Genomic DNA, 71,455 nt, shown 5'->3' on the forward strand with positions numbered 1-71,455 from the left:
ACACTGTGCTTCAGTTCCTGGTGTTCATTTAATACATAGCATTAATCTCTAATTGGCTCCCACTCTCCTTAAACATACCTAAACTAATGTTTAGAAATACGCGGTGCTGATGCTCCAGATACATGGTGGTTGATTAGTCATTGGTAACAAATTATATTAGCAAGTCATAACTCTTTCATCCAGTTTTTTTCCCCTGTTAGTTTGTTTTATCTCATTACCATTCCATATATGCATCCCCTTGTTTCTCTTTTCTATCTAATTTGTCATTTCATATTCATTTCTTAGTGTGTGTAATTAGTGGCTGTAGTTGTAATACAGTGCGTTTTACTGACATCAGTTGTTCGAGTATATTATGAGTGGAAATATCGATCTTTAATTATGAAATATCTGCCTTTCATCTTATTACATTGTAAACTTGTGTGCTTAGGTTGTTGTAAGTCATATCTCAAGTCTAAACTACTCTCATGTCTGACCACCAAAACATATAGTTGCTTGGCTATTACACCTATTTTTAGGTAAAATTACTTTGGTGTATTAATAGTCATTCTTATGATGTTAATAATGTTGTTAATAATCTACAACAATTTAACCTATTATTCATAAAAACCAAACTAAGTGACTATTCGACACTACATTGACTGCGTTATCAGTTGCTACAAGAGTTATTTTTTATTGTAGTGTGACTCCATAGCAGCTTGTTAACCTTTTGACAGAAGGGTTTCGGTCAATTTGTGTCCTCTTCCGTTTAACCCTCTGATGCATGAATTATGAAAGCCTGAGTCAAATTTCTTTTCTTATGTGTTTTTACTCTTCTTAGGGCATGAACACTTTTGTGAGTCTCCATACTTCTTTCAGGATGCAGGACTGGTATTACCATGTCATTATACTAGTATTAATATGTTTTCAGCAACAAGAACTGACAGTCTCTGCATAAACCTCAATGGGGGGGAGCACCAGAGCGCACTCTAACAGCTGATATGCAATTCCACCATAGAAACCATTGCATTTTGGAGAAAATAAGTGTTAAACAGCTGTCCACTGTAGTGACCGCTATGCACCAGAGGGCTAATTCAAAGCATTTTCACCTCCAGCATGTTGTGAGCAGTTTACCTAAACTCTGCAGTGTCTCCTCCTTTTTTTCAGTTTCTGTGTCCAGGTGAGAACAATGTAACTTGAACTCTCCTGCTACCAAAGAAGGGCATGGAAATGCCTGACATGTGACCATATAGTAATCCAGCCAACTGTAGAAAACAAATTCAAAGGGATTGTAGGAAGAAGGAGAAATGTTGACATCTAAGCAAGCGCTCACATAGGCAGAAAATGGTAGTAGTTATTAACACAAGTTCAGTCAGGGAGACTACCTGCACCAGGGGGTCACTCTTTACCTTTCCTCCTTAGACACAAGCCCATCAGAGGCTTAGGTTCATTCTTATCTTTCTTAGTCCCAATGCGCGCCTCTCTAGGTCACCCTCTAAGGCCACACATGGTATCAGCTCACCTGCGTGTCACTGTTCATCATGTAGAGAATCATGTGTACATACACCTCATACATGTTTTTGTTTGTGTTGTCATTTCAGCTCCAATTCAGGTGGGCTCTTTAACCCCACCACCAGTGTGAAGGTTCCAGAGGGTCACATGGGGTGGAAATCCTAAGTGCCATCCTCATCTTCACCCTCGCCCCCTGTTCGAATGGTATCACCATCTGCAGAGGCCTTCACCCCACAATCTCTTGATGTCAATAAATGTTTTATTTCATTCTGCAAACTCACATTTCCTGCATTCATATTAGTCTCTTCTGTTTGGAATCAGATTGTATGTTAGGATTCATCTGGCAGGGAGAATAATTTGCTCCTACCTCCCATAAATATTAATAACAAGGCAGCTCATATGAGCTGTACAACACAACAGCAATTCCTTTTTACCAATTTAGCAGTTAATCGAACAGCCCGGTACAAAGTGCACTGCCAAACAGCTTGAAATCAGAAAACTAGCTTTTTTTCCCCTATAAACTCTTACTTTTGATTTTTGCATTTTCCTTAAAGATTAGGCTAACTGACCCTGAAGTGTTTGAAGAGTTACAATATAGTTAATGTTTCCATACATACTCTGTAGACATTCATGGCTTTATGGGAGTAAACAATTTTAGTTTCCTGTTTTGATCATGTGCTGCACCAGGAAAAGGAAAGAAGATGATGTTTAGTGTAATTCATTACCTACCTTCAACTTGTGCTTCAGGTTCTCTAATAAAATATACTCATCCATCTTTCAGAGTATGATTATTTATTTTTACACAATGAGAATGTGTCCAACAAGTGTTATTCTACACTATTATCAAAATGTACCAAGCCTTTAATTATAGGTATTAAAATGATTATAATAACTTCTACTTTTTTTCCCACGTGCCCAATACTATTTAATGGCCACATATTATGAAAAATGGTAAAAATTGTAAGATTGAAGACAATACTACAGAATGCAAACATAAATTGGTGGAGTGCATGATTTAATGTTCTAATGGGTGTAACATCAAAAAATGCGGTTTGAATGGGTTTCAATGGTACAAAAAAATGTTGTAAGGTAAAACAAAGTAAGAAAATGAGCTACACAGCACACTGTAGACATTAAATGAGGTAGGACTCCAGTCTTCCCTGGGCCTCTCTCAGGTCAGACCATGTAGACAGGACTGTACTTGTGCTTCCTCTCAGTTACAACGTGCACTTGCTCATCCCACTAAGACCTGAGCCTCCCAGGTCCACCTCTGTCCCTGAGCTTCTGCACCAAAACTCTCCACCCCGGCTGTAGTTGTGCTCCATACGTCTTGTGGTCAAACTGCTCCTTTGCTCTGTTTTGCTCCCTCTGAAGTGTCTGTGATGCCTGTAGGCCTCCTGCAGCCGCCCTCTCCACCTCCTGGCATATTCACTGTGAGAAGTACTCTGGTCACATGGTGTCAGACCAAACATAATGTCCACAGGTAGCCGGGGATTTGGGCCATAGAGACAACAAAAATAAATGAAATTAAATAAATAAAATGAAAATTTTTTCAGTAACAGTGTGTTTAATTTTGACGTTATTTCTATTTAGTCAGATAGTTTTCTTAAGCCTTAAAAATAATTTATAAGCACTGTGTCATCACTGTGAGATTTTATTTTACTTCATTTTATCTCTCCATGGTTATTTTATTTTATTTTACCTCTCATTGGTGACTGTTTTCCCACTACAAACACACACACATACACACACGCACGCACGCACGCACACACACACACACACACGTGTGCGCACACACACACACACACACACACACACACATGCGCGCGCACACACACACACACACACAGTCATGTTTCCATCACTTCAGAGGACATTACATTGACTTCCATTCATTTCCTGGAGACTGATCCTAACCTTAACCCTCAGCACTGCCTGAGCCTAACCCTCACCTTAACCTCCTTCCTATTCATCCCCTCACTGTTTCCTAAATTAATAACTACTAAATGTCACCAACTGTTGTGATAGGATTGGGGAAATGGGAAGAGGCCACGGGGTTGATGGGATCTACAAAAAACAAACAAAACAAAACAAAACAAAACACCCAGGGCCCTATCTCCCTAACAACCCCATAGTAACCACCGACACCACCTGTAGATGATGTGACAGGACTGAGGGCCCTGATTTGGTGCAACATGTAAAGACTCAGGGGACGAGGTGATTCCATGAGGCTGGACCAGGTCTGACAGCTCCTCACAGCTCCATCTGATGGAGGCAAACCTTACAAACCTTGTGTGATGCTGCTTCTGTTGGGCTTTGATTTGCTGGGCTGTGATGTCATGATGTCTTGCTGCTGTCCAGCTGAAGCTTCTGTCAGCTCTGTGATGTCACGGCAGAACACACACTGCCACAGAGTTCAGCTCACACACACCAACCCGTCCACACGGAGACACGCTGACACTCATCTAGCAGCTGTTTGATTTCCATTGGATTTGATCACAAACTCTTTTCTGACACATCCACCTCATCATGGCCTGCAGGTCTCTGCAGGCCTTTCACTCTCCACCTTCTCCTGCCTCCAGGAGACTTCTGGGTGAGTATGAAATCCTGTGGAAAACCTCCAGCCCTTACATGTTAATCCAGGAGATTCCCTTTAGTCCAGCTTTTTACTTCAAATGATGGATCTGATTCCCGTTGCTGAGCTGTTTTCTCCAATCATGATCAAGTTTGTCCTCTGGCTTGATGTCCCAACCCGACAAGCAACCTGAGTTTTTTTTTTTTTTTTTTGTATTTATTTATTTTTTTTACCACTTGTAGGCAGGAAGACACAGACCTGCCCAGCCAGGATCCAGAGGCATCATGAAGTGGGCAACATCCTCCCAGTGGAGGACGGCCCAGCTGACAGGAGGTCAGCCAAGACAAAGAGGAAGGCCACCTCTGACAAAAGCCTGCAGGAAGAAGCAAAGAGGATGAAGGGAAAGAGCCCAGAGCCTCACGCTCAGTTAGCAGAGGAAGTTCAGGCAGGAGCAGCTTCACCCAACAGCAACACTGCCCCCTTCTGCTCTGAGCTCCCCAACAGGACTCTCAGCAGAGGTCAGACCACCGAGAGGAAAGACTCAAGATTAGGATTTTTGTTGTTGTTGTTGTTGTTGTTGTTGTTGTTTTTCAAGTACAATAACAGAAATGTGTGTGTGTGCAGCTGAATTTCAGGCCAGATACTTGCAGACACAGCCTCTTGGCTTTGGATCAGTGTTTGCTGGCTTCCGCATCGCAGACTATTTGCCTGTAAGGTTCACACCCCTAAACACACACACATACAATTTACCATTCCCCATATAATATAATGTTGCAGTGCTGAGTGTGTGTGTACCTGTCTTCAGGGGTGGACACAGGGGATGTGGGGGACATGTCCCCTGTGTCCCCTGCACTTTAGTCCACCTACAAACTGTTAGAGTCCAGTCACTAAATAGTTGATCCACTGTCCCGCCTCTTCCCCACTGCAAATGTTTTTCTTCTCTTTTGGTGTTAAATGCTTGTGAAAGACATCCAAATGTTCCCAAAAACATCTTTCACAAACATTCAACCCTTTGAAACCTGAAGAAATCCACACCATGTCTTTTAAAAACATGTGAGAAAAGGCCATGAGCAAATGAGCAAGAAATGACCTGAAAATGAGCAAGAAATGACTTCAAGAGTTACAAGAAAATGAACAGAAAATGACCAGAAATGTGCCCCAAACAACAAACTGACTCAATAAATAAAACAAACCAAATAATCCTGCATGGAAAACTTAAAACAAACGAACAAACAAGAAAATTGTTTCGACTTATTATGAATCAACATTTCAAATTCAGTTACTAGAAAAATACCAAAAAATAACCAAAGGAAGACATTTACCCCAAATCCCCCCAAAACCAAAACAGGCCTGCATGTTTAGAAATCAAGTGAAATGACCAATTCTGGGGTCAATTAATGATAATGTCATTTTAAATATGGAATTATTATAATTTTAAATATAGTTATCGGGTCGTTTTTCTTTGCTACTGTTATGGTCATTTGTTTGCTCAGTTCCTGCTCTTTGTGTTTTCATTGGTAGTTTTCTTGCGTTTTATTTTCAATTTTCTGGATAGTTTTGTGGTAATCTTATGCTGATTTCAAATACTTTAATTTGAAATACATCACATTTTTCAAAGAAATCATGTTGGGTTTATACATACACACAATAGAAGTGACACAAAGGTGTTGATTTATTTTTATGTTAAAAAAGACAGAAAGTCCTTGAGAAATGTTTCCTCTGTGTGTCTTGCAGGTTGCTCTTAAACACATCAGCAGAGAAAAGGTGATCTGCACACCAAAGGTGAGTCACTGATTCTTTGTGCTGAAAGCATCAATAATGTCGGACATGTTTGACATGTCCTTGACATTGCTGGCTGACTTCTTTTCCCACTGGGCGGTAACAGAAGCATCTTAGACAGTGTCAGGAAATAGTGCATGTGTATTTGTGTGTGTGTGTGTGTGTGTGTGTGTGTCTGTGTGTGTGTGTGTGTGTGTAAAGGTTGGTTATTCCTCTTCTCAGTCTGTTGCTTTTTTCTTGCACCTCGACCCACATGGTATCTTTGCTTTAGCTGCTCAATGGGAAGCTGTATCAGTTCCCCCTGGAGGTGGAGCTGCTGTTACAAGTGGGAGCAGGAGCGGGGCCGTCGGGCAGCAGCGCAGCAGTGACGCTGCTCGACTGGTTTTACATGGAGCAGCAACTCATCCTGGTCATGGTCATGGTATTTATCAAAAATTAAGCCTACAGTGCATCAAAATGTTTGACTGTAAACGGTACTGTAAATATACACTTGCAAATTCTTGGTAAATAAATGGACACAATTTTGGAGTCATGGTAGATGATGTGTTTTCAGAATTGTATCTCAAAAAGTGAATTTTTGACAGCATTTTGGATTTTGCTCTCATGTGAACAATTGGAATAAATGCAAGAATGGCATTTTTAAACATCAGTTTTTCACTTATGGAGCAAATCAATCATTGTTAAAAACAAATTACCAACATCTCCATGCTGTCTAGATGCAATATGTGTATTTTCAGATTTTTGTCTTAATAACTAAATTTTTGACAGCTGTTTAAAATCTGCCTTTCCATGCATGGCTGGCTGCTGTCCTGTATGTCAGTGATTGGCTCAGTCAGTTTGTGAAGCTACATGTGAAGTTCAGCTCAGTGAGATAGAGGTCAGGCCTCGGTGTCGAAGATTGTGAGTTCAAGCCTCAGCTTGTGCAACATTCCCACGTGTGAAAACTCATCACACTTTGCACAAAGGTCCAGTCCCATGCCGACCCTGACCATTGCTGCACAGCAGCTATAATGTTTATTATATTTTAGTCTGCTGTGTTCATTTTGTCCCTATTGTTCCTCCATAGTCTTGTCAGCTTGTTTGTCCTCACACCTGCCCTGCATTGTCTCATTAGCCCCGCCCCTGTGCTGCATGTCTTTGTTGTGTTTTGACCAATCATCTGTCCCCTCCAGGCCTGTGTCCTGCCCCTTTTCTTACCAGGTGTGTCAATCAGTTCATTTTGTATTTAAGTTATATTCTTCTACTTGTTGCGTAGAATTGCCTAAAAATGCCCGGACCCGACCCATCGCTGCGCAGCAGCTATAATGTTATCCTCTTTGAATCATGCGTGCTTTCTTTTTAAACTTGCTTATTCCAAAAATAAATGGAAGCAAAATCAGTCCCTGACAGAAACTCAGAAACTGTAATGTCCTCTGTCCTTGTGTATTTTCATGATCAGATGTGCACTGTATCAGTCCAGGGTGAGAATACAGTGCAGGGAACCCCTGTCAAACTCAGCTAACCTTTTAGGGTAACATATTTTAAATGACTAAAATACCACTGATAATTTCAATTTATAACTAATTGGCAAACATCTAAATGTGTTATGGAAAATTAACGGTATCAAAATGAGTAGTGGGATTATCGCGTCCTCTGATTTAGTAAGACATGCTGTAATGTGTTCACAACTCAAACATGAAGTTAATTTTGATGAAAAAATAACAGTGTAAGGGCTCAGAGCTAAGGACATATGATGTATCCAGTGATAATTTGTTACTTAAAGCAGTATTTAATGCTTTTATTTTACTGAATCTCACTGATGTGCAGTGTTGACAGGTGTTAAACATGTTAAAGTGTGTCAGTGTGTAAAGCAGGGTGAGGTAAAGAGAAAAACCACAGGAACGTTTTATTATGAGGAGGACAATGAAAGCAAAAGTAAGCGGCCTGGTGGCGTGGCTCTGGATTTCTCTTTCCTTACTTCGCATCAGCCACTGAGTCATTCCTGTTGGATGAAGCTGCTCGTCTTGTTGCATTTCCTCACACAGCCAGCACACAGTGCATCGACCTCCCCTGCCTTCCAGTGAGTACTGCGTATTAGTATATTAATGTTGTTGTTGTGATCAGCCTATTATTACTGTTAATGAATGGGGTTTGATAATGCCTTTAAAGTGGAACCCCCAGTGTGTTTCATATTGGCAGTGGTGTCTGTTCTGTTTAGCAGACTATTCATCCGTGTTAGTTTTCTGAGAAAACAAAACTGAAAGTGAAATGTGTTGTCTGAGTGTGCGCGACATGCGTCTGCCCTGGAAAAAAAATATGGCAATGTCTTAACGCGAATTAAACGTGAATATTAACACGTATAAGTTTTAAGTCAAAAGATAGAGCCTCCCGTAAGGTTTAGCGGCTGATGTTGGCGTCCAGCTCTGACCCCCTCCCCCTTCCCTCCACCGGCCTGGAGATGTCGGAAGTCCGCCAGCCTCCGCCTGCCTGCCTGTCTGCGTGCGTGCGTGCATGCGTGTGTGTTGGTGATGATGTGCTAAAGTGTTCGCTACAGCCTGCACGTGGCCTCTCAAAAGAGACTTAGTCATATTTACGACACAAATCGATCTATAATACCTTGTCAAAACGTAGGCGAAGGACAAGACCACGTCAGAAGCATAAACATGACCACGGTGGAGACTGGCATGACCCAGGGGCTTTCAAAGAGACCCTCAGTTTGGATTTCATGAAAGCCACGGACCCTCATCTGAAGTGGTTTTGTCCTAGAAACCAGGATATGAAACATTTATTAAGCTCTTTGATAATATGGGTAATGTTGGGGAAAAAGAAGGTTAGTGGCTTTATCTCTTGACAACACATTGAAAACAGCTGACACAGCCTGTTAGAGCTGTTTCAACTGCACTCTGCTGGAGGACAGCTCATTCAGCTTAGCATGACAGTCTCAAGTCTCATTCAACAACATGTGTCTGCTCTCCTGCCTGGGCCTGACAAGCCATCTCAGGTCACATGCTGTGGTATTCACATGAAAATGTGACCACAGGGTAGAGAGAAACCACCTCGGCCGGTCACCAGTGGCATTGCTCCCTCTGTGATGATGTGTTATCGCCAGAACTGGACTCAGATTTCCACCTATTCACAGTTAGAGGCAGTGGTCAGTACTGAGTGAACCATTTCCATACACTCCATGCAGCTGGTGCAAGATGCGGACCAAACTGTGGCACAAAATGCTTTTAGTGCGCAGTTTTCAAACTCAGGAATTCTCAGTCAACAGAGCAAGCAACACTGAAACATGTCCACAGCACATGTTGTGCACTCTTTTTGAATCTGCTCAGATTTCCATGCATCTGTCAGTGGCAAGTGATAAAACATCACTCTATTCATTTGAATGTAATTGTGTTTTGGATTCACAGATCTCAGTGAGTGAACTTCAGAGGCTTCACACAGTCAGGATTCTTGCAAACTTTCATAGACCAGCATTCACTATGAATCCCAGGCTAACCATTCGTCAGCAGAGGGCGCTCTGCTCCCAGCTGGGACACGTCAAGCTGAAGCTGCTGTACAAGGCCAGCATCCATGGTTTCACTGGTGCAGCTTTCCACCAGCAATGTGACTTTCAGGGTCCCACAGTGTCAGTGGGCTATAATGCCACAGGCCACATCTTTGGAGGATACACCAGTAAACCTTTTAATCAGTCTGGGCAGTATGTACCAGATGACAGGGCATTTCTCTTCACCTTCAAAGGAGAAGCTCTTCTTAAGTATCAGGTCATCAATTCAAACCAGGCAGTGAAAATGATAGCTAACTCTGGTCCTTATTTTGGAGAATCACTGGTTCTTGTTAATGGAAGCCAAGCAGTCGTCTATAGCAATCCAGGAAACCATTACAACTTCCCTCCTGCAGAGATGCATGGCAACAATCTTCAGCTAACTGACTGTGAAGTCTATCAAGTCGAGGGTGAGTTCAGTGTAAAAGACTGAATTGTGATGCTTAGTCATTCCTTACCAAATCTCAATGCAAATACGAATGGTGCTATTTTATAAAAACATTGTCATTTATCACCTTCAGTTGTGACTAAACATCAAACACAAACCTGAGACTTGCATTGTCCCTTTAAATAATGTCTGACTTTATCACAGTATTTACTTTATATTTTATCATAAAAATGACCATCAGACTCCATTAGCTCACAGAACGCCTGACTTCAGAAATGTATAAGTCATCTTTGATGTTGACTTGCATTCCATGTAATTATCATGTGAATGTGAAGATCTGTTTTGTTCACCTATGAAGAAACTCTAAGACTGAGAGTTTATCACAACAAACAAACATGAATATGACAAGTAGACCTAGACTGTCTCACAGATTGTAAATTTACTTGTGATTTGATGGTTTTGGGTGTCTTATTACTTCTCTCAGTTACAGGATTGGGTTTTATTTGTCAGTCTAATTTTATATGTAATCCTGGAAATGTTTCTGTCAACTGTCAAATATCACTTTGACTTTGAAGACTGCTGATTCATGAGTACCAGCAAATTGGGTAAAATCTATATGTATAAAAGTTGTTTTTTCCCCTATCCACAGAAAGCAAGGAGCTAGAGAAGCCCTGGAGGAGCATAGTCTGGGAATCTGAGTAAGATGCATATATGCACTGTTCTTTGCCATGTTACGTCATGCTTTAATATGTTGCAATATACTGTACCTCACCATGTCATGTATTTCACAAAAATATGATGTAGTGCACCATGACATTTCATGCTGCCATACCTTGCTATGCATACTGTGTAAGGTAACATTTTATTATAATCCTTACCAGGCATTAGTTAATATTCAAAAGATTACCATTCCCTCACTGATAAATGCATGTAAACTAGGTTTTACAGACTTTGAATATGGCTGCCACATGGTGCATTACATCACCTGGAATAAAAGCCTGTCCTAGCTTGGATTACAATGAAATTAATGTGTCTTATTGTCTGTAATAGCCCACTTAGTTGTATGTAGCCTATTTAACATTTGTGCATTTAATTTTGAAATTAAATTAAGTGATACTTGTGCCTAACCTATGTATTATGTGGTATGCACAATATTAGGAGTTTTTCATCCTGGTCCTGGAGGCCCAGAGTTCTGCTTGTTTTCTATTGTACCAATGTGTTCATTGCATTTACTTGGTGTTGAAGGTATAAATCAGTCCTGATTACAGACTGACTGAAAATCAGCATGGCTTTCGGTCCTGAGGAGCAAACTCAAACCACCATATGACTTAAGTCTACTTTTGTTGAAGTTAAAAAACTTCTCTTGCTCTTGTTGCAACAGAAAGAGGAATGAGTTGATGAACAGTATCAAGACGTACAAACCCATCAACAGTTCAGTGCCCCAGGCTCGGATCCTGCTCGTCGGACCGGTGGGAGCTGGGAAGTCCAGCTTCTTCAACTCCATCAACTCAGTGTTCAGAGGTCACGTGACCAGCCAGGCCATCGCCGGCTGCGCTGGCACCAGCCTCACCACCCAGGTCAGTTCTTCTTACTGACTTGCATTTGAGGAGTTTCATTTCAAAATGTGGTATGATCAGTGTCACTTCAGTGTGACCTGATCAGTTAAAATGTGTCAGAATTTTATGAGGCAGAGCTTTTAACATATCAACACGTGTAGAGAGATCCTCTAACCCCTGGTGAGCTGGAGCTCAGCCTGAGCTCCTCTGGCAGAGGTCTTCTAAACAGCACTATGATGCTGATGAACATCACCATTTTGCACCCATCCAGTTTCGCACCTACACCGTAAAAGCTGGACGGGAAGGGAAACCTCTGCCAATCATCTTGTGTGATACCATGGGACTGGAGGAGAGCACAGGGGCAGGGCTTGATGTGGATGACATCGGCAACATCCTGAAAGGTCACATTCCAGACTGTTATCAGGTACAGCTGTCTCTCACATTCCTCTATAAAATGTTTTCTTGGCTTTCAACAAAATATTAACATGTGGCAACATATGGCAGGAGAAGCAAAAAACTGATTTCATGATTGGTAATTGCTATGCTCACTGCTTTGTCTCATTTTTTGTCATTCCCCTGTATGGCTCAGTTCAACCCCTCTGCTGCTCTGCATCCAGAGGCCCACGGCTATCGCAGCTCTCCAGGACTTAAGGACCGGATCCACTGTGTGGTCTTCATCATCGACGCCTGCAAGGTCTCCATCATGCCCACTAAGCTGGAGGAGAAGCTGGCTGCTGTCCACAGAAGGGCCAACTTTATAGGTTAGTCAGTCATAACATAACACAAAAGTCTTAGCGAAGTCAGCAAGCCAGGGCCAGGGAAGAGTTTGGCTCTGAAATGAGATATCCAACATTTGCAACATGTCTCACATTTTAGAAACAACACACACTTAAAATACCAGAGTGTGGTGGTATGTTGCCAGAATCTAAGGAGCATCACCTGCGTTTTGGTTTTTCCTCTCCATTTGGAAACAGGGAGGGTGCCATGGCCATATGTTGTCCTTATCACCTCTACCTGTTGTGCTTTTGTTTTACAGGGGTTCCCCAGCTGGTCCTGCTGACTAAAGTGGATGAAGCCTGTCCTGTTGTGGCAGAGGACCTGACAAATGTTTACAAGAGCCGCTACATTAGGGAAATGGTGAGTTCTAGTACCCATTGTTTTCATGTAAATTACAATTAGTTGTAGCTAGCGAGGTTACTATGCTGCAGACCCTACCAGCTCTCAACTTCAAAAAGGAAAATAACAATGATAACTTTTTGTTGTTTAGTTTGGCTCACTGCACTTTGTGTATGTGCTGTGGAAGTGGGAGATAGGAATGCAGTTTTGTGGATTAGCAGCCCAGGGGAGCACAGAGCAACTGATCAGCTTCTGTCCCACCTCTTTGCCCTGCAACATGTAGTTGGTTCACATCACAAGTGCTCCCATAACCCTTTGAATGGTGCAAAACAGTGGCATCATATATCAGGTGTGATAGTGCCCAGCCATAACAAGCTTGAACACGTGAAGTCCAGACATATCCATCATGCTTTCTGTCAAGTGGGACCAGGATTGTTTTAAGGTAAAGCCTCTACTAAATCTGTTGGTTTTGTGTTCCAGGCCCAGGAGGCCAGCACCCGGCTCGGTGTGCCGCTGTCCTGCGTGGTTCCAGTGAAGAACTATTGTGAAGAGCTGGAGCTGGACCAGAAATGTGACATCCTGCTGTTCAGTGCCGTCATCCAGATGCTTCGCTTTGCTGACAACTACTTTGATGACATCAATGACCGATCAAGCTCAAAAAAAGATATTGATGTTGTGTAATAACTTGTTAAAATGTAGTGAAATGTTGTAGTAAATGAGTCAAAAATGTAATGTTCGTAATACATTTAACACTGGCTGGCAATTATTGCAATATATAAGAGTGTAATGTTTTATTTAAAAGATTAATTATCAGGCAGTTTATTTACTTAATTGGATTTTGGGATTGGATAAGGTATGTGCAATATAAATGTTGGTCTCCAGTCAGTAGTTTGGGGCTATTAAATAACAGAGAATTTGGATTCCATGTCTGTTTGTTGTTACTGTCTGATTGTTCTGTTGTTCCAGGAAATATAACTTTCTCAAATGTCTGTGATGACTTGATATAAATGATGATGTTTATTTTCATTTCAATACCTACCTTCAACTTGTGCTTTGGGTTCTGTTCATAGCAGTGAAATCTCTCACTGTTCTGCTTGGGAGTCACTATGCAGACCGGTGAATTTGCAGTAGGTCATAGAGTATCAACATTAAAACACACTCATCCATCCATCCTCGTTGGCATGATTGGTTCTTTTAACATGGTAAGAATCAGAGCAATAAATGTTTTTCCACACTAGACCAACTTATAGCAAGTAAATATGATTAAGTGACTTAAACAGGACACAACAGCTGTAGGACTCAAACCTGTGACCTTCCAGTCTTAGGCTTTTCTCCAAACCAGGGAAAGATCTTATCCCCGGGCTTTCTGCTGAGTATGTAACCCGTAATTGGATAATGCTTATAAAATAAAAACCTCACAGCTGGGTATCATAACTAGTTGTTTTTCAGTTGTGTTTTGTCTGTTTAACCTTTCAACAGATGTGTAATGTGCAGCCTGTATTAACCACAGTATCTGTTTCCTGTGTGTTTTGGCACGAAAGCCAAAGTTATGTTCTTTTGTCCTGAGTCAGTGTCGAGGCAAAATCAAAAGCGGTGTGGCAGAAGACGCATGTGGAGCTCGAGGCACAGTAAGTCCACAATCAATTGATGTCAGGGGAAAATTAGTGTAAAATAAAAAATATTAACTAACTGAAATCATTCAGGAGGTTGGAGTGGGTTGAGCGATGGGGGTTATAAGTCTCTTTGGTCTAATGTAACAATATTTGCCCAGCTGCATTCTGTAATCATGTTGTGCTTTCTATATCAGATCCTAAATGATTTTTTTTTCTTCAGTGAACTGATATTGATCCAGGTAATACAAGATCAAGACAAAAAAAGTATTTAAGCATGATAGTAATAAATAAATTAATAGTAATTAAATATAAGTCTTTCTGTCAATTTGTTGGACAGATAATGTTTCAACATGTAAGGCCAAAAGGTATGAGTGAACTGTATGTAAAAAGTGTCAAAGACAGTTTGTATGTCACTTGATTAACTCTTCCAGAGCAGCCTCCAGAGTTAGTGAGCTGAGTTGTAGGAATCTAACCTGTGATCTTCCAGTCACAGGTCAGTCTCTTTTAGTCACCAAGTTACCCTGCTGCTAGTTAAACCATCTTTACAACTGACAGCAATCAAACCAAAATCAAGACAATACATTTAATTGAATTTAGGAGTGAAAATTTGAGTTCATTGTGGATTCCTCTGCCTTCATAAAGGCTTGATAATGAATAAAAGCCATAATACAACATTATACAACATAAACTCTTTTGGTGACTCCATCTTATGTATAAATGAGCCTTCCTTTTTACCACTGGACACATGAAAAGCTGCATCACATTAAGTTTGGAGTGCAATTAATGTTGTCTGACACTCTTGATTAAAATACTTCTGTTGTCCTGCATTTATCCACACTCGGCGATCAGAAACCTATTTGACGTTCACTGCCTCAAACTGAGTATTGATGCTGCTGTCACACGTAATTCAAGTTATGACTGTTGCTAATTAAGTAGCCTGCAATAAATCTGATAATGCTTTTAAACCAAAAACCTCAGGATGCTGCTTAAGTTGGTTTCACAGTTGTTTTTCAGTATTTATATCTATTTCGTGTGCAGATTGGCACACAATGTCAGAATCAGTCAGTTACTTTGATTTGGACCAAAGACAAGGTAGAATCAAATAGAATCAAAGGGTGTGTTGCAGAAAAGGAGCTACTCAAGCTGGCTGGTATGGACAAAAAAGGAAATGGTAAAACAAAAGGGATTATGATGTTTAATGGCAAATGGAAATGACAATACAAAGCAAAAAATACTTTTGCTATCCATGCCTCACAAACAATAATGTTCTCCAACAATTTGAAACCAGCTTGTACTGGTGTTGGTGATACTGGACAGATTCATGTCCACAGCGTGGCAGTTTCATGATTTCTAGTGAGAGTGTGTTGGGCTGTGAAAAGAAGCCGGCTAAGTCAGAGTGGACTCCTTCTGTCTGGGTCCACCCACACACCCAACTTTACATATAAGCAGCAGGTGGTTATTGAGTGCGTGATTACTGAGAAGAAAAAAGGGGAAACGAAAATGGGTAAAAGATTATAAAATACTGGGGGAATTTTGTGTGACTGTTTATACAGTGAGTACAGTATTACTAATGGGGGAAAACGCTGGAAGATAAAATGTAAGAGTAATGACTGTGGTGGGATTAATTGATAAACATTATTTGCTGCTTATATTTGTTTTACTATTATTTCCATTTGCCATACAACGGGGGATACATGGAGGAACTCCGGGGGGTACGTGAGATTTAAAAATATATATATTTTAAAAAATAGCATCCATCCAAGGTTCCTTAAAAATCATTATTTAGGCCAATAAATATTCATTAAAATATAAATTGAAGTTCATAAACAGAATTTTATATTCAGAATTCAATTTCATCATCCTGAAAAACGCCGAGACCCCCACCAGGACGGTTTGACCTAACCTGGCACAACCTGTCAATCAATGTCAAAACTCAAACAATGGAGTTGTGGCTGAAGCATAGCAGCAATGCTGCTGAAAACAAGGAGAGACAAGTGCCAAAGAAGGTGAAACCAGAGCCGGCAAGAGTCCGTCAGTATGTTGAAGAATATGTTTTAATGGGATTTATGTTAACAAGTTGCAATTCAGCTCAGGCATTGTGTTTTTTTCTGTGGGGAGAAATTAGACAACAGTAGCATGAAGCCAGTACATCTCCAGTGGCATTTTAACACAAAACATGGATGTCATGTTGATAAGCCACCTGAGTTTTTTAAGAGGAAACTCTGAATTCAGGTCATCAGAAGACACGATGCGAAAAGCCTCCACGGCGTCAGCCAAAGCCCTCCAGGCCTCTTATGCGGTGTCTTTGCTCGTAGCTAAAGCCAAAAAGCCATCCACTATTGCTGAAGACCTGCTCCCTCCAGCCACTGTTGTACTGGCTGAGACTGTACTTGCCAAAAACGCAGTGGAGAAATTAAAAAATAAGTTGTTTTGTTTTGTTTTGTTTTGTTTTTTTCAAACGTTTGAAATTTGAAAGTGTTTTTCAGTTTCAAAGTTTAATAAATCAGACACTGATGGCACAGTGCTGTGTTTTACCACTTTTTTTTTTTTTTTTTTTTGGCTGAAAAAAATATTTCATAGGGGGTACATCTCTGAAAAAAGTTTGAGAACCACTGGTTTAGATCATAACCATATGAAAAGCTACAGTGCACGGTTCACGGTAATGGTTGCTGCTGTTTGTTGAGCTCCAGTGTTGTACCATATGACTTTTGTTTGACTGGACAGCTAACTTACGGTCAGCAGGGGGCTGATTCAATCACCTATTAATTTTGTAAAGACCCGTTGCTTCAACCCCTTTTCCAAATGGTTTGAATCTAATGGTGCCAAAATTGTGTTTTGTTTTGTGAATAACTGTAACAAAATCACTGTATGGCTGTGCCAGGCAAGAACCGAGCAGGCCTGGCAGAAAAATAATGAAGTAAAAAATATTGTTCTTGCAAAAATGGGAAAGAAATAACAGAAATCAAGACCTGTGAAAACAAGCTCTGCACTTGGCAATGCCTCTTTAACTTTGGGTCCTATGAAGTTTTAACACTAGCCTGTCTCTGCTGCATGGTCTGGTTGCATCTGATCTCCTTGGAACTCCAGCCTTCTCCCTCAGCTCCCAAACATTGGCTGATGAAATATTTGATTAGAATATGGAAAGCTAAAATATGTTGCTGTGCTGTAGCACTGCTAAGTGTGCGCTGAATTTAGTCTTGTTAAACCAAGAGTAGTTTCCCCTGGGCAATTAATGAAGTTCAAATATCCTACTAGAAAAAATCTGAACTCTATTTCTCTTTAATGGTTCTGATTCAGAGGCAACAGTGAGCAACCTTCAGAGGCTTCACACATTTGGGATCATCACCAGACCAGTGACCACCATGACCTCCAGGCTAACCAAGAGTCAGCAGAGGGCGCTCTGCTCCCAGCTGGGAAACGTCAAGCTGAAGCTGCTGTACAAAGCCAGCATCCATGGTTTCACTGGTGCAGCTTTCCACCAGCGATGTGACTCCCAGGGTCCCACAGTGTCAGTGGGCTATAATGCCACAGGCCACATCTTTGGAGGATACACCAGTAAACCTTTTAATCAGTCTGGGCAGTTTGTGCAAGATGACAGGGCATTTCTCTTTGCCTTCAAAGGAGAAGATCTACTCAAGTATCCAGTCACTGAGCCAGATTATGCAGTGAGAATGATAGCTAACTCTGGTCCTCATTTTGGAGAAGATTTTGTTCTTGTTAATAGAAGCCAAGCAGTCGTCTATAGCAATCCAGAAAACCAATACGACTTCCCTCCTGCAGAGATGCATGGCAACAACCTTCAGCTAACTGACTGTGAAGTCTATCATGTGGAGGGTGAGTTCAGTGTAATCAATGGAACTGATGATGACTTATTTGAGCAAACAAAAAATGTGACGCTGACACTGTTTCCTCTGGCAGATCGGTGGCCTTATTACACACTTTGGCATGATATTGAGTTGGTCTGTGTGTGCGTGTTTGTGTGTGTGTGTGTGTGTGTCTGTCTGTCTGTCTGTCTGTCTGTCTGTCTGCATTTTTAAATCTACAGCAGGTGTATCCGCCTTGAGTTTCTAAAGCATACTGCTGAGTTGTGGTCAGCACATAAGGTAGCCCAGAACTGGGTACTATAGTCTGGAAAAGTGGAGATACACCTGAGGGAGATCTGCGCTCTACTGAGTACACTCCTCTTATGTTTTATTTGTTCATCAGTTCCTTCCATACGCTGTTGTCAACAAATGATTGAATCTGTGCTGTTTTATGACACAATGTTACATTAATAGTTCAGTAGTTCATTATTACTGAAGAACTATAATGTGATAGCATCCTTACAAAAATAGTATGCACGCGTCCCTTAATGGTTTTTGTTTCCTAATCTAAATAACATTTATTACAAACAATGTGATCAGAGCACACATAGAGCAAAAGCAACAACTAATAATAGAAAAATTTTGCACCATTTTTTAAAGGTTTATAATCCATTGTTTTAAGTATAAAAGTTTTTTTTCCTCTTTAACAGAAAACACAGACCTAGAGAAGCCTTGGAGGGACATTGTCTGGAAATCTGAGTAAGCTGGATAGATGCATCATTCTCTGCCATATTGTGCCATGCTTCATTGTGTTATACCACTTCACTACACTGTTCAATAGTATACAATACAGTGATACGAAATCATAGTGCAGTGCACAGTACTACAATATATGAGGATATAATGAATGTCTTCCAAAGATATCCCATACTGCTCACAGTGCTATGTTATGCAGTAGTGTACAATTTATCCCAGAAAAGCCAAAAGAAAAGCTTGTTGCATTGTGGCTATAACGTTAGTAAAAGTGACACAGTAGACTGCCATAGTCCTAGTCTGTGTTCCAACACAATCTCAGCCCTAGTTTGACAAGAGTCAGCTCAGTTAACATGGACAAAACAGCTTAACTGAGCAAAGCAACTGATGTTAATGTGAACACCTTCACCACTATAAATGGCAGCCTCCACTAGTTAGCTGATGTGATTTTTTAAGCAATTATTATTATTGTTGTTGTTGTTGTTGTTGTTGTTGTTGTTATGTATTTTAACCTTAATTTGGTAACAGTGGATATAAACAAAAAGGTTTGGAGAGAGTGAGATTAAATGTAGCAAAGATCCCAGGTCTTGATCCCAGGTCTTGATCCCAAGACATTGCAATTCGACTTCTTGTCTATTCCCCATCAGACTAGATGATTAAAGGAATACTTTGCCCATAATCCATAATAATTGTATCAAGCACTCACTGTTCTGCCTTCACTCTCTAAAAAACGTGTAAATCAAGTCTTACTCTCAAGCCTTGATGGTAAACTTGTATTTCATAAACGCTTGCCAAGTCTGTTCCAATGGAAAACATTAGGGGCCCTATCTTGCGCCAGACTCCCGAAACCCGTTATTTGCGGATTTAGGGTTGCTCAAGAGGCGTTCCCCCGTAAAAGTTGCTATCTTGTGCACCTCCCGCTATCCGCAAAACACCTGCGCTACCCGCTATATTATGCATAGGCGTGTTTTGGGCGTTACGCCAGTTAAACCAATCAGTGTGCCAGGTGCCATTGCCTTTAAGGGCAGGCTGCGCTATCCTAAATCCTAAATCCTAAATCCTAAACCCGCGATGGAGAGAGGGAGGTAGATTTTCTCAGGGGTTCTACTGAGGCTAAAGCAAGTTGGCTTTATATATATACATATTATATATTATATTATATTATATTATATTATATTATATTATATTATATTATAGGCGAGTTAATTCGGGAAGTGGAGCCACATGTGTCCAAGTGGACGTGTCACAAGGTTGTACTGATTGAGTAAAATCCCCGGGTCACACCACACACACACAAGAGGCAGAGGTGGAACTAAGTGTAAACTAATTTACTGACAAGGTAGATTGGGCAAATAAAATATTAAAAATAATTAAAGCTGCAAGCAGCGTTGGACGGGCCCTCGCCCCCCCGTGCACGTCGGGGACGGCGTGCGTGTCGAAGTGTAGACAATTCGTCCGTTTGTGCCAGTTTTAAGGGTATTTTTCGGTGCCTTTATTTTGAAAGAGTTTTGGGCTTTTATTTTGAAAGGCCGCGGAAGTCCTAGTGTGTGACCGACAGGACTACTGGCAGCTGCTGCATGATCACACCAAAATGCAGGCACACACTCACTCACTCACTCACTCACTCACACAAACACACACACACACACACACACACACATACGCACGTGCACACACACACACGTGCACACACACACACACACACACACACACACACACACACACACGACGCCAACAAATACCCACTGGTAGTACATTCGCTGCTGGTGCCCCTCTGGCCACTAGCAGCGCCCCTCCAGCAGATGGCGCCCTTAGCATGTCGTAGTGTGTGACTGACTTGAGTACTGGCAGCTGTGGCATGATCACACCAAAATGCAGGCAGACAGAGAAATCCTCATTCAATCCAGTGGAGAAATCCATAAAACCCACCCCTGTTTGAGGCGTTACAGCTCGATCACCGTTTGAGTTACAGACTTGATTCAAAGCTTAAACGAGTCACGAGACTCGGATCTATAAATCTCCCATTTACATGATTTTGCTATCTTTTACCGTTTTTGAGTTATGGCAGTTTTAGTTTGAGAGTGTTTTCTGCTCCCTCTGAGCTCTTACAATGGGTGTGTATTGCGCATTCCTGAGGCAGCTAGAGTGAGTCACATGTCCAGGCCGAGTGCAGAGCAGAGCACACCAGAGTCAAAAACGTTTGAAAACTCTTCACAGCTCCCACAAACTTGGTCCAATCCACATCAAAACTACATATTTTTCCATCTGCATAGTTTTCAAAGCTGTCAGACTTTTACTTTAGACTCCAGGGGCTTAATTAGTGCCAAGTGTCAGCCTCTTCACACCAAACTCCATGGGAAAAAATGAGGTTTTGGCTCTGGCCACTCCGACTTTGAGGGCTTATAAAATCCAAACGAATTGAGTAATGACGGAGTCTTTAGCAACTTTTGTTCAGCACTGTGGCCTCTGTCATCTGTTAAATTTTCAAGCCGCTGCCATTTACGCCCTGGGAGGAGATAGATTTTGTTCAAAGCGGAATTTTTGGCGAGAACGTGAACATTCCAACGCAAATTGCGGACTTGGTTTTAGAGGGGGGTGTCAGTGCGTGATTTGTAGGGCTTGATGAGACCTACATTTCGGCATTGGTTTGGTCTTTCTAGCACATTCCTGTGGGCCGCAGCGGCTGCCTTTGTATGCCTAGGTGGCGCTACCGAGCCCATTTTTGCACTTAGGGGGTCCGTTTGTCCATTTTATCAAATTTTTCGCCAGACCTGGCCTGCGTGCCGAATTTGGTGAGTTTTGGAGCATGTTTAGGGGGTCAAATTAAGGGTTATTTAGACGTAATAATAATAAGAAAGGAGAAGAAAAAGAAAAAGAAAAAAAAAAAAAACACTACAATAACAATAGGGCTTCGCACTGTTCCAGTGCTCGGGCCCTAAAAACGGTACAGATACAATAGGGCTTCGCGCTGTTTCAGCGCTCGGGCCCTAAAAATAGAGCACAGCTGCTGGCTTATGATAAAACAATAAAACGTGCTGGCGTAAGTGTCCAATTAAAACAGTCTTTCCTCTAAACAGTCTATATGAGTAATATACTCAGTCCACTCCGGCGGTGTCCCGGTATCAGTCCAACCATGTGCGTGGCGAGGCTCTGTCGGGGTGTGCATTGAAGCCGCCTGGGCGCGCTCTCCTAACAGCCCACACTTTAGGGATAGCGGATAGCGGGTGGTCCGCTATCCGCTAAAGTGTGTGCACAAGATAGCAATTTTAGGGATAGCGCATGAAACACGCCCACGGACACACCTCCAGGCACAAATGACGGAGTCGGCATAACGGATAGCAGGTAGCGTGGGCGCAACATACGGAAGTTCCTAAATCCGCAATTCGCGGATAGTGGGTAGTGGCAGCGGGTAGCGGGTGGCACAAGATAGGGCCCTAGGTGCTTAAAGTCATCCTCCATTCAATGTCTGACTTTGAGTGCACTGATTTGTATCTGCACCAAGTTTGTCACTAGAGGGGTGTTTGCACAATCTTCTATTGAAGGGACAAGTGACTGTGCATTTTCCTAAAATCTGATTCAGATTCAGACGTACACTGCACCATCTGGATTTGATACAACACATATCATTAGCACCAGCCCTGCTCACCAGTTGTTGTCAGTGTATTCAGAGCATCCCACACCAATATTTTATTTTACAAAAAACAAGACCAACTTGAACAAGACCAGCTTGAAATGATTGCTTCACATGAACAATATCAGTGTGACTAAGAGAAAAAAAAATTCATGGTTAGATTATCAAATAATGGCACAATTTTTGAAACTGTCACAAATAATACTTCCACTTTCTTCTTCTTTGAACAGAGCACTGATTTGCAATGAAAGTTTGTAATATAGAATTATATTTAAGCAGTTTTAAGGTAGTAAGAGATGTTTTTTTATGGAAGAAAACATAAATATCTAATGTAGATGATGAAAGATTAATATGGGGGAGGCTGTGTTCTTCAGATGATAAAAAGCATTCTTGGTTATGTTTCTAATGTGGAGTTCAAAACTAGGATCTGAATCAGAGATAACGCAGAGGTTTTTCCCTCGTTGACAGAAGTTTACCGCCACTGCTTGCAGTTTCACATTGAGATTTTCTCTCTGAGCTTCATTACCAATAACCAAGACTTCAGTTTTGTCCTGATTGAACTGTAGAAAATTATCTGTCATCTGTAACACAGTTAAAAGGGGCATCTCTAGGCCTCATGTTTCGAGGAGACACAGTAATGCAAAGCTTTGTATCATCAGCATAGCAATGAAAATTTATGCTGTGCCTCATGATGACATCTCCATGTAGCAGCATTTAAAGGTTAAAAAAAAATGTAGTACCTAAAATAAAACCTTGAGGAACACCACAATTCATTTTATAGCTTTTAGATGAACATTCATCCATGCTTGAAAAAAATTCTCTATTGGTGAGATAAGATTTGAACCAATTGAGTACAGTGCCTGAGAGGCCAATCAGACCTTCACAACCTCAGGTCCAATATATCTATATTGGATCTGAGGTTGTGAAGAAAATATTTGACTAGAATATGGTGCAATTTTTCAAAAAACTATTGTGGTCTTAAAAGCAGTTGGGAAAACACCCATCTGAAGAGACTAATGTTAAGTAAATATTAAGCTAAAATGCTTGTGTAAGAAACAGAGTTGGGAATGGGATAAATGCAGGTTGCTGGTTTTAATTGGAAAACATTTCTGCCAGTAATCTCAGCATCCTTCTCCAATGTTTCCTCACATAAAAAAGGTTCTGGGGTATCAGCTTGAATGGGCATGATGCCATTGCAACTAGCCATAAAAAAACTTAAGGGAATTTTTACAACCAACACATGATTCCTGCTCCTGCCCACTCTTGAGTGCCTGAGGTTTCTTTACAATTATGTATTTTTGTCTTTCTGATTGAAATAACTCTTAATTACATTAGACAATCCACTCGTTAACATTATTATGTCATAATTAGTCTTCAAACCTTGTAGCAAATTGCAATTCAGACCAACCAAAAATGTTTTCTGAATCTCAAGCAGATGGTTGCACATTGCTTTAAAACCTTAGACTCTGTTGATTTATAAAGGGGGTATTGTATGCCAGTGTATATATGCACTTGATTACTTTAATGAATGGTTTTGAAGTTGAAACCTTTATGTGTGAAATTTAATCTATGCCAAGTTAAAACATGAGGCTATTGGACTGAGAATCACTGCTAAATATGACACAAGTCTACATTTGCTCTTTTTCCAACAGGAAGAGGGTGGAGCTAATGGACAGTATCAAGAAGTACAAGCCCATCAACAGTTCTGTGCCCCAGGCTCGGATCCTGCTCGTCGGACCGGTGGGAGCTGGGAAGTCCAGCTTCTTCAACTCCATCAACTCAGTGTTCAGAGGTCATGTGACCAGCCAGGCCATCGCTGGCTGCTCTGGCACCAGCCTCACCACTCAGGTCTGTTCCTGATTCTTACTGACTTGTAGTTGATGAGTTTCATTTTAAAATTTCAGAAGTAATTTTTATTTCCAAGTCAAGCATTTTTCTGTCTTGTCAAACTTTTATGTCTAAATCTACATGCTTTCCAACCAGATGCAAGTTTGATCATATTGAAACACCAAAGATGAAATTGATAAATACTATTCCTGTTGGTGAAAGGAGCACATCACTGTTTTATGTTCAGATTTGATCTCACACCATCTTGATAAATGGGGCCCAATGTGAAGAAGTTGCAAATTCCATTTCAGTCTCACCTCCAAGCCCCTCCCACCCACAAGTATGCATTTGTATGTGGTCCTATTGCTTACAGCCATTACATATAGAAAAACATGACCAATGCTCTAAAATACAGAGTAAATTGAAATATTACAAAAGTGGCTTTACCTGTCCAGCAGAAATTGCTGCATTTTGTGAGTTCCTTCACTTTCCCTCATTGAGTTGCCTTGGTCCTTTGTAAAACGTAACAACATATGTCAAAGTTGTGATGGACTTAAATGGAACGCTCTTGCCCTTGCAAGCCATCAGCCCAGGCTGTGCTGTGTTGCTTTTTGAAGGTAGCCTAATCACAAATATGTTGTCCCATTTTCCTTTTTATTTATTTGTAAATTTGGGTTTTGTTCTGTCTGGCCATGACAAAACCACCATGTTTGAACTTAGGGACACTCTCAACTGCATGATACTAGAGCATCTTAGAAGTCAGTGACAGACTTTGTAGTTTTTCATTGGACATAAGGCCCACCTGAACACTTGTGTTTAACATTGGTACAGCGTTGTCAATTGATCACCACCTGGTGATGAGTTGATTCAGATGGTGCGGTCAGTTGCCAGACAGGCCTGGGTAGCCCAAACAGGTAGTGAGGATGTACTGGGGACTTGGAATGTTCTGTCTGGCCAGATTTCAGCTCCCACTTCCAAAGATTTTTCTGTGTTCTGTCAAGTGTTGGGGATGTGGAATCCAAATAAACCTTGTTTGAAACCCTTTATTGAACTGACTGCTAGGAAAGCTGAAACCAGTCATGCTCATCCTTGTGGCAACTCAAGAACCTGCTGGTGGACACCAGTGTTTAGAGAAGTTGTCAAGTTGAAGTGGGTCCTCTGTGCCTGGTTGGCATAGGGGACACCTGATTTAGTGGAGAGGTGCCAACAAGCTAAGAGAACCACAGCTGTTCAGGGTTTTCCCTGCCTTATAATTTCTTAGCCGCACCGCCTAGACGTTTTCACCGACCGCCTAGATCAAATGAACGAGGAAAGGGGGAAAAAAACGCACATCAACATATTCAATCTGCGGCTCCTTTAGGAATCTGATGTTGATGCTAGCTTGGATTGTCCGGAGGGAGTTAGGCGGGTACTGGGCCATACGTCATGAAATACTGACAATGGAATTAACCAATCACTGCAGCGAATAGTTTCTGCGTGAAGAATGGCTTTCAGCCGCAACACATCCGTTGTAGGCTAGGCGGTGGTGGAATGTATTAATTGCCTAGCGTGAAAAACAGAAGCGCTCGCAAATACCAGTGATACAGTGGCAACATAGCGACTTTCCAAACTACCCCCAAGTGACTTAATAACTTAACGTTAGTCAGAAACTTATTTGTGTAACGTTTGTTGTGTTTGTTTTTGTGCTGATATGCCGTGCGCTGGCCCCCCATCCCTCCCTCTCCTTGCTGATACAATGACAACTTAGCGACTTTCCAAACTCCCCCAAGTGACTAAATCCCCTAACGTTAATCAGAGACGTATTTGTGTAATTATTGTGTTCATTTTTATGCTGCTATGCCGTGCACTGCTGCTATGCCGTGCACTGGCTGCCTTCCCATCTCTCCTTCGTTCCACTTACTGCTACTGTTTGTGTTTGTACCTATTTTGTCAGTATCTTAGATCTTGCCATTTATGTTTGTGTGTGGAGACATTTGAGAAAATAATTTTAAAAAATTAATTATAAAATGTTAATCTAATGCCCAAATAAATCAGTTAATCAATATCTGTGTTTGCCAATTGTTAAACACTCTGAAATTGTTATACTAGCTTCTTGGTTTGTCTCAAAGAGTGCGCCAGATTGATGCATTTCAATTCCATATATTCAAAGTTTTCGGCCAGGGGGCTCGGCGCCCCGGAACCCTCAAACCGTGCAGGGGGGCACCCCCCGCCACCTAAGACCTAAAATTGGCCAGGGAAAACCCTGCTGTTGTAGAGGCAAAAACTTGTGCATGGCAGGAGTCTGGAGAGTCCATGGAAATGAATCTATGATTGGCCTCAGGGAGGATCTGGCAAATTATTTGATGACTCAGCAAGGGAAGGCAGACCACTGACCAGGCTGTCCTCAGCATGGGTGGAGGAATACTAAGTTTGACTGAGAGTGTTGTCAGGTGGTGGAAAGAACAATTTGAAGAACTCCAGAGCCCGACAGATCCTCTATACAGGAGAATTGCTGGATATGTATCTCTCTGGCTGCAGTTACTGAGGTAGACAGAAAGTTCAAGGCTGCAGAGTTGGATTAGATTCACCCAGAGATGTTGAAGGCCCTGGACACTGTTTCAGCACTGACATGCTTTTTCAGTGTCACATGGATATTGGAGACAGTGCCCAGGACTGGTAAACAGGTGTGGTGGTGTCCATATTAAATAGTCCATAGTGCGGTACAAAATACACTTTGTGGATTTTGTTGTTTTCCATCTGGTGTATGCAAGTCTAAAGATGTGCTCGGTGCAAATTCAGTCTAGCACAGAGAATTAAATAAAAAAAATTAAACAGACAAACTGTTGCAAAAGTCCGAAAAGGTCTTTCTCCTTCACTTTCCCCACATACGTTTTCCAAGCCAGGTTGGGGATTTGAACTAGCAACTGTTGTTGGTAACTGGAGCCTACTTCTCTAGCCTCTTGGCTTCTATTGCCCCAAGGACTTTTAAGCAGTATTATGATACTTAAAAGTGCCACCACATTGCATCCCACAGTTTCGCACCTACTCTGTGAAAGCTGGACGAGAAGGAAAACCTCTGCCAATCATCTTGTGTGATACCATGGGACTGGAGGAAAGCACAGGGGCGGGGCTTGATGTGGATGACATCCTTAGCATCCTGAAAGGTCACATTCCAGACTGTTACCAGGTACAGTGTTTTCTTACATTTCTCTGCAAATATTTCCCTTGCTTTCAGCAGAATATTAACATGGTATTAATTTGCCTCCCTCTCTGCCTTCATATTCCTTTTGTTGTTCTTGTTTCTATGAAAGAAATTATTTTTGTCTTTCCTTTGTATGGCTTAGTTCAACCCTTCTGTTCCGCTGCAAGTGGAAGCCCACGGCTATCGCAGATCTCCAGAACTTAAGGACCAGATCCACTGTGTGGTCTTTCTCATTGATGCCTGCAAGGTCTCCATCATGCCCACTAAGCTGGAGGAGAAGCTGGCCGCTGTTCGCAGAAAGGCCATCTTAATGGGTAAATCAGTCATATCATAGGTCCAGTTTCATTTGCATCTTGACTGAAGAAAACAGGACCTCAGGCCTGTAAGTGGGGTCATTTACAGTGAACATTGTACAATTCTAGCACAGATATATCAGACATACAACAGATGGTGGAGATTATACGGCTACTGGCTGTTGAAAAATCACTTTTCCTTTTTTAAGTCATTTTAAAAACCTAATTTCACTGAAGGCTTTCAAATTAAATTAATTTGAAGATATTTACTATTATGTTACTTTACTGCACTCCTCTTACTCTTGTTTTAAAATGCTTCTTTTATTACATGTGTAGGTCTTTTAGCATCCACTTCTATTTTCTCTTTCATGATTTATGCCTCATCTTTTATACTGTTCTGTTTTTTTGGTGTTGCAGTTTATAATTTTTTTAGGAAGGGGCTATATAAAAAATAGAATTTGTTGAATTTGAAGTCTCCACATTTACATATTCATCAGTGACACATAATTTTGCAAAACAATAAACAATTTTTAAAAAATGATTGGACACTCAAAAATATAGAAGGTAACTAAGCCATACTTCCACAAACAGGATACACAACATCTTTGAGACAGATAAATATGTTTTTTAATTTTTGCACAAAATCGATAGTGCCTTGGAAATGTTTGTTTTACAGGGATTCCCCAGCTGGTCCTGCTGACCAAAGTGGATGAAGCCTGCCCCACTGTTGCAGAAGACCTGAGCAACATTTATAAGAGCCGCTACATTAAGGACATGGTGAGATCTATTTAAAGAGGAATTCCATCCCAATTCACCTTTGGGGTTTTATCCTGAAAAACTAAAAAACAATTTTCAAAGGTTCATGTGACTTGTACGATGAAGTTTGCATAATATGTGCTGGTGTAATAATCCGCCTTATATTCAAAACCTAGTTCCACAAAAGTTCGGGACACTACTGTAATTTTCTTGAATGTAAGCGTTACATGAAAAGACTAAATTATATGTTCAGTCTCAAAACTTAATGGACCAAAAGATTTGCAGCCGATATCCAGGAAATGGAGGAGTCCATATAGATGCTGTAGAAGGCAGCTTTTGCTCTTGCTCTGAGGTATTCAGCTCAGGGGAACCTTTCCTGTGGACATTGCTGGTCCTCTCAAACTAAGAGTCACTCTATGAATTTAACACATTGTAAATCAGATCTCCTTTCACTGCTCCCTGGTTTTCTCTCTCTGCTCCCTCTTTTTCCTTCTCTCACACCCCAAACATTCCTTCAGTTTCATACCTCCCTCTCTTTGTTCACCCAGCCCTGCCCACATAGGAAACTACCAATAAGCACTTGCATGACCATATATGAACACTAGGTATACCTTCTCTGTGGGCCAGGATTACACATGAGAGTCACACCGGGTAGATCTAGCCCTGCAAGGCTTTAACATTTAGATCAACCCATTAAACCACTGATCTCATGCCGGTGGTGATTCCACACTGGTATTGATGGAAAATCATACATCAGGTAAAGCTGACATTTGGGATTTCCCCAATTTCCTTGTGTGTTGTAATGAAACATCCTCTGATGCTAAGCTAAGGCACATTATCATAATGTAAGCTGAGGACCTTGGGTATTTCGGGTCTTTTAACATCAGCCACCCTTGTCCAGGTGATCAAGCCTCAACTTATGCCCCAGCAGCAATCTCCCATAGATCTGTTGTCTTGATCTTGAGCTGCATGGAGTCTCTCTCTGCAGCCTCTTTGCTGTTGCAGATGGCTCGCCACCACCTCCTCCCCCTCCTTTGATGCCCCCCTCCTTTGATACCAAGGTGTAAGCGTGTAAACCCTACAGAGGGTCCACCCCTCTGTACCCAATCTCAACAGGTGTGCACCTCACTCTCAAGCCTTGTCTCTTACAGTCACTGTAAGAGACAAGCTATCTCATATATCCTCAACTTCACTTTGCATGACATGCCGTAACACAGAGGAGCTGTCGCCATGGTTGCCATGTGCCTGTGTTTTCGTCACGTGAGCAGAAGCCTGCAGAGCTGTAGTCATGTCTTCCGTTAAGTTAACGTTAACGGAGGACAAAAGCGCAACGTTTGTAATATGAGTGTCCAGGGGCGCTGTATATGGGGGAAAAGTTAGGACAATTCCAAGGGCCCTTGCCTGACAGGGGCCCCAAACAATAGGTAAAAACTAATATCAAATTATTAAACCATCATCGAGTAAATAAATAAATAAATTAATTTTAAAAAAAAAATATATATATATATATATATATATATATATATATATATATATACACTATATTACCAAAAGTATTCGCTCACCCATTCAAATGATCAGAATCAGGTGTCCTAATCACTTGGCCTGGCCACAGGTGTATAAAATCAAGCACTCAGGCATGCAGACTGTGAAACAAGACATTTGTGAAAGAATGGGCCGCTCTCAGGAGCTCAGTGAATTCCAGCGTGGAACTGTCATAGGATGCCACCTGTGCAACAAATCCACTTGTGAAATTTCCTCGCTCCTAAATATTCCACAGTCAACTGTCAGCTCTATTATAACAAAATGGAAGCGTTTGGGAACAACAGCAACTCAGCCACGAAGTGGTAGGCCACGTAAAGTGACGGAGAGGGGTCAGCGGATGCTGAAGCGCATAGTGCAAAGAGGTCGCCGACTTTCTGCACAGTCAATTGCTACAGAGCTACAAACTTCATGTGACCTTCAGATTAGCCCAAGTACAGTACGCAGAGAGCTTCATGGAATGGGTTTCCATGGCCGAGCAGCTGCAGCCAAGCCACACATCACCAAGTGCAATGCAAAGCGTCGGATGCAATGGTGTAAAGCACGCCGCCACTGGCCTCTAGAGCAGTGGAGACGCGTTCTCTGGAGTGATGAATCACGCTTTTCCATCTGGCAATCTGATGGACGAGTCTGGGTTTGGAGGTTGCCAGGAGAACGGTACATTTCAGACTGCATTGTGCCGACTGTGAAATTTGGTGGAGGAGGAATTATGGTGTGGGATTGTTTTTCAGGAGCTGGGCTTGGCCCCTTAATTCCAGTGAAAGGAACTTTGAATGCTTCAGGATACCAAAACATTTTGGACAATTCCATGCTCCCAACCTTGTGGGAACAGTTTGGAGCGGGCCCCTTCCTCTTCCAACATGACTGCGTACCAGTGCACAAAGCAAGGTCCATAAAGACATGGATGACAGAGTCTGGTGTGGATGAACTTGACTGGCCTGCACAGAGTCCTGACCTGAACCTGATAGAACACCTTTGGGATGAATTAGAGCGGAGACTGAAGGCTGAATTATGCTTCCGCGTAGGAAGAGCGTACGGAGGTTGTGCGAAGCTTACGGGGGTTGTGCGACCGCCGCAGAGCCTTGCCGCGCGCCTCCCAAAAATTGTAACTACGCGGACCCTCCGCAGCCCCACAAGAGCTGTGATTGGTCCGCCGAAGTACACTATTTCCGGCATTTCGTTGCAACCGGCATCACATTCCTGTTGTTGTGCCGTCAGCGCCGTTTTTTTTTTTTTTTTTTTTTTTTTTTAAACTGTTGTGTCTCGACTCGTCGGTTGTGTTTGAAAACTTTGGAGAGTGCCCGCACCTATACGACTCGTCCACTTGCCACAGAAGAGCAGCGACCATACGTCACAGGGTCTACGTTGGTGGGAGGAGAATTGCTCTGTGTGTTTGCAGAGGTATGTTGGACACACACACGCTGCGTAGGAAATACGTGCTTCGCACAACCCCCATACGGTCTTCCAACGCTGAAGCATAATTCAGCCTTGAGAGCCAGGCCTTCTCGACCAACATCAGTGTGTGACCTCACCAATGCGCTTTTGGAAGAATGGTCAAACATTCCTATAAACACTCTCCTCAACCTTGTGGACAGTCTTCCCAGAAGAGTTGAAGCTGTAATAGCTGCAAAAGGTGAACCGACATCATATTGAACTCTATGGGTTAGGAATGGGATGGCACTTCAGTTCATAGTATGAGTAAAGGCAGGTGAGCGAATACTTTTGGTAATATAGTGTATTAGGGGTGGGTAAAAATATCGATTCATCAATGCATTGCAATATCTTTTTTCACAATTCAATATCGATTCACAAAAGCCTCTGAATCGATTCAACTGCTAACCAGTAGGGGGCGCGGTGAGCAACACCTCCGTGTGATTCACGTTGTACGGACGGAAGCCGCACTGTACACAACAACATGAAAGCAAGTAGCTGTAGCGTTAAGTCGGCACCTGTGACTTTAAAATCTGACGTTGGGCTCACTTTGGATTTAAATGTAACCCCGGAACACAGGTAAGAGACTAGAGTCAAGTCGTGTGTAAACTGTGCCAGGCAGTATTAAGGTAGTGTAATAATACTGCAAACCTGCGCAGCCACCTTAGCTGACACCATGCCGATGTTATGCAGCAACCTGTGGCTAAACCAAAACAGATGCAACTCCACACATCCTTTATCCTTTAAGCATTATTACACGAGAGGGTGTGCTTGATGCTGACGGGCGCATCACTGAAGTGACAATAATGACGGTCAGGCACACCCTCTCATGTAATAATGCGATTATACAACTATTACCAACAAAATTAAATGTATAATCAAGATGTATTCATACTGTGAGCATTTCGCTCTCAAAATATCAGTGTTTTTTGCCGGTATTCTCTCCGTTTCTGCGGAAATACATGAGATCTGACGTTAACTAGTCCTTGTCAGCCAGCCAACTGCTCTGCTAGCTCAGTCATGTTGTAACTAGAATATCCGCTGGAAAAAATATTTTTTTTCATGGACTGATAGTTATACTTCTGCCGACTTCTCAGTCATTTTTAATCTAACAGTTGCCGTGACAGCAACTCACCAACACAGCTGATTTTTTTTTATCTACAACTAACTTATATTAACAGTTATATTTAAATATAGGCTACTGCTTTCCAGTGCCGGCGCCATAAAAACATCTGTCTTTTAATAAACTCACTGGCAGATGTTTTATTTCAGCTGGGGGTGTGTCACTCCAAGTTAACGTCAGCAGCAAAAATTCGAATTGTTACCCAAAGAATCGAAATCGAATCGAATCGTGAGGTTCTTAACAATTCCCAGCCCTAATATATATATATATATATATATATATATATATATATATATATATATTCTTTTTTTTTTTTTTTTTTTTTTTTTTTTCATGGGGCCCAAAAATTCATGGCACCCCTGTGAGTGTCTCAAGGGGTGGTAGCAAAAACCGGACATTTTAACACAACAGACTTAATAAAGCATCTGAAGAAGCATCATGGAAAGGAGTACGGAGACTTTTTACAGGCGAGTGCAAAGAAAAGCGAACCGTTTTTGTTTTGGTGCAGCAAATCTTGGGTCTGTTTCCCAAAGCAGGTTTAGTGAAAACTCTGAGTCTGTTAACCCTGAAATGAGGGAAACTCTGAGTTTTCCGTTTCACAAAGGGAGGTAACTCAAAGCAGAGAAAGAGGGGTAGCTCTAGCCTGTTTCCCAGAGGGAGGTAATTTAGGCTCTCGGTCAGTTACCGCAGTAACAGACTCCATGAAACTAACGGTATTTAACTTCCTCATTCATTCAGTCAGCAGGCGAGTTTTGGTGTGGCATATTAGTTCTGCCGTCTGTTATTTAAAAAATAATAATTAAAAAACAGTCAGTAGGCCTTTATTAGAAGTCCATTAGTAGTTAGGTGGCGTCTTTTTTTCACGAACATGGCATGTCCTTTCGACAGCGATCCCGTGGATGAAGGTGCAGTGTTACTGCGCAGAGAATTAAATATTCGTCGGGAGATGGTTATAAGACCGCGCATAGATGTTTTAGCATTTCCAGACAATTATCTTTTTGAGCGTTACCGTTCCACATCACCTAAATGAAATAAATTAATAGGCCAGCAGTAATTCAAGCAGTTTTCCCCTGTAATATTATTGATTGCAACGGACTACATTTAAACCTACGCATTGACCCGAGCAGCAATGTTCTCCCACGCCGTCTCCCTCTCCTTTCCCACTGCAGCGGTGTTACATTTAAAAAAAAAAAAAAAAAAAGTTCAAACTCGCTGTATGAATGCATTAAGATTTCCAATTCAATTGAGGTCCAATCCAATCCACTTTATTTATATAGCACAATTTAACAAACCCAAGGTTTTCCAAAGTGCTGCACAGCAAGATAAAACACCACAAAATAACACAACAAAGGCAGAATAAAAAGATAAAAAAAAAAAAAAAAACACAGTAGGATAACACGATAAAATAAAATAAGAGCAATTAAAATACAATCAGATAAAGTAAATAATAATAATAATAAAACAAAATAGGATAGAATAAATAAAATATATAAAATATTAAAATAAAATAATAAAATAAAAATAAAATAAAGTAAAAATACAATTATAATTTTAATAGAATAAAATAATGTAAAATGCACTGCCCGCACAGCATAAAAGAAAAAAAAAAACATGCACATATAAAATCATAAATCATAAAATCATAAAACCTACATGCTATCAAAAGCTAAAGAAAAGAAGTGGGTTTTAAGAAGGGTTTTAAAATGAGATAGTGAGGAGGCCTGCCTAATGTGCAGCGGCAATCGATTCCAAAGTGTTGGAGCCGCTACGGCAAAAGCTTGTTCCCCTCTGAGCTTTAACCTAACTTTCGGCACGGTCAGGAGCAGCTGGTCAGCTGACCTAAGAGAGCGGCTCGGAGAGTAGGGGAGCAGCAGCTCGGAAAGGTAGGGTGGGGCAAGGCCATTCAGGGCTTTAAAAGCAAATAAAAGGATTTTAAAATGAATCCTAAAATGGACGGGCAGCCAGTGGAGTGAAGCTAAAATAGGTGAAATGTGCTCATACTTGCTTGTGCCAGTTAAAAGACGTGCAGCAGCATTTTGTACAAGTTGAAGACGGGCAATGAAGGATCCACTAACCCCCATGTAAAGTGAATTACAATAATCCAGCCGAGTGGTCACAAAGGCATGGATTACAGTTTCAAATTGCTGTCTCTGAAGGACAGGTTTAATTTTTGCCAGCTGCCTTAACTGGAAGAAGCTTGACTTCACCACTGCTTTAATCTGGCTGTCAAAGTTTAGCTCTGTGTCCACTTTTACCCCCAGGTTTTTCACAATTGGCTTGAGATACTGTGCCAGAGATCCCAGATCAACTAAGGGAGTCACAGAAGTGCCACCAAAGACCATGACTTCTGTCTTTTCTTCATTAAAATTCAAAAAATTTAATGACATCCACGATTTAAGTTCATGTAAACATTTAAGTAATGGTTTGACACAGAAGGAGTCAGCCCTTTTAAGGGGGACATAGATCTGACTGTCATCCGCATAACAGTGAAAGGAAATGCCATGTTTCCTGAGAATGGAACCAAGTGGGAATAAATACAGGGAAAATAAAAGAGGGCCAAGCACAGAGCCCTGTGGAACCCCACATGAGAGAGGAGCAGTGGAGGACACAGAGTCATCAATGCTGACACAGAAAGTCCGCTTTGACAGGTAAGACCTGAACCATTCAAGTGCTGTGCCCCTGATGCCCACCCACTGCTCCAACCGAGCAATCAGGATGTCATGGTCCACTGTATCAAATGCTGCTGTCAAATCTAACAGTACAAGGACAACACAGTGACCAGAGTCAGTAGCTAAAAAGATGTCATTAAAAACTCTTAAAAGTGCTGATTCTGTGCTGTGCATTGTTTTAAAACCGGATTGGAAAGTCTAAAAAGTCAATAATTGTGAATAGACAGTCTTCTCTAAGATTTTAGAAAGGAACGGCAATTTAGAGATGGGCCTGAAATTTGCTAACACAGTGGGATCCAGCCCAGGTTTTTTTAACAAAGGTTGCACAACTGCATGTTTAAAGTTTACAGGGACCACTCCAGAGGACAGGCTGCTATTAATAACTGTGAGAAAGGATGGCCCAACTGTGGGGAAAACCTACTTAAAAAGTCGGGGGGGAACAGTATCATCTGGAGAACCTGAGGGCTTCAGTTGACCGACAATCTTCTGCACAAAGGGCAGGGTCACAGGCTCAAACGTGTCCAAAACAGCAGGGCAGGGGACAGACACTGAAGGATCAGACACAGGGGGTGAAATAAGTGCTCTGGTAGAGGTGACCTTATCAATGAAGAATTTAAGAAAGTTTTCACACACAGCAGGAGAGGCCTCAATTCCGACTGTCTGTGGTGCATTCAGAGCGGAGTTGATAACTTTAAACAACACACGAGGCTTGTGGCAGTTTAATAGAACAATATGGGAAAAATACTTTCTTTTAGCCTCTTTCACAGTGGATTGATAATGACGCCAGCGGCCCCTCAACATTTGGAAAGACACTTGCAATTTGTCCTTTTTCCACTTGCGCTCTGCTCTGCGACACTCCTGCCTGGCAGCACGGGTTGTTTCATTATATTCCGGTTAAGGTAACTGCGCTGCGGCAACTGGAATATTCCGTTTACATGTTACTTGGCACGCCCCCGTGTTTCGGCGTATTCTCTCTGACGTAATGCGACTTTCAGCCGCGGGGGGCAGCAGTACGCGTATAGGCGTCTGGTCTGCCGGAAAAACAGACGAAGAAGTCTTCTTCCTCGTCTTCTTCTACTTTTTCTTCTTCTTCTGTCGCTAGTTCTATGTTTTCTCCCATCGATATACTCCGTGATATTTAAGTCTTTCATTAGCTGAAGGCGGACTGCAGTCTCTTGGCTCTTGCTGCTGTTCGCCCTGCCGTTTTCCCCGCTTGCAGTAACCATAGCAACGAAGACGCCACAGAAGTCATTGTGAGTCGAGCATGCGCAGTCGTGACTGAATATTCCGGTTCGGGGAGTTTTCCGACTAAGGTGGTTACAAGGATACAAGGAAGCTTATTTGTCATTATACAACAGGTTGAATAATGAAATTAAAGTGTGGTTCCCTCTTGATTGATTAATTGATTGTATAGAAAATAAAATTATTAAACATGGAGGAGTGTAGATGGTGCATTTAGTAGTCTCACAGCCTGAGGGAAGAAGCTGCTCTGTAGTCTGGTTGTACGGCAGCGAATACTTCTGTATCTTTTGCCTGATGGCAGCAGGGTGAACAGGCTGTGGCTGGGGTGGGTGTTGTCTTTTAGGATCCTTTTGGCTCTGCGCAGGCACCTCACCTCCCCGATATCACTGATGCTTGGTAGATGGGTGCCAATGATGTTTTGGGCAGTTTTAATCACTCGTTGCAGAGTCTTCCTGTCCTGGGCCGTGCACATCCCATGCCAGTTTGTGATGTTTCCAGTCAGGATGCTTTCAATCGCTCCTTTGTAGAAGCTGACAAGAACTTGGCGTGGGAATTTTGCTTTCTTAAGTTTCCTTAAGAAATACAGCCGTTTCTGGGCTTTTTTAACCAGGGCAGAGATATGTGAAGTCCATGTTAGGTTCTCTGTTATGTTGATTCCCAGGAACTTAAAACTGCTCACTTGCTCCACCTCAGCTCCATTGATGTAGACAGGGTTGTGTGTCTTTGCCTCCTTTTTTCGAAAATCAACTATCAGCTCTTTGGTTTTGCTGACGTTGAGCAGAAGGTTGTTGTCTGTGCACCATTCTGCAAGATGGTTGATTTCCTCCCGATATGAGAACTCATCATTGTTGGAAATCCGGCCAATGATGGTGGTGTCATCCGCGAACTTCACAATAGAGTTCTCTCCATGTCGGGGGTTGCAGTCGTGGGTGTACAGCGTGAACAGGAGGGGGCTGAGCACACAGCCCTGGGGCGCTCCGGTGTTGAGCACTAGAGTGGAGGAGGAGAGACTGCCAATCCGAACTGACTGGGGTCTGTTTGTGAGGAAGTCCAGTATCCAGTTGCAGAGAGTGGTACTGATGCCCAGAGTGCTCAGTTTTCCAATCAGCTTCATGGGGGAGATTGTGTTGAAAGCTGAGCTGAAGTCAACAAACAGCATTCTGATGTAGGTGCTGCTTTTCTCCAGGTGAGTGAAGACTGAATGGAGAGCAGTGGATATGGCATCCTCTGTGGATCTGTTGGTTCTGAATGCAAACTGCTGAGGGTCCAGACTGGCAGGGATGTTGTTCTTTATGTGCTGGAGAACCAGTTTCTCAAAGCACTTCATCAGGATGGGGTGAGTGCCACAGGGCGGTAGTCATTTAGATTAGACACTGCAGACTTTTTAGGCACAGGGATAATGGTGGCTGTCTTGAAGCAGGTGGGAACACTCTCCTGTGACAGTGATATGTTGAAGATGTCAGTAATGACATCTACTAGCTGGTTGGCACATGTTTTTAGTAAACGGCCAGGGATGTTGTCAGGCCCAGCAGCTTTACTCATATTCACTTTCAGCAGGACTTTCCTCACATCCACTGTGGATACTGACAGTGGCCGGTCCTCTGGAGGCGGAGTAGACTTTACAGCTGAAGTAGACTTTACAGCTGACTTTACATGCCCCAATATTCCGGTTGGAACAGGAATATTCCAGGGGGCTTATTCGGAATTCTCTCCAACCGGAATATGACCTTAATTGGGTTCGGTGCCTGTTTACATGACACGTGCGCAACCGGAATATTGCGAATATTCCGGTTAATACAGGAATAAGGTGTGCATGTAAACGTGCTCATTGAGCCAGGGCTCCGGTTTAGTTTTAGTTTTTTGCTGCCTGGTCTTAAATGGAGCTGCAATGTTTATGGCAGTCTGACAGGTGTCGAGAAACCACGAGTTGATAGCCTCTGTATCTGTACCAACGGGTTTTCAGGGCAACACACATGAATATTACAATCTCCAACAATAAGGACCCGATCATATCTGGGCATAATATCAGCCAGGAACATAGAAAAATCCGTCAGGAAGTCTTTGTTATACACTATATTGCCAAAAGTATTCGCTCATCTATCCAAATCATTGAATTCAGGTGTTCCAATCACTTCCATGACCACAGGTGTATAAAATCAAGCACCTAGGCATGCAGACTACTTCTACAAACATTTGTGAAAGAATGGGTCGCTCTCAGGAGCTCAGTGAATTCCAGCATGGTGCTGTAATAGTAATGTAATAGGATGCCACCTGTGCAGTAAGTCCAGTTGTGAAACTTCCTCGCTACTAAATATTCCACAATCAACTGTTAGTGGTACTATAACAAAGTAGAAGCGATTGGGAACGACAGCAACTCAGCCACGGAGTGGTAGGCCACATAAAATCACAGCGGGGTCAGCGGATGCTGAGACGCATAGTGCGCAGAGGACGCCAACGTTCTGCAGAGTCAATAGCTTGAGACCTTTAAACTTCATGTGATCTTCAGATTAGCTCAAGAGCAGTGCGTAGAGAGCTTCATGGAATGGGTTTCCATGGCCAAGCAGCTGCAGCCAAGCCACACATCACCAAGCACAATGCAAAGCATCAGATGCAGCGGTGTAAAGCACACCGCCACTGGACTCTAGAGCAGTGGAGACGCGTTCTCTGGAGTGACGAGTCACGCTTCTCCGTCTGGCAATCTGATGGACGAGTCTGGGTTTGGTGGTTGCCAAGAGAACGGTACTTGTCTGACTGCATTGTGCCAAGTGTAAAGTTTGGTGGAGGGGGGATTATGGTGTGGGGTTGTTTTTCGGACTTTGGGCTCGGCCCCTTAGTTCCAGTGAAAGGAATTCTTAATGCTTCAGCATACCAAGACATTTTGGACAATTTTATGCTCCCAGCTTTGTGGGAACAGTTTGGAGCGGGCCCCTTCCTGTTCCAACATGACTGCGCACCAGTGCACAAAGCAAGGTCCATAAAGACATGGATAAGCGAGTTTGGTGTGGAAGAACTTGACTGGCCTGCACAGAGTCCTGACCTCAACCCAAGAGAACACCTTTGGGATGAATTAGAGCGGAGACTGCGAGCCAGGCCTTCTTGTCCAACATCAGTGTGTGACCTCACAAATGCACTTCTGGAAGAATGGTCAAAAATTCCCATAAACACACTCCTAAACCTTGTGGAAAGCCTTCCTAGAAGAGTTGAAGCTGTTATAGCTGCAAAGGATGGGCCCACATCATATTAAATCCTATGGTTTAAGAATGGGATGTCACTCATGTTCATATGTGTGTGAAGGCAGCCGAGCGAATACTTTTGGCAATATAGTGTATTTGGGAGGCCGATAGATCACAGCACACAACACCGTATGGGAATGCCCCAGCTCGAACAAACTCAGTTCAAAGCTGGTGAAGGAGGATGACAGCGATATGTGTTTACATTTAAAATCACTCTTAAAAACAGTCGCAATCCCTCCTCCTCGGCCAGACGTCCGGGGAGAGTTAAAATAGCAGCAGTCATTAGGTAAAAGTTCTGTAAAACAACTGGACTCACCAACACTCAGCCAGGTCTCGGAGATAAAGAGGAAGTCCAGTTTCCGGGATATGAAAAAATCCTTAAGGATAAATGATTTATTTGCTAGTGATCTGGCGTTAACCAGGCCAAACCTGGCAGGAACTGGTTGGTCAGGGCGAGCAATTGACAGGGAAACCCGATACAGAGGGCGCAGGTTCCCCAGATTCACTCCGCGCCACCGGGGACAGGGAGAGCAGGGTCTGCGGGAGACATTGGTGACACGGACAGGAATGGAAAAGGCAGGAGCGGTCGCATGAGCTGCCCACAAGGGGGGGCTAGTGTGGGATAATGGTGAGTCGCAGTTTGTTTTGGGCACGGGGGAGGAAGAACCGTCAAGCTGGCACGTGCGCGGTGCAAAGAGTCACTTGCGGGCGTGCTGTACAGCATGCTGTATATTGGCAGCGAGCATGCGGTTTCCCAGCATGTTTAAATGAAGACCGTCTCTTGCATACATGGAGGAACGTTCCCAGAACAGGTCGAAATTGTGGATATAGGCGATTTTGTGCTCTGTGCAGACCGACTGGAGCCAGGTGTGGAGAGAAAGAATCCTGCTAAAACGACCTGCACCGCGGCCCAGTGTAGGGATTGGGCCGGAAATATAAGCAATTTTTCCACTATTGTTGAGGAGATTGAGAAGGCGGATAAAATCTGCTTTCATTAGCTCCGACTGTTGTCGGGCAGTGTCATTTGAGTCACAGTGGATTATGATTCTAGAAACTGTGGGTGGGGATGAGTCCAGGAGGCGAGGGAGTGTTTTCAGGATGTCCCAGGTAGTAGCTCCAGGTAAGCAGTGCGTGATGGCATTTGCGAAGCGGACATTTCGGACTATGGAGTCTCCCACAATTAAGTCGGTGGGGGGGGGAGAGGGGGGTGGGAGCCCGGCCAGCAGTAACGTCAGGAGAGGGTACCTGGTTCACAGCTGGAGCAGCAGCAGTGGCGGCGGGGAAGGATGGGACATCCGCTGCAGCTGCCACAGCTCCAGACGTTGGGCTGTGGACCAGCTTTGGAGACAGCTCCTCGGGTGGCTGGGGGCGAGGAAGACCACCAGAGCGTCTATGCACAGCGTCCCTCAGCAACCTGCAGCAGGAGGAGGAGGACCGCTGTCTTTTTTGCTGAGAGGCCAAGTGGTCGCCACGGACCGCATCCGTCCAGAGCGGCAGGTGTGTGGATCTTGCTGAGTCCTTCGGTCTGGCTCCGGTGCTGGACCACGTAGCAACCGGAGATGGGAGCACGGTCGCCGCAGCCGCCGTCGGGGGAGGCGACGCGTCAGCAGGTGAAGACTCCACCGCTGTCGCCGCTGACATTGCTGTCACAGCTGGGACACAGTCTGGTTCCGTTGGATGAGAAGGGGGAGAGCCAGCCAGTGGAACAGGATCGGCCGTGGAGGCATCAGCAGGGTGAGCAGGGACATCAGGTGGTAGTGTGGCGAAGCGGTTTGTGAGGTTGAGAAACGAGGGCGAGGCAGTGCGGGGGCGCCCACTCAAACCTTTGCCCACTACCACTGACCAGGGAGTCTGAGAGCTGGGGGTTGAGCAGGAGGAGGGCCAGTGAGAGGGTGATGATGCGGGGTCCCAGTGGATGGTGTCGGCGAAGGCAGAGTTCATGGTGGAGATGATTTTGGACTGAGCGGCTGCGGTGTCAATGCAATCAGAGAGGAGAGATTCTTTTTTTTCTGAGTTCATCTGAGAGCCGTCGGATGTCTTCCTTGAGGTGAGTAATGCTTCTTTCTGCTTTCTGCCAGTTCTCACAGGGGATGGTGGTGTGTGGTGGGGTACGTGGTGCCATAGTTGGGACAGAAGGTGGGCCTGTGAACACAGAAAACAGCTCCGGTGTTACGGATTAACTGGTTTCCGTGTTAACTGGTGACCTTTGTTTGTAAACGTCGGGCGTTTCTCGTGGCAACAGCAGATGTTCTAATCACGGCGAGGGGACGCAGCTGACCTCGCGAACGCCTTAATGACTATTATTAAATCTCTCTTATAATTTTCTAGACTTGGCTAACTATCTGCTCAACTTAGCTTGTTGGTGGTTCATGTGGTTTAGTGAAACGGTGGGATCAGAAATCTACTCCATATTTTGCTTTATTTTCTTCAAAATAAAAAATTATCCACCCGGGGTTCGATACCGGGTGTGAAACTTAAAAGAAACGTTGTAAGTCATTTAATTAGACCACTAGGCCATCGTACCTGTTGCGGACTTTACCTGACAATATAATACATGTCAGGCGATTACAACCACACGGCCTCCTCCAGGTCCACGGCGTTGAAGTGGCACAGAGAGAGAATGGTTTGAGCAGTACAGGGAGGTGAGTCTTACCGGACACCTAATCCACCTCACCGGGCCCAATTCTGGGCCCGGTGAGGTGGATTAGGTGTCCGGTAAGCTAGCTGGTTGCTAGCTGAAAAACGAAGCCTGACGCTTCCCCATTGCCATGGTGACTCGTCTTATAGCTGTTGTGCACGCGCTTAACTCCAGGTGAAACTACTCCGAGTTGATAAAACTAACTCAAATGCAAAATTTGCACCAAGTTGCACTTTTATTTAGTGTTACACATGACTTCAGTTGTTGTCACATATTTTCCTTCTTTCTTTAGGGGACCAGAATAGTTGTTGTACAGTGAAAGTGGTGTTTATAGATGTCAGTATCAAGCAAATTACATCCACGTATTATTAACAACTTTTAGAGTGACAAAAAGAATCGGATCGGTATCGGTATCGGATGTGAAAAAGTGGTATCGAGCCATCCCTATTATTTACCCAGTGTAACATGTATTTGAAATCTGTCTTGTAATAACATAGATAGATAGATAGATAGATAGATAGATAGATAGATAGATAGATAGGTATACTTTATTGATCCCAGACTGGGAAATTCACATACATCTGTCTATCTAGAGCTGATTCTCTGGAAAAGTCCCAGTGGCCTCTGTTCATTTTACTCTGTTTAGCCCAGATTTAGTGCTCTACCTCACCCCTGGAGGTGGGACCACATATTCTTGAAGGTGAAATATCCCCCTATCGACTCTCTCTAGTGGGATCATGACATTAACATAAACTGCCCTCAGTTAAATCTCTTTGTTTTGTGTTCCAGGTCCAGGAGGTCAGCGTCCGGCTCGGTGTACCACTGTCCTGCGTGGTTCCATTGAAGAACTACTGCGAGGAGCTGGAGCTGGACCTGAAATGTGACATCCTGCTGCTCAATGCCATCATCCAGATGCTTCGCTTTGCTGACAACTACTTTGATGACATCAATGACCGATACCACAACCTTGAGACAAAGGAGTAAGTAAGCTTATGGTCATTGGTGGGATAATTTGCAATTTGCAATTAATGTAGTTATTAATACAAGTTCAGTCAGGGAGTCTACCTGCACTGTCTCCAGGGGGTCACTCATTACCTTTCCTCCTTCCACACAAGCCAATCAGAGGCTTAATTTCCCACAGGTTTGTTCTTATTTTTCCCAGTCCTAAGGCGCTCCCCTCTAGGTTACCCTCTAAGGCCACGGATGGTATCAGCTCAACTGTTCATCATGTAGATAACACTGGGTTACAAAAATTTTTTTTTTGCAAGTTGTCTAGGTTTTTTCAACTGAATTAGGACCATTTTGCACCACTAAATCCAAAAATGACATCTATTTTTCTCAATCAGGTCAGGTTTTTTTGCTAATTTGATTTTGAAAAATTTGATCTCACAAAATTGATTACATTTTTGTGACTTTATCAGTTGATTTTTTATATAGTTCTCACCCAAAATAGGTTTTAAGAGAAAAAAAATCATTTTCTAACAGGATGTATTTATTAAGTGTTACAAACTTTAATTCCTGTAAATTGAATAATAGACATTGATAAAGGTAAGTACATGTACAGTGCAGGCCAAAAGTTTGGACACACCTTCTCATTCAATGCGTTTTCTTTATTTTCATGACTATTTACATTGTAGATTCTCACTGAAGGAATCAAAACTATGAATGAACACATGTGGAGTTATGTACTTAACAAAAAAAAGGTGAAATAACTGAAAACATGTTTGAAATGGTTTTCCAACAGTCTTGAAGGAGTTCCCAGAGGTGTTTAGCACTTGTTGGCCCTTTTGCCTTCACTCTGCGGTCCAGCTCACCCCAAACCATCTCGATTGGGTTCAGGTCCAGTGACCGTGGAGGCCAGGTCATCTGCCGCAGCACTCCATCACTCTCCTTCTTGGTCAAATAGCCCTTACACAGCCTGGAGGTGTGTTTGGGGTCATTGTCCTGTTGAAAAATAAATGATCGTCCAACTAAACGCAAACCGGATGGGATGGCATGTCGCTGCAGGATGCTGTGGTAGCCATGCTGGTTCAGTGTGCCTTCAATTTTGAATAAATCCCCAACAGTGTCACCAGCAAAACACCATCACACCTCCTCCTCCATGCTTCACAGTGGGAACCAGGCATGTGGAATCCATCCATTCACCTTTTCTGCGTCTCACAAAGACACGGCGGTTGGAACCAAAGATCTCAAATTTGGACTCATCAGACCAAAGCACAGATTTCCACTGGTCTAATGTCCATTCCTTGTGTTTCTTGGCCCAAACAAATCTCTTCTGCTTGTTGCCTCTCCTTAGCAGTGGTTTCCTAGTAGCTATTTGACCATGAAGGCCTGATTGGCGCAGTCTCCTCTTAACAGTTGTTCTAGAGATGGGTGTGCTGCTAGAACTCTGTGTGGCATTTATCTGGTCTCTGATCTGAGCTGCTGTTAACTTGCGATTTCTGAGGCTGGTGACTCGGATGAATTTGTCTTTGGTCTTCCTTTCCTGGGTCGGTCCTCATGTGTGCCAGTTTCGTTGTAGCGCTTGATGGTTTTTGCGACTCCACTTGGGGACACATTTAAAGTTTTTGCAATTTTCCGGACTGACTGACCTTCATTTCTTAAAGTAATGATGGCCACTCGTTTTTCTTTAGTTTGCTGATTGGTTCTTGCCATAATATGAATTTTAACAGTTGTCCAATAGGGCTGTCGGCTGTGTAGTAACCTGACTTCTGCACAACACAACTGATGGTCCCAACCCCATTGATAAAGCAAGAAATTCCACTAATTAACCCTGATAAGGCACACCTGTGGAGTGAAAACCATTTCAGGTGACTACCTCTTGAAGCTCATTGAGAGAATGCCAAGAGTGTGCAAAGCAGTAATCAGAGCAAAGGGTGGCTATTTTGAAGAAACTAGAATATAAAACATGTTTTCAGTTATTTCACCTTTTTTTGTTAAGTACATAACTCCACATGTGTTCATTCATAGTTTTGATTCCTTCAGTGAGAATCTACAATGTAAATAGTCATGAAAATAAAAAAAAACGCATTGAATGAGAAGGTGTGTCCAAACTTTTGGCCCGTACTGTAAATTGAACATTAAGTCGTCATTGTGCAAAATTCAGGGCATGAACTTTTGTTTCTTCGAACCCCTCGAATGCTCAGCAGCAGGGATGTCTCTCTCAGGGAGTCCAGCAGTAATCAGCCATTATGAATGCATCCCAGCGTCCCTGATACCTGGCCTCCATCTCTTTTATGTCCTGATGGAATCTCTCTCCCTGCTCATCACTCATTGATCCCAGATTCTCAGGAAACCGATCCATATGTGAGAATAAGTAATGCATTTTGATGCTCATGTTGCATCCAAGGTTTCTGAAAGCAGTCAGCATATTGGTGACAAGGTCTGCATAGTTCCTGGCCTTGTTGTTGCCAAGAAGGTTCTTCACGACCAGAACAAAAGCCTTCCATGCTTCCAGTTCCACTTCGTTCATTGAGTTTTCAAACTGAGGATCTCTGATGAACTGACGGATTTGAGGACTATCAAAGATGCCAGCTTTCAACTTCTCTATGGTCAATCCTGGAAAAGCATGGCACAAGTAGGTGAAGCAGCCACCATCCTTATCTAGAGCTTTGGTGAACTGTTTGATCAAGCCGAGCTTTATGTGCAGTGGTGGGAAGAGAATCTTGTCTCTGTCTACCAGAGGAATGTTGATGACATTCTTTGCTCTGCAAGGCACCAGTTCCTGCCGCACCGGCCAGTCCTTCTTTGTGTAATGCTGAGCAGTGTCCCCACTATCCCACATACACAGAACCCAGAGGAAAAGAAAATCAGAAAGGAGCTCTCAGAAATGTTTCATTTATTTCTCCTAGACAACTACGAGATCTGTGTGAAACCCAAGTGAGACTATAGCTTATTTCTCCTGCTTCTCATTTTTTTCTCCAGAGCAAAAAGATGGTCAAATGCTCAAATTAGACTCCTTTTAAGTTTCAAAAGAGATCTCAACAAGTTCTATAATAATTCTCAGATTTTCTCCACTTTTGCACCTCATATTGATCTAAATAAATCTAAAAAAATGAATCTATAGAGGGACTGGAGCACAATAATATTCCCTCAAACCATTGCAAGGAAACCCTCAACGGGCTTCCTTGCATAACAACATTAATAATTTGTAAGATATTGTCACCTTTAAAACTGGTTTACTTTTTGACAGTTTACAGACTTACTGAGCCTGCTGCCCATTGGCCTTATGGGTAACATGAATTTTCAGGCCCATGGCCTCCAACAGTGGGCACAAAAGGACATGGGGGGCAGCGACAGCTGTATGAAGCAGATATTGCAGTGGGGGGTTTACAGTTATGGAAGCAAGCCCAAACCATATACAATCCTAGTAATAATTTGAATAACGTACAAATATACTTATGATAATATAATCATAAAAAATAAGCAGGATGTGAACATATAAGCAGAGACTTTAATACATGGTTCTCATTTTCATACATATCACATGTAGGACATTAGCATATGTGTAGGTATAGGATTCCAATACAAAGTAGGATGTCTATTCATCAACTTAGACTTCAATTTTTGAAAAGGAAATCTGAATTGGTTGCAAAAATCATGGGCTCTTCTGTTCAAAATGACTTCTTCTTTGACTTCCTAAGTTTAATCCCTTTCAAGTCTATTAGGGAAATGTGCAGCAAACACAATACCAGGCATTGAGGACAAATCAATGAACATCAGCTTGCCCAAAATATTTTCAAGTGCAACTACTGTCCTTTTTACAGGAGCTTCCAGTAAGCTCACGATATGAAAACATGTCCCACCTGTCAGAGTATCCTGTAGAAGATTTATCCCTGCACCTGAGAATTCACTCACGAATGCAAGTTTCATCTCATTCTGACATTCACTGGTTTCTTTGTAGGAACACAATATTTCAATCTGGCCATATTTGATCTGTGTCCCATCACAAAATATCACTGTAAAATTGTTCCTTCGTTTGGCTTTGACATAATGCTTTGAAGTGTAAACAATGTTCCCTATTTGAGCTCTGTTATATGCCTTAACAGCATTATTATGTAGCCTCTGACCAAGAAACTTTTCCACAAGAAACATATCATCAGCTTCAAGAGATAGACTGAATGATGCCCCAATCATTGCCACACTGTTGACAACATTATTTGCTTGATAACTACTGTTATTTGTCATTCTGGCCAAAAACTCAGCAGCTACAGTGTTCAGCGTTATGTTTTGTGCGATGCTAGGAAGACACTGTATGATCTTTACAGCATTCACCATCTGCACAGGTATATTCTGGGTCCCATGTATAAGACGAAGTAAGTGTCCATTTTTGTCTTCAAAATGAAAGCAAGAGTGTGTCCACAAAGGTCCAAGCGTCCTGACGCTATCTGCTAAATGAACAAGCAAGTGCATATTGGCTGTCATGTATCGTTCACCATAAAGTCCACTCATCTGAGAACAGAAATTCCACAGCAGTTTCTCAGCATGATCTACTTGTGCAGGGGTTACTGACTCCATCAGAAGAATGAAGATTGCTTCACTGAGGAGCAGAAAGTGGTTGTAGTATAGGCCTCCAAGAATGCCCCGGAATACAACTGGTCCAAAGAACAACAAAATGGACCGATATTCAGAGGCTTTAAAGAACATTCTGTGAGAAGACACAGGGCGAGGGAATCTAACCATAAAAGGTGGTTGAATTTCTTTCATGCGTTTGTCTACTTCCCTGATTGACCTGACCATACTGAAAGCGCATCTGGAAAACTCTGTTGAAAACCACAAAAACATCAGCAGACGCACGACTCCCAGTAGTACAGAGTGCATGTAGTCTATGCCGGTACCCAAAACCAAATCATAGCTTTTTAGTCTGCTGAGACTGGTAGGGCCTTTCACCCCATGTACAATGCTTTTGGAATCATATGCCATCTTAGCATTATCTACAAACTCCTTGTGGGTACGAGGGGGGCCTTTTGGATCTGCCTCCTGAAAAGGAAAGGCATGGACATGACCTTTCTCTCCTGTCTTTACTGTTTGACCAGGCTGTTCACACTTGAGACACCCAAACTGTCCATTGAACTGAACAGAATTAAGCACCAATGCTTTTGCGGGCAAATCACATGTGCCAGCAATAGTAAAAACTTTGCATATGAAAGATTCAGGACCTCCTATAAACTGAACAGAAATTCCATCTCTTTCAATTTTGCTCAGAGTGTCACATAGTGGTTCAAGGAATGTCAACATTGATGGCTTTGAGTCCCCATACCAAAGACCTGCAAATATCATGTTTTCTCGTTTTGTGCGATGAACAAAGCTTAACTCATTTATCACACAGTAAAAAGGCCAAACAGAAAATTTAGAAGACTTGAAAATGGGTATGCCATCTGTGTTCCAAGTGAAAGAAATGTTTCTGGGATCACTGAGAGGCCCATTGCAAGTTGTTAATTTCTGATAGACTTCTCCATCATATATTTCCTCAATACTGTCATGACACTTTTTCTGTCTATTAAACCTGAACTTTAGTTTTTCTTCAAAACCTTCCTTAGCAAACAATGACTTCACTTGAGCCTCAATAGGAACCTCAATGAAATAGGAAGTTGAGCCCTCCATTAACACATTTGCGTCACAGGATTTACACTGGGTGTCTGTACTCTCAACAGACATGAAGCATGCACTACAATATTTGTGCAAAAGTAGAGAAGAGGAAGCAGAAATACCAAAGAATTTTTTAAATTTCTGTAAATTCTGAAGACAATCAGTCTGGGTATCAGAGGGGCAGTGCAGAGTGATTAGTGTGAGCAAGTCACTTAGAGCTTTTCCTGTTATTTTGTGTCTGTTTGCAAATGTCATTATGAGGAGAAGGCTCTCTGCAACAGAAATCGGTGCATTTCTGTAAAGTGGGTGATCTCCAGTGTTGGTAGAGTTTTGGAGTCCTGTTCCTTCCTCTACATTTGGTTCTACACTATCTTCAAATGATAGGTCATCATCAAAAGATAGGTCATCATCAAATGGCAGGTTATCATCAAATGGTAGATTATCATCTAAAGTCGCCTCCTCAAAAAAATCAGGTAGGGGATCAACAAATGTATCCATGGGATAAGACTGTTCACTGTCGGATTCTCCATTAAGACCAGTGTGTTGTGTCTCTCTTGTGTACTCATAATAAGGGTCTTCCGGATCAGCAGAGTCATCAGTCTCCAGAGTAGCAGCACAGGGTACTTGATGAGTACAGCAGTTATCTGGCCTCCAGTTTGTAGATTCTAGGAAAAAAAAAAAAAGGTATAATACTATGACAAATTTGTTGTCTTGTTGTCATCAGTCATTTATACAAAATGTTGAAAAGCAGTACTGATGAATTTGTGGGGATTTATCACTATTTAAAGCACTATGACAAGGCACTGCCACTTAGACTGCCACTGCATGAATAAACCATTTTATCTGTTTATCTACCTTTGAGACAGCTTAATATTATACACTGCATATGACATCATTGTAGCCCAGCAAACATGCCAGGCGTCTGTGCAAACTGGATGGATACAGGGCCTTCCTACACATGCTTGGGCTTTCTGTGAAAAGTGCTGCTGTCCAAGTGGCAGGTGGCTTCACATGCACTGGAGGAGGTATGTGTTCACCCTTGCCCTCACCAGCCAACTCAGTGTTTATACAGTCAACCAAGATAATCAGTGCTGACATCAGAACTAGTTTGAGGAAATAATTTACAGTATACTAATATTAATTTTCCCTGTCTGGAACCAAAATCCTTTGTGTGGAAAATTTATGACACATTTTAGTGGTCAGTGAAATTAGATGTTTTACATTTCTGAACAGTTGTTACCTGTGTTATCCACTCCTTGTGTGTCCAGCTGAAAATAGGGAGAAATAACATGACATTAACATGCTTAAAATATTTTCTTAGCAAACTGTCATTTCAAACAAACTCAATTCTTAAACTATAACAAAACTATTGAGCAATACTGTAAGAAGCAAGGAGCTGCTCAAAAGTAGCAAACAACACAAGAAAAAAAACCCTGAAAATTTCTCACCTTTCTTCTGTATCTTTTGCAAGTATTTTGCTGGCTCTTGAGTTTTCTCCTCCAGCGTGAGTCCTGCCTCTGTGTCATTTTCAAATTTATTAAAGTGTTTGCCTAAAATAAGGAACAGACATAAAATAAGCTCCAAAAGTACAAATGAACACTTGAAAACTGAACATGTTTCAAAAACACAATGCCTCTCTCCCTTTAAGTTACATTACCTTTCCTAATTACCCCTATTGCAACTACCCCATGGATCATAGTACAGTATAAAAGTTAATCATATATATATACATGCAGACAGGTGACAAAGGAGAAACCAACATTAAGGGCCCTATCTTGCGCCAGACTCCCTAAACCCGCTATTTGCGGATTTAGGATTTAGGAAGAGGTGTTCCCCCGTAAAAGTTGCTATCTTGTGCACCTCCCGCTATCCGCAAAACACCTGTGCTACCCGCTATATTATGCATAGGCGTGTTTTGGGCGTTACGCCAGTTAAACCAATCAGTGTGCCAGGTGCCACTGCCTTTATGGGCAGGATGCGCTATCCTAAATCCTAAATCCTAAACCCGCGATGGAGAGAGGGAGGTAGATTTTCTCAGGGGTTCTACTGAGGCTAAAGCAACTTGGCTTTATATATATATACATATTATATATTATATTATAGGCGAGTTAATTCGGGAGGTGGAGCCACATGTGTCCAAGTGGACGTGTCACAAGGTTGTACTGATTGAGTAAAATCCCCGGGTCACACCACACACACACACACAAGAGGCAGAGATGTGTCTATGTGTAAACTAATTTATTGACAAGGTAGATTGGGCAAATAAAATATTAAAAATAAAAATATAGCACAGCTGCTGGCTTATGATAAAACAATAAAACGTGCTGGCGTAAGTGTCCAATTAAAACAGTCTTTCCTCTAAACAGTCTAATATACTCAGTCCATTCCGGCGGCGTCCCGGTATCAGAGTCCGACCGTGTGCGTGATGAGGCTCCGTCGGGGCGCGCACTGAAGCCGCCTGGGCGAGCTCTCCTAACAGCCCAAACTTTAGGGATCCCTAAAGTGTGTGCGCAAGATAGCAACTTTAGGGATAGCGCATGAAACACACCCACGGACACACCTCCAGGCGCAAATGACGGAGTCGGCATAAGGATAGCGGGTAGCGGGTGGCGCAAGATACCGTTTAGAGATAGCGGAAGCTCCTAAATCCGCAATTTAGGTGGCACAAGATAGGGGGCCCTATCTTGTGGGGCCCTATCTCACTTCTTTCAACATATCTGTAGACCAGTGCCGATGGTTTTCGCACCACTGAACTCTCAAATGTGCATTTGTCTTTGTAATGAGTGTTTATGCACTGCTGCCCCACCATAATATCCCTCTCTATGTACAGATCTTTTGTGAGAACGGTGTTCATCCATCCTGTTCAAAAACTCAAAAAGCACACTTAAACAGTTCTCGTGGTTTGTGGGGCCCAAAACCTTGCTAAGACACTTAATGTTGTTTTTCCTTTAATTTGTTTCCCATCTGTATGTGTGTTTAATCTAATGCCCCTGTGATCTTGAGAAATACTACAGCATCAGAACACATCAAACTAAAATAAGGTTGTGTAATTAAGACTTGCCCCACTATAACACCAAACTCATACAGCTTGACTGGTGTTGGAGCTGGAGCTGCTGGGACAGTGAAACTCGAGATGACAGAAGGCACCTAAAAAAGTTAAATTTCATTTACATAGCTATTTGAATCCAGCTGATTTTACTACACTTTGCATCTTCTGGTACACATGATATGATATAAAGTTTTCTCCTGAAAGAACATCAAATCAAAGTTTTCCCCATTAAAAAGTTGATTAAGAGTCTGATGAAGCATCATTATAATCATAATAAATCACAAATCACAGGTGTAACATTTATGATAATTGCTGGTTTTCACACTAACATTGGAAAGTAGATAGATAGATAGATAGATAGATAGATAGATAGATAGATATAGAAATGTCAGTGCCTGATAACACATCTGATAATGTGATGAGTGAATAAAACATTTTGCTGAACCCTATTGTAAAAAGCACTGAAAAGAAGTTACTTAAATAACACCTTTAACATCATTTGTTAGCTGTTAATATTTTATTGCAATAACATTTTTTATTATTGGTAACATAACAGATAACATATTTTCAGTGATTCAAAGACCTCTTAGTAGAAGACATTTTTTCCTATTTCCGAGTACAACCGAATGCAGCAAGTACTCTACGCTACTATCACAAAAAGTGAATTAATTCATCTTTGGTCAAAAAATATTAGGCTAAATAGCTTTATTCACTTACTTACCGAATGCAGGAACAGCTTAAATTTGCGCACAAAGATCTGAATTGTGAACCCGCTGGATGATGTGGGCACAACAGCAGCGTTAGAAAATCTCATTGGACAACACCGCCATCCATCACACGCTGCGCTGTGGATTGGTTAATTTGTCAGGTGGGTTGACGGTTGTTGCTCGCTTTGGAACCGCGAAGGCAGCAAGGAGAAATGGATGAGAAGATCGCTGTAGGTCCTCGCAAAAAAAGGTAAGCAAAATCTTTGTTATGTTGGTTTGTTTGTTTGTTTGTAATTTGAGTCGATATTGTATCATTTAAAAGGTCGGTATTTATGTTGGTTCTGTTACTTTTTGAAGAATCTGGTCGGCATATGCGGCAGATGCTAACGTTAGCTAACCTAGGCCGCGCCCACTCTTGGCTACAAACTTCACCAATGTTAATGCTAGCTACTGCAGCAAGGTCAAATTATGGGAGAATCACCTTAATTTTCGTGAGTTGCTTGACATACATTTCTTTATTTGCACCTGTCGTCATCATCAACTGAAATTAATCATTTTTACAGTGTGTGACACTCATGTGTTTGCATAGAACACGGGTCACCAATCATGTGCCATGGAGGGCCGAGAGGCTGCAGGTTTTCATTCCAACCAAGACCTCCACCAGGTGACTTCACTGATCACCTCACCTTGTATCAGAAAGAAGGAGCTAATCAGTGAAATCACCTGGTGAACAATCATCAGGGCTACAGACTAACCAAAAGGCATGTCCCGGGGACACGCCTTCTTTTGGTTTTCCCCTTCCGGGGACAGAAAAAATGTTCTCTTAGTTATAAAATGACAATTGCGCATTGCGATTGCGGTGTTTTTCGATCGGTGTTTTTCACAGCATGGACTGATTGCAAATGAGTGTTGCTGTTAACTGTTACTAAACACTGGCTGCCCCATCTTTGACTGGGGGGAGGGACCCGCAGGGGTGATAGCATTCCGGTGCCGTGTTGGGAAAAAATCTGGGTTATTTAACAGACATTTCTCTGGATCCAATAGAAGCGCAGGTTTCGTTCTCAACCACACTAACAGTAGGCCTAGTAGCCAATCAGAAGTAGGGCGGGGGCGGGACTTGACAGTGAAGCGCTCCATGAGCTGTCGAAAGTGAGCTTCGTCAGCCTAGTAACGCACTGAAACCCACAGGATGGACCGCAGGTTCATGAGGCCCGGGGAAGACAGCAAAGATGGCTCTTAAACCGATTATGTCGGCGCTGACAGGATTCGGCATGCTTACTTTACATATCGATATCTCCTAGACCGTTTGTTATACAGAAACTTAAAAAAAATAAAATAAAATAAAAAAAAAAAAACGTCTGAAACCGGAGAAACGGCGCTTTGCGCCTACATACAGTGCCATTACGGTAACTCTGTAGCACTACTGACACTTCGACCGTCCAATCACAGAAGAGTCCCCGGTGTGTCACGTTTGTAATACGAGCTTCTCATACCATAACTCCTGAACCAATGGTGCGATCGAAAAAAATCAGACGGTTTCTGAAAGCAGAGAACCCGAGCTTTTCAGATGGTGTGCAAAAGCTAGTGTAATTGCAGGGTTAAGAATAGGGTTAAAAATAGGGTTTGTATAGAGGAGAATGGAAGCAATGTGGCAGTAGATAGTTACACGATAGGTATTAGGGTTATTTTCAAATAATGTATGTTATATTATATATATGAAATTTGCCGCACACTCATATAATGTGTAATGTGATAATGTGTTCTCCCATCTTTGTTCCATACTGTACTGTTTGTCTTTCTATGAAATTACCTAAGAACCACTTAAAAAATACAAATAAAATGTGTTTTGGAATATTTCACATATTTCACATATTTATATATTTCACAGAATGGAACACCCAGCAGAAGAATTTAAAAAAGAGATGCCCAAGAGATTGCGCCACCCCCCCAAGAAGATGAAATTTTATGAAGCACATCCTGGCTCACCTAAAGATAATCAAGATGGTAACAGAAACATTGTTGTTTTACTGCACCGCATTGTTATTTTATGTGTGTTTTGTTTATTTATTTTGTTTTTCCAATTAATTCATTTTTATTTTTATTTTGGCTAATATGATAACCAAAATCTTACACAGTGCCTAGTCTCTTATTTCATATTGTGCAGCTCCAGCCACAAATGTTGATTTATAGACATTTTGGTAACAAATTTAGGTTAAGAGAAGTAACAATAATTCTCATCTGTGTGTGTGTGTGTGTGTGTGTGTGTGTGTGTGTGTGTGTGTGTGTGTGTGTGTGAGAGAGAGAGAGAGAGAAAGAGAGAGAAAATTGTGTCCAAGCAGCCCTGTTGACCAAATTATCTTATAAAATCTACTACCTTAAGGGCTGGGTGATATGTTCAAATATTCTTTATTTTGCCACGATTGGTGATTTTTGGCATGTAATTGTTTTAAATTTATTCACATGTTATTGAACATTTCTATAGGCCTATTTCTTTTTATATTGTGTAAAAAAATATATTGCAATAATTAGTCATTTTTTTTTTTTTTTTGGCTTGTTTTTGTTTTTAATTTTTTATTTCCCAGCCCTAAATACGTACTAAATAATACTAAATCACCCTGTCTTCATTTTCAGGTATTTTTGTATATTTGACTTTTGAAGATGGATTCACAGCAAAAATATTTAAGATCTGTGATTTACTTCACAAGGATGATAAACCCATCACTTCCTTCAGAGATCTGAAGCCAGGAGAAGAAGTACTGGCAAGATGGTCTGACAGCAAGTTCTACAATGCCACAGTGGACTATATTGGAACAGCTGACAAGACATTGGATGCTAAGAAGGACACAAAGAAGGACAAAAAAAAGAGAGATGCAGCAGCTGAGAGATTCTACAACCTCCTATCAGTGCCCCATGCAGCTCAGTCCACTTCTGCACAGCAATACCCTGCCCAGCCACAGTACCAGCCTCCATCTGCCCAGTCAGCTCCACCTACCCAGCCACAGTACCAGCCTCCATCTGCCCAGTCAGCTCCACCTACCCAGCCACAGTACCAGCCTCCATCTGCCCAGTCAGCTCCACCTACCCAGCCACAGTACCAGCCTCCATCTGCCCAGTCAGCTCCACCTACCCAGCCACAGTACCAGCCTCCATCTGCCCAGTCAGCTCCACCTACCCAGCCACAGTACCAGCCTCCATCTGCCCAGTCATCTCCACCTACCCAGCCACAGTACCAGCCTCTACCCGCCCAGTCATCTCCACCTACCCAGCCACAGTACCAGCCTCTACCCGCCCAATCATCTCCACCTACCCAGCCACAGTACCAGCCTCTACCCGCCCAGTCATCTCCACCTACCCAGCCACAGTACCAGCCTCTACCCGCCCAATCATCTCCACCTACCCAGCCACAGTACCAGCCTCTACCCGCCCAGTCATCTCCACCTACCCAGCCACAGTACCAGCCTCCACCTGCCCAGTCAGCTCCACCTACCCAGCCACAGTACCAGCCTCCACCTGCCCAGTCAGCTCCACCTACCCAGCCACAGTACCAGCCTCCACCTGCCCAGTCAGCTCCACCTACCCAGCCACAGTACCAGCCTCCACCTGCCCAGTCAGCTCCACCTACCCAGCCACAGTACCAGCCTCTACCTGCCAATCCTCTCCATCAGTCACCCCCCATCCCACCTCTAGTCACAGTTTGTTCCAGCTATTCTCAGTATCCACAGTTTCAGAACCAGCCCCTGTTCACACTTAAGCATCATCAGCCTCACGCTGCACAGCTTGTGCCTTCAGACCAGTTGCAGTGGCAGCCTGTTTTGATGGATTTGGACCAGCAACAGAACCCAAAACCTCCAAATAACCCAACAGCCAAAGAAAGCTTTCTGAAAATGTTCCATACTCCCATGACCCTTGAAAGACCCTCTGAGCTTCATCCAAAGGCTGGTGAGGCTGAATATGAGAGTTCTACACCAAACTCATCAAGTGGAGACAAAACATGGGAGCCATGTGCGGCATGCAAGATACATGTGGAAAAATTAATGGAGGACAAGGGGAAACTGGAGGCTGTGCTGTGTAGTATCAGTAAGTACACTTTGTCTCTGTTGTGGATTCATCTTGATTAAGGATTTCATTGTCTGCTTAATGCAATTGCTTGTTTTTTTTTTTGGTTTTTTTTTTTTTTTTCTTTTCTCCATATAATTCACCTGAGGGTCCCACAGTGCTACTCATAACACACAAGCAGACACTGAAATGGATAATGTGCAAATAATATGGACAGCAATCAAGTCTGTTTAATTGTGGAACATTAAATTGTAATTATGCTTAATACTAATATTTGTAAAGATTGACTAAATTTTGTTACATGAATTAATTTTAAACAACTGGGAGAAATTGGCTGCGTTAGTTAAACGTTAAAAGCCATGAACAAATAAATACTTTGTAAAGATATCTTTTGCCCATATGAAATGTCTGGATTTTTTAAAAACTTGTTCCTTCCTTTTCTTGACTTCTTTAAAGTAAAGTAATCATTTGTTTTCTAAATTGCAGGCGGTGAACAACTGGAGGCAGTCAGAAACTTTCTAGACAAAGTGGACCAACTACGGCCCCAGGCTGGTGCTGCAGCTTCAGAAAACAGATCTGGGAAGCAAGAGCTGTTTCCAGGAAGTGGCCTCTTCCTGTCCTCAACCCGGCTGGCTGCAATCCATGCAGAGGCAAAGAAGGATTGTCTCCGCTTGTTCCATCTTCTTTTTGATGAAATGTTTACCGCAGAAGAGTGCCAAAATGCAGTGGCATTTGGAAAACATGGGAAGGTGCCAGAAGGGAAATCAGTACTGGACAAGTTAAAAGTCAGTGGAATACTAAGTAAGTACTTTGCTTACTGATGGACTGATGGAGCTACCTAACGCAGACATGTTAGCTTACCGTTTTAGGTGATATGCCATGTTGGTTGTTGAGCTGTGATACGCAAACTGTTGTTTGCCAAGTTTGCATTCAACTTTTTTTCCATCTGTTTTGGTAAAATGCTGCCACACTGACGATGTCTTTGACATGGTAGAGGACTAAATGTTCATTAAACGTTCTTAATTAAGCAAATAGTCGGAAAACCAGACCTAATTTTTTCTTCAATTCAGAACATACTGGCCTACCTGTCTGTCTCCGCCAGTGGGTTGGGCTAATCCAAAATTGTGAAAACAAGGGGGGTGTTCTGAAGACAGACTATTACCTGTGAAACAGGGTGTTCTGAAAACACCCCCATTAGCAATTAGTGTTTTACTCCTGATAAAATTAACACGGCAAATAATCGACCAATCAGATTTTGGTCGACCAAGAATGTATCGACCAGTTGACTAACAGACTACAGCCCTAAAAACGATTTTCTCAGATTCTCAGTTTCCACAAGCAATTTTCCGGTATATGGATGGGGGAGGGGAACTGCTTTGTGTTTTTAAAGAGTTTGTGCTCCCAGCATTATCTAGTGGTCAGAAATCACGTAGTGCAGCCTTAAGTTACAAGAGACGTTTAAAACAGTCCAGAATCAGAATCAGAAATACTCTATTGACCCCCTAGGAGAAATTGGGTTAGTTGCAGTTGCTCAAATTCAACACCAGTTGCTGAAGTCCAGCACCAAGATAAAACATTAAAACAAGCTAAGTGCAAAGACTAGACATTGACACTGTATGTAAGGGGAATTCATATCTAATTTGTGCTTTCTTTTATTCTTGCAGCTTACATCATGCGCTGTGGCACCCTGGATGGATGGACAGCAGTGGAGATGGCCAAACTCAAAAAAGCCTTAATCAACAAATGCCGCATGAGGGCTTTAAAGACTTTGTAGGAGAAAGAGGAAGATGGGAGGAAGAGGAGGTGAACCTTTTCACCAAAAAGGCGAGATTTTGCCTTTTTTTTTTTTTTTTTTTCTAGCATAATGCTTTTGTCTTCTGTGATTTTGTTTTAGGAGTGTATAATTTTTAGGAAAACTTCATAGTTCAGTTTTGTGAACGCAAAAGAAAAAAACCCCAACAACAATAAAGGGCTTATTTGTTTCAGCATTTGAAAGTGTCCTTGATTTTTGTTTTTTCGTTTTTTGTTATTACTGTGTGTGTGTGTGTGTGTGTGTGTGTGTGTGTGTGTGTGTGTGTGTATATATACATATGTGTATACACACATACATACAGACACATAAAATCTCCATACTAGCTTATGTATTGCTCAGTATTGCCTACTAGCTTTAGTGTTGCCTGTCACCCTTAAGTCTCAAATATGACTCCTGTTGCTCCCTGTCCTGTCTCACCTATTTCTCCTAGTGAATTTTAGGAGAAACATGTAAGACAAAAATAGAGTCTAAAATGAAACCAAAATGAGTTTAGCAAGGTGTCTCCTTTAAGTCTCAAATATGACTCCTGTTGCTCCCTGTCCTGTCTCACCTATTTCTCCTAGTGAATTTTAGGAGAAACATATAAGACAAAAATAGAGTCTAAAATGAAACCAAAATGAGTTTAGCAAGGTGTCTCCTTTAAGTCTCAAATATGACTCCTGTTGCTCCCTGTCCTGTCTCACCTATTTCTCCTAGTGAATTTTAGGAGAAACATATAAGACAAAAATAGAGTCTAAAATGAAACCAAAATGAGTTTAGCAAGGTGTCTCCTTTAAGTCTCAAATATGACTCCTGTTGCTCCCTGTCCTGTCTCACCTATTTCTCCTAGTGAATTTTAGGAGAAACATATAAGACAAAAATAGAGTCTAAAATGAAACCAAAATGAGTTTAGCAAGGTGTCTCCTTTAAGTCTCAAATATGACTCCTGTTGCTCCCTGTCCTGTCTCACCTATTTCTCCTAGTGAATTTTAGGAGAAACATATAAGACAAAAATAGAGTCTAAAATGAAACCAAAATGAGTTTAGCAAGGTGTCTCCTTTAAGTCTCAAATATGACTCCTGTTGCTCCCTGTCCTGTCTCACCTATTTCTCCTAGTGAATTTTAGGAGAAACATATAAGACAAAATAGAATCTAAAATGAAACCAAAATGAGGCTGAAATAAGAATCTCAGTTTTGTCTCCGGAGCTGTAGAAAAGCAAGCTTTGAGCAGTAAAATTTTCCTCTGGGAAAGCATGGGTACTTGGTGAAGCCGGACTGTTGCCCCAACAAAAAATTTACCATCTTCATAAATTGGCAAAAGTAAAATCTTCAGAATTTGTTTATTGCAAGAAATATGAAAGAATTTTGTATCATAGGACGTGAAAATGCCCATAAATGTAAGCAAAAATGTTAAAAAGCCAATATGTGGCATAGTTCAGAAAGTTGACCTGATTGAGCAAAACCAATGTGATTTTTGGATTCAGCACATCAAAATTATCCTAAATCAGCTCAAAAAACTTAAACAATAAATTTGTTGTTGACCAGTGTAATCAATCACAACCTCTATGTGTATGTACATCTCATACAGGTTTTTGTTTGTGTTGTCATTTCAGCTCCAGTTCAGTCGGGCTCTTAAACCCCACCACCAGTGTGAAGGTTCCAGAGGGTCACATGGGGTGGAAATCCTAAGTGCCATCCTCATCCTCGCCCCCTGTTTGAATGGTATCCCCATCTGCAGAGGCCTTCACCCCACAATCTCTTGATGTCAATAAATGTTTTATTTCATTCTGCAAACTCACATTTCCTGCATTCATAAAAGTTTCTTCTGTTTGGACTCAGATTGTATGTTAGGATTCATCTGGCAGGGAGAATAATTTGCTCATACCTCCCATAAATATTAACAAGGCAGCTCATATGAGCTGTACAACACAGAAGCAATTCCTTTTTACCAAGTTAGCAGTTAATCAATCAGCCCGGCACAAAGTGCACTGCCAAACAGCTTGAAATCAGAAAATTAGTTTTTTTCCCCTATAAACTCTCAGTTTTGATTTTTGCATTTTCCTTAAAGATTAGGCTAACTGACCCTGAAGTGTTTGAAGAGTTACAATATAGTTAATGTTTTCATACATAGGGCCCTATCTTGTGCCACCCGCTATCCGCTGCCACTACCCGCTACCCGCAAATTGCGGATTTAGGAGCTTCCGCTATCCCTAAACGGTATCTTGCGCCACCCACTACCCGCTATCCTTATGCCGACTCCGTCATTTGCGCCTGGAGGTGTGTCTGTGGGCGTGTTTCATGTGCTATCCCTAAAGTTGCTATCTTGCGCACACACTTTAGGGATAGCGGATAGCGGGTGGTCCTGACCACCCGCTATCCGCTTTCCCTAAAGTTTGGGCTGTTAGGAGAGCGCGCCCAGGCGGCTTCAATGCGCGCCCCGACGGAGCCTCACCACGCACACGGTCGGACTGATACCGGGACGCCGCCGGAATGGACTGAGTATATTACTCATATAGACTGTTTAGAGGAAAGACTGTTTTAATTGGACACTTACGCCAGCACGTTTTATTGTTTTATCATAAGCCAGCAGCTGTGCTATATTTTTATTATTATTTTAATATTTTATTTGCCCAATCTACCTTGTCAATAAATTAGTTTACACATAGTTCCACCTCTGCCTCTTGTGCGTGTGTGGTGTGGCCGGGGATTTTACTCAATCAGTACAACCTTGTGACACGTCCACTTGGACACATGTGGCTCCACCTCCCGAATTAACTCGCCTATAATATAATATATAATATGTATATAAAGGCAACTTGCTTTAGCCTCAGTAGAAGCCCTGAGAAAATCTCCCTCCCTCTCTCCATCGCGGGTTTAGGATTTAGGATTTAGGATAGCGCAGCCTGCCCTTAAAGGCAATGGCACCTGGCACACTGATTGGTTTAACTGGCATAACGCCCAAAACACGCCTATGCATAATATAGCGGGTAGCGCAGGTGTTTTGCGGATAGCGGGAGGTGCACAAGATAGCAACTTTTACGGGGGAACGCCTCTTCCTAAATCCTAAATCCGCAAATAACGGGTTTAGGGAGTCTGGCGCAAGATAGGGCCCATAGTCTGTAGACATTCATGGCTTTATGGGAGTAAACAATTTTGGTATCCTGTTTTAATAATGAATCTCATTTGTTTGTTGTTACTGTCTGATCACTATGTTGCACCAGGAAAAGTAAAGAAGATGATGTTTAGTGTAATTCATTACCTACCTTCAACTTGTGCTTCAGGTTCTCTAATAAAATATACTCATCCATCTTTCAGAGTATGATTATTTATTTTTACACAATGAGAATGTGTCCAACAAGTGTTATTCTACACTATTATCAAAATGTACCAAGCCTTTAATTATAGGTATTAAAATGACTATAATAACTTCTACTTTTTTTCCCACGTGCCCAATACTATTTAATGGCCACATATTATGAAAAATGGTAAAAATTGTAAGATTGAAGACAATACTACAGAATGCAAACATAAATTGGTGGAGTGCATGATTTAATGTTCTAATGGGTGTAACATCAAAAAATGGCCAAACCTTGTTGCGTCGGTAAAAGTTTTTTTCTCAGCTGATTCTTGTAGCTTGGGGTCTCCTCTTAAGAATTCAAGAGGGTGCCGAGTGATATCCCTTGAGCATTTTTAGTTATTAACCCCTTAATGCCCGAAACACTAAAATCCCAGAAAAATAGAGATTTATGGTGTTTAATTCAAAATACTTGATCTAGATACATCAAATATGCTTTCTACAATGCTTATACATTACAGTGGATATGTACAATGTATTTGATTTTAGATTGGGGCATTTTTAGATATTAACCCCTTCATGCCCAAAACACCGAAATACCATAAAATTAAGATTTATGACATTTTATGCACAATACTCAAGTCAAATAAAATAAATCTGCTTTCTATAATGTTTATTTAGTGAAACTGGTCATGTACAGTATATTTAATTTTAGATGAATACATATTTACCCTTTCAGGCCTTCTATCTTGAGCATCCTGAACCAAAACATCCAATTAACATTTCCCAGAAAAATAGGGTTTACCACTTTTCCTGCTATTTTAACTGACATGCTAGCGGGGAATCAGGTATGTTTTCCAAACATTTCTACTGACTGGCTAGTAGGTGAGCAAAGCAGCAGGATGGTTTGTGGTTTCTTGTGTAAATTGTCTTAATTTACATTATGATCTAAAACCGAATTATAAGATTTTAGTCATGGTAACCTATTTCCCAGGTAGCATGGCATAATATAGCTAGACAATGGCAACAACAGCCAAATCCATTCAAGTGGGAGACTCCAAAGTTTATGACCTAAATGGTATTTATTCAAGGGTCATAGCACTCCTGCCTAGTGACCGTGATGTTCACGTGGAGGATGTCTTCAACTATGAGCTGGCACCAGTCCCAGCTGCTATGTTCACTGTGGATGGAATGCAAATTTGCAAGTCCACACTGAAGAACTCACTCCAGAGGCCTGTATCACAAAGCGGGATTAAGGTGTTAGCAAGATAACTTGAGGCTCAACTCCGGATTTTCTGTATCACAAAGCTGGTTAACCTTTCATTGGGATAGGAAACCTATCCCAAACCTGTCCTGAAAGCTAGCCTGCTCCGGGGCAGGCTAACTTTTAGGATAGGATTATTTATTGCATTGTTCATGTGTCTGACATTCCGGAAGCCTGCCTGTGAGGTTTTGGTGACGTGTCCGCACTGCTCGCCGGTCTCCGCTCCGCGCCTGTCTCCTGAGCTCCACTCCACCTGCGGCAGTAGACCTCCTTGTCAGCTGTGTAAACTTTCATTACACCTTCACGCAGCGCATTTTAAAGGCGAGGACAGGGGCTCATTTGATTGGTTACATGTGAATCGGCTGTGTCAAACCCACTCCACGCCTTCTCTCCTCCTCTCCGCCGGTAGGAGGGACGGCAGAGTACTTGCGCCACCAAGAAAGGCGTGCCAAACTTGGAAAATCCGCCTGGCCACACCCAGTTGGCGAAGCGCATCTGCACTACGCCCCCGCCTCGCCAGGTCTGCGAAACTAGAGCCCTACGTCTTGTTTCTTCAAACCTCAATCATCCAATCCACCAAACACCAAACAAGAGTCAACGGCACAATCAGCTTTTTGGCTTTGGCAGAGGAGATTTGGCAAATTTTTCATGGGCGCAACCCACACCCTCAGCTCTGCTGCTCATCCCACAAATGCATGTTCCTCACAAATGTGGCACCATTTCAAAGGGAAATAAAGAGGCTTTCCAACAGTATAAGATTTATTGCCAAGAAGCATTGTTACAACAATGAAATAATCTACCAAACACAAATTTCCTTACTTTTTGTGCGATGTTTAAATGGATCAGCCCTTCTTTGGACCTGTCATACAGTGACGTGTACCTCATCTTTGACAGATACTATCAATACAGTATCAAGTCAGTCACTAGAGATGTCAGGGAGATAGGGGTCAGCAAGCATAGCATAGCACAAACTCCATTCACACTGGCCAAGGCACCCATACACACCACACTAACTAGGTTAGATAGGATTTAGATTGGGTTTATTTTATAAATAATGTCCTGTAAACTTGGTTCTCATCTCTGTCTGTGCTTCTGGGACCTCAGTCACATTTTGGCTGGGTTGTATCATTGGGCCACAATAGTAGATGTACATGCTGTACATGACAACTTCCATATAAACATAAAAAAAAAAAAAAAAAAATAGCAGATTTGATGTATTTGACTTGATTATTGTGCATAAAATGTCATAAATCTTAATTTTATGGTATTTCGGTGTTTTGGGCATGAAGGGGTTAATATCTAAAAATGCCCCAATCTAAAATCAAATACATTGTACATATCCACTGTAATGTATAAGCATTGTAGAAAGCATATTTGATGCATCTAGATCAAGTATTTTGAATTAAACACCATAAATCTCTATTTTTCTGGGATTTTAGTGTTTCGGGCATTAAGGGGTTAATAACTAAAAATGCTCAAGGGATATCACTCGGCACCCTCTTGAATTCTTAAGAGGAGACCCCAAGCTACAAGAATCAGCTGAGAAAAAAACTTTTACCGACGCAACAAGGTCCACCCCCCCGGCTCCCGGACTATGGGTTTCAATGGTACAAAAAAATGCTGTAAGGTAAAACAAAGTAAGAAAATGAGCTACACAGCACACTGTAGACATTAAATGAGGTAGGACTCCAGTCTTCCCTGGGCCTCTCTCAGGTCGGACCACGTAGACAGGACTGTACTTGTGCTTCCTCTCAGTTACAACGTGCACTTGCTCCTCCCACTAAGACCTGAGCCTCCCAGGTCCACCTCTGTCCCTGAGCTTCTGCACCAAAACTCTCCACCTCGGCTGTAGCTCTGCTCCAAGTCTTGTGGTCAAACTGCTCCTTTGGTCTGTTTTGCTCCCTCTGAAGTGTCTGTGATGCCTGTAGGCCTCCTGCAGCCGCCCTCTCCACCTCCTGGCATATTCACTGTGAGAAGTACTCTGGTCTCTTGGCGTCAGACCAAACATAATGTCCACAGGTAGCCGGGGATTCGGGCCATAGAGGAGGTAGTATGGGCCATATCCTGTTGCTTCACTGTGTGTGTAATTCTACACATGTATGACTTTGGCTAGGGAGCTCTTCCAACCTGATTTGGCTTCCTCTGTCAAGTTTCTGAGCACAGAGAGGAGAGTTGGACTGAATCTCTCAGGCTGACTGTTTCGTGTTGCAACTGGCATTTTTATTTCATCACATCGGTTTCCTCTCTTAAGCCTTAAAAAGTTAATAAACGTAATTCAGCACTGTGAGATTTTGTTTTATTTATTTATTTTTTATTTTGTGCACACACACACACACACACACACGCGCACACACACACACACACACACACACACACACACACACACACACACACAAACAAATACACACACACACAGTCATGTTTCCATCACTTCAGAGGTGTTACATTGACTTCCATTCATTTCCTGGAGACTGATCCTAACCTTAACCCTCAGCACTGCCTGAGCCTAACCCTCACCTTAACCTCCTTCCTATTCATCCCCTCACTGTTTCCTAAATTAATAACTACTAAATGTCACCAACTGTTGTGATAGCATTGGGGAAATGGGAAGAGGCCACGGGGTTGATGGGATCTACAAAAAACAAACAAAACAAAACAAAACAAAACACCCAGGGCCCTATCTCCCTAACAACCCCATAGTAACCACCAACACCACCTGTAGATGATGTGACAGGACTGAGGGCCCTGATTTGGTGCAACATGTAAAGACTCAGGGGACGAGGAGATTCCATGAGGCTGGACCAGGTCTGACAGCTCCTCACAGCTCCATCTGATGGAGGCAAACCTTACAAACCTTGTGTGATGCTGCTTCTGTTGGGCTTTGATTTGCTGGGCTGTGATGTCATGATGATGTCTTGCTGCTGTCCAGCTGAAGCTTCTGTCAGCTCTGTGATGTCACAGCAGAACACACACTGCCACAGAGTTCAGCTCACACACACCAACCCGTCAACACGGAGACACGCTGACACTCATCTAGCAGCTGTTTGATTTCCATTGGATTTGATCACAAACTCTTTTCTAACACATCCACCTCATCATGGCCTGCAGAGACCTGCAGGCCTTTCACTCTCCACCTTCTCCTGCCTCCAGGAGACTTCTGGGTGAGTATGAAATCCTGTGGAAAACCTCCAGCCCTTACATGTTAATCCAGGAGATTCCCTTTAGTCCAGCTTTTTACTTCAAATGATGGATCTGATTCCTGTTGCTGAGCTGTTTTCTCCAATCATGATCAAGTTTGTCCTCTGGCTTGATGTCCCAACCCGACAAGCAACCTGAGTTTTTTTTTTTTTTTTTTTTTTTTTTTTTTTTACCACTTGTAGGCAGGAAGACACAGACCTGTCCAGCCAGGATCCAGAGGCATCATGAAGTGGGCAACATCCTCCCAGTGGAGGACGGCCCAGCTGACAGGAGGTCAGCCAAGACAAAGAGGAAGGCCACCTCTGACAAAAGCCTGCAGGGAGAAGCAAAGAGGATGAAGGGAAAGAGCCCAGAGCCTCATGCTCAGTTAGCAGAGGAAGTTCAGGCTGGAGCAGCTTCACCCAACAGCAACACTGCCCCCTTCTGCTCTGAGCTCCCCAACAGGACTCTCAGCAGAGGTCAGACCACCGAGAGGAAAGACTCAAGATTAGGATTTTTGTTGTTGTTGTTGTTGTTGTTGTTGTTTTTCAAGTACAATAACAGAAATGTGTGTGTGTGCAGCTGAATTTCAGGCCAGATACTTGCAGACGCAGCCTCTTGGTAAAGGAGGCTTTGGATCAGTGTTTGCTGGCTTCCGCATCGCAGACTATTTGCCTGTAAGGCTTACACCCCTAAACACACACACACACACACACACGGGAGGTGGGGTGGACACGGGATGTGGGGGACATGTCCCCTCTGTCCCCTGCACTTTAGTCCACCTACAAACTGTTAGAGTCCAGTCACTAAATAGTTGAGCCACTGTCCCACCTCATCCCCACTGCAATTGTTTTTCTTCTCTTTTTGGTGTTAAATGCTTGTGAAAGACATTCAAATGTTCCCAAAAACATCTTTCACAAACATTCAACCCTTTGAAACCTGAAGAAATCCACACCATGTCTTTCAAAAACATGTGAGAAAAGGCCATGAGCAAATGAGCAAGAAATGACCCGAAAATGAGCAAGAAATGACTTGAAAAGTTACAAGAAAATGACCAGAAATGTGCCCCAAACAACAAACTGACTCAATAAATAAAACAAACCAAATAATCCTGCATGGAAAACTTAAAACAAACAAACAAACAAACAAAAAAATTGTTTTGACTTATTATGAATCAACATTTCAAATTCAGTTAATAGAAAAATACCACAAAATAACCAAAGGAAAACATTTACCCCAAATCCCCCCAAAACTTCAAACTGCAAAGAAACAGGCCTGCATAGAAATCAAGTGAAATGACCAATTCTGGGGGCAATTAATGATAATGTCATTTTAAATATGGAATTATTATAATTATGAATAGAGTTGTCGGGTCATTTGTCTTTGCTACTGTTATGGTCATTTGTTTGCTCAGTTCCTGCTCTTTGCGTTTTCATTGGTAGTTTTCCTGCTTTTTATTTTCAATTTTCTGGATAGTTTTGCAGTAATCTTATGCTGATTTTAAATACTTTAATTTGAAATACATCACATTTTTGAAAGAAATCATGTTGGGCTTATACATACACACAATAGAAGTGACACAAAGCTGTTGATCTATTTTTATGTTAAAAAAGACAGAAAGTCTTTTAGAAATGTTTCCTCTGTGTGTCTTGCAGGTTGCTCTTAAACACATCAGCAGAGAAAAGGTGATCTGCACACCAAAGGTGAGTCACTGATTCTTTGTGCTGAAAGCATCAATAATGTCGGACATGTTTGACATGTCCTTGACATTGCTGGCTGACTTCTTTTCCCACTGGGCGGTAACAGGAGCATCTTAGACAGTGTCAGGAAATAGTGCATGTGTATTTGTGTATTTGTGTGTGTGTGTGTGTGTGTGTGTGTGTGTGTGTGTGTGTGTGTGTGTGTGTGTGTGTGTGTGTGTAAAGGTTGGTTATTCCTCTTCTCAGTCTGTTGCTTTTTTCTTGCACCTCGACCCACATGGTATCTTTGCTTTAGCTGCTCAATGGGAAGCTGTATCAGTTCCCCCTGGAGGTGGAGCTGCTGTTCCAAGCGGGAGCAGGAGCGGGGCCGTCGGGCAGCAGCGCAGCAGTGACGCTGCTCGACTGGTTTTACATGGAGCAGCAACTCATCCTGGTCATGGAGAGGCCATTTCCCTCCGTAGACCTTCACCACTACCTCGCTGCCCAAGGCGGCTTCGTGGACGAGAACCAGGCCAAGGTGAGCGGGTGGAGGCATGGAAGGGCGGAGGGCTGTGTGTGTGTGTGTGTGTGTGTGTGTGTGTGTGTTTGCTCCATGGAGACCTGTAGTGTCCCGTGGTGTGAATCCTGTTTCAGAGACTTCCCACTCTTCATCATTCAACTCTTCCTCACTCTTCCTCTTTCTGTCTCAGCTTCTCATGAGGCAGCTTGTAGACGCTGCCATCGAAATCCACACCAAGGGAGTGTTTCACCGTGACCTGAAACCCCGAAACATCCTCATGGACATCAGATCACAGCTCCCGTGCGTCCGCCTCATCGACTTCGGCTGTGGCTCCACACTACATGAAGGATTCTACACCGAGTACTCAGGTAGAGGCTTCTATTCCTGCTCTCCACTCTTTTGCCAATCTGTCACCTGGTTTGTTTTAAAGGTTAGCCGCTACCTGCTGCCGCTTGATGTCTCTCCCTTCATCTCTCTACCTGTGTCGGTGTGTATTCCAGGAACCTTCTATTACACCCCACCAGAGTGGTTTAGGTTCAGGCGCTGCAGTGCAGGTCCCACCACAGTGTGGCAGCTGGGGGTGGTGCTCTTTGAGATGCTCTTCTCTCACAGGCCCTTTAAGACCGAGAGCCAAATCATCCACAGCCACCTTGTCTTCGGGGATGAGGTGTCTCAGGGTAAGGCACACTCTCTCTCTCCCTAACTCTAACCCTGACACACACACACACACACACACAAACACACACATATCCACACTCTCACAGACAGTTTGTGTGTGAACATTTGATCCTTGTCCTTGTGTCCAGAGTGCCAGCATTTTTTGAGCCAGTGTCTGGCCAAGAGCCCTGAGTGCCGTCCCACCCTGGAGCAGCTGAGGCTCCACCCCTGGCTGCGTTGATGCAGCCCTGCACTCCTGCACAGAGACAAGTGTCCAGGAGACACACGTAAAGCAATACCTCCACACTTCCTTTAAAGCCATATGGAAGCTCAGGAAAACATTTGCCTGAATATGTTCTTGAGCTCAACACAAATCTCTCTCCTGCCACTCAGGTTCACCAGGAGCTGCTGGCCTTCCTTTATGTGCAAAACATGTGATTTTGGAAGCTGATTGGCTGTGGAAATGAATGAAGAGAAACAATTCCAGTGTTGTGGATTAGCAGTCCAGGGGGCTCAGAGCAACTAATGAAGATATGTGAGCACCATGTGGACTCACATCACACCCAGGTAACTTTACAAGCCCACACTGGATGCAACTTTTCCTCAAGTGTCAGAATCTGGTTCGGTTTACCTGGTAACCATCTTTCCTTCAGTCTGTCTGTCTGCTCTAAAAGCTCTATGGCAACAGGGTCACCAGACGTCTGTGACGCTGTGAGGAATATTAAATAGCAGACTGAAGATGTGTGTGTGCCTTCTCTCCACAGCTGGGTGTCTCTGCTCAGTAAAAGCTATGAGCTGGAGCGGGCCATCGTCCAGCTGGACAACAAAGTGGGCCAGCTCAGACAGCAGCAGGGGACGAGAACAAGGAGAAGGTCTGACAGGACTTGTAGAGCAGCACGAGCTCTTCACCTTCACAGCACTGACTGGACCTGACAGCCTGATGGTCCCATGACAAGGCCACATCTGATTTCAAAAGACTGACTGACTTAAATCTGCTTAGACCACACAGATGTTTAATTAAAAAAAACATCTTTATTTATTGTTATTATTATTTTTTAAATTCCCTCCTATATTTGATTAAATTCAGATCATATATTTTTCATTACAAAACAACCTGTAAAGTGTGGATTCACTGGTGTTGCACAGTATGATGCATCAAATGGCGCTTTTCCACTAGTTCCTACACGGCTCGACTCGCCTCGACACGGTTTAGGTGGTTTTCCATTACAGTTGAGTACCAGCTCACCGTGGGTGGAGTCGTCATAACAAGACGGAGCACCGTCCAGCTCCCACTGGATTCTTTGGGCCTCCACCAAGCACAGGAAAGTCTCCACCTCTTCACAACGGTACCAGTTTGCTTGCCATTTTCCGACTTTGCCAACTTCAGCGATGATCAATGCGCACAGTCGCTTTTGCCGTTTTTTTTTTTTTTTTTTTTTTTTTTTTAAATGCCGGGTTTGGTTTGCAGGAGTCGCTCTCATGTATTGTCACTCCCTGTCCAATCACCGGCCTGCACAGCGTTCACGTCACATTTCGGCTCGACTCAACTCGCTTGGCACCCCGGCCAAGTAGGTCCTAAAATAGTACCTGCTACCAGGTACTACCACCTAATGGAAAAGCTCTCAAACCGAGTAGAGTCGAGCCGAGTACGTACTAGTGGAAAAGCGTCAATATCTGTTAGCGATTGGTTGTCCAGTTTTTGGTTTCTCCCCCTGAGCTCTGATGATGACCACTTCCTGACACACTTTCCAATATCCTTATAGCTCACTGATTGCATCTTACAATGCACACCAGCACAAGCTAATTTCAGAGCCACTGACTGGTTCCAGCTCCTGTACAAAACACAGACTGTCAGAAGTGGGATTCGAACCCACGCCTCCAGGGGAGACTGCGACCTGAACGCAGCGCCTTAGACCGCTCGGCCATCCTGACTTCTTTCAACAAAACACACCACGTCCCATTGGGAAATACACTCGGTCAAAGCACAAAGCACTTGGGACCCTGTGGTTTTTCGACACTGTCTTCTTCGTCGTCGTCGTCGTCTTCTTCTTCTTTCTTTGTTTTCTTTACGCACCACTTTTTCAAGGGTTCACCCGCTTGCCCTGCATAACCTTTTTTCTAATTTTGCAGGACGTTTGGAGCGTATTCCAGTTTCCAAATGCACACACAGCAAATCTTTGGCTATCTGCAGTTGTTAAAAGCACAACGTGCTTGAAACCCTATTGTTTTCAACATTTTCTTTTTCTTCATCTTCCTCTTCTTTCTTTGTACTCTTCATACTTTGCTTTTTTTCAGGGTTGTGCCGCTTCCACTGCGTGGCGTATTCCCCAAAACTTTGCAGGCTGATAGAAGCCTATTCCAGTTTCTGGATGCACGCAGCAAATTTCTGACTACAGTGGTCCCTCATTAATCGCGGTTACGTTCTAAAAATAACCCGCAATAGGCAAAATCCGCGAAGTAGTCAGCTTTATTTTTTACAATTATTCTAGATGTTTTAAGGCTGTAAAACCC

At 42.6% G+C, this 71,455-nt stretch overlaps 4 protein-coding genes and 1 non-coding gene across 5 annotated transcripts in view; 4 read left to right on the forward strand and 1 right to left on the reverse strand.

Moving 5' to 3' along the window:
• Positions 1 to 230, forward strand: part of LOC115357800 (interferon-induced protein 44-like) — a 29,734-nt gene extending 29,504 nt beyond the window's left edge. The window contains exon 8 of the mRNA XM_030049500.1: positions 1 to 230. This exon is cut by the window's left edge and continues 104 nt beyond it. Within this exon, the coding sequence (XP_029905360.1) occupies positions 1 to 32 (32 nt within the window). The 3' untranslated portion in view covers positions 33 to 230.
• Positions 231 to 7,831: 7,601 nt separating this feature from the next.
• Positions 7,832 to 13,106, forward strand: LOC115357891 (interferon-induced protein 44-like). The gene is made up of 8 exons (XM_030049651.1): positions 7,832 to 7,901; positions 9,232 to 9,775; positions 10,403 to 10,451; positions 11,135 to 11,330; positions 11,581 to 11,733; positions 11,899 to 12,070; positions 12,346 to 12,446; positions 12,906 to 13,106. Exons 2-8 carry the CDS (start codon positions 9,304 to 9,306, stop codon positions 13,104 to 13,106), a joined length of 1,344 nt encoding a protein of 447 aa, XP_029905511.1. The 5' UTR covers positions 7,832 to 7,901; positions 9,232 to 9,303.
• A 937-nt stretch (positions 13,107 to 14,043) lies between these two features.
• On the forward strand, positions 14,044 to 60,049 carry LOC115357803 (interferon-induced protein 44-like). The gene is made up of 9 exons (XM_030049504.1): positions 14,044 to 14,053; positions 17,336 to 17,872; positions 18,552 to 18,600; positions 23,878 to 24,073; positions 27,066 to 27,218; positions 27,376 to 27,547; positions 28,203 to 28,303; positions 42,950 to 43,140; positions 59,966 to 60,049. The coding sequence occupies exons 2-9, from the start codon at positions 17,401 to 17,403 to the stop codon at positions 60,039 to 60,041; spliced, it is 1,410 nt and encodes a 469-aa protein (XP_029905364.1). The 5' UTR covers positions 14,044 to 14,053; positions 17,336 to 17,400; the 3' UTR covers positions 60,042 to 60,049.
• Positions 60,050 to 66,008: 5,959 nt separating this feature from the next.
• Positions 66,009 to 69,185, forward strand: LOC115357892 (serine/threonine-protein kinase pim-2-like). Its single transcript, XM_030049652.1, has 8 exons — positions 66,009 to 66,072; positions 66,292 to 66,567; positions 66,671 to 66,765; positions 67,744 to 67,791; positions 68,084 to 68,305; positions 68,478 to 68,655; positions 68,788 to 68,964; positions 69,094 to 69,185. Exons 1-8 carry the CDS (start codon positions 66,009 to 66,011, stop codon positions 69,183 to 69,185), a joined length of 1,152 nt encoding a protein of 383 aa, XP_029905512.1.
• A 1,608-nt stretch (positions 69,186 to 70,793) lies between these two features.
• Positions 70,794 to 70,876, reverse strand: trnal-cag (transfer RNA leucine (anticodon CAG)). Its single transcript has one exon. It is a non-coding gene; the product is annotated as a tRNA-Leu (tRNA).
• Positions 70,877 to 71,455: the final 579 nt, after the last annotated feature.

The sequence above is a fragment of the Myripristis murdjan genome, chromosome 4 (assembly GCF_902150065.1).
Source record: "Myripristis murdjan chromosome 4, fMyrMur1.1, whole genome shotgun sequence".
NCBI lineage: Eukaryota > Metazoa > Chordata > Actinopteri > Holocentriformes > Holocentridae > Myripristis > Myripristis murdjan.

Bases quoted from the DNA above. Each gene is read 5' to 3' on its own strand.
- LOC115357891 (XM_030049651.1), top strand. From the start codon at position 9,304: ATGAATCCCAGGCTAACCATTCGTCAGCAGAGGGCGCTCTGCTCCCAG. The intron at 11,734-11,898 runs GTACAGCTGTCT...TGTATGGCTCAG, and splicing joins ACATTCCAGACTGTTATCAG to TTCAACCCCTCTGCTGCTCT. The intron at 12,071-12,345 runs GTTAGTCAGTCA...TTTGTTTTACAG, and splicing joins CAGAAGGGCCAACTTTATAG to GGGTTCCCCAGCTGGTCCTG.
- LOC115357803 (XM_030049504.1), top strand. From the start codon at position 17,401: ATGACCTCCAGGCTAACCAAGAGTCAGCAGAGGGCGCTCTGCTCCCAG. The intron at 27,548-28,202 runs GTAAATCAGTCA...TTTGTTTTACAG, and splicing joins CAGAAAGGCCATCTTAATGG to GGATTCCCCAGCTGGTCCTG. The intron at 43,141-59,965 runs GTAAGTAAGCTT...TTGTCATTTCAG, and splicing joins CACAACCTTGAGACAAAGGA to CTCCAGTTCAGTCGGGCTCT.
- LOC115357892 (XM_030049652.1), top strand. From the start codon at position 66,009: ATGGCCTGCAGAGACCTGCAGGCCTTTCACTCTCCACCTTCTCCTGCC. The intron at 66,766-67,743 runs GTAAGGCTTACA...TGTGTCTTGCAG, and splicing joins GCATCGCAGACTATTTGCCT to GTTGCTCTTAAACACATCAG. The intron at 67,792-68,083 runs GTGAGTCACTGA...TCTTTGCTTTAG, and splicing joins AGGTGATCTGCACACCAAAG to CTGCTCAATGGGAAGCTGTA.